Below are 70625 nucleotides of genomic sequence, written 5' to 3' on the forward strand. Positions count from 1 at the left end.
TAACCAACTATGTTTATACTATGCCAATCCCACAACAAGATTGAACACCAGAACAAAGGATCAATAAACATTAGGGATTTTCCTGTAACTGATTGATAATGATGGAAATATAAACTCTCTATTTTGAGTCAATCAACAACACAAACTACTACCCAATAAGGATCAAACTCTACTCCGTTCATCAAATCAATACCAATTATTACTAATCTAGCAAGATAGTGAAATAACATTGTTATTTAAGAAAGAAAAAAAAAACAACTGAAATGAGACACAAACAAAAACTTTCTTAGTTAGATAAATAATATAAAATAATTTTTAAAAAAAAATTGTTCAAATTATTTATAAAATTAGTATGGTAATGAATTATATTAAAAAATTCATATTATTTTATGAATGTGGGTATATAATATATAAATACATTAAATTATAATAAAATAAAGCAATGGAGAATTAAGACTTTAAATGAAAAAGATAAGAAGTAAAACTAGTTTAATAAAATTGTCTATTAAATATGTACAAAAAAAACTATATAATATGTATAGTGTACAATATATATGTTCGGTCAGTTCTCGGTTTAATCAGTTAGTTTGCCATTGACACTAAAACTGACCGTGCAAAAGTAATTTTAATCGAAAGCAATTTTTTCGGTGTTCGGTCGATCGGTGTACTCGGTTTGGTCGATTTTTTGGATTTTTTGCTCAGCCCTAGTCTCCACCCTAAAGCCCCAAAATCTATGAGCTCAACCACCTTAAAACCCTTGAAATCTCTACCCATCGTTGGAGTTCTCAAATCGCTCGTTTTCTATGTTTTTTTTTTCTTTTGATTTTTGACAATGTCACAAAATATCGCTAAAGATCTCTAGTTCACAACATTGCTAAATACATCGCTAAATGTCGCTAAATACATCGCTACACATTTTAAAAATATTGCCAAATATCGCTAGTTATCGCTAAAATTTATCTCTAACCCTCAGATTTGGTTTGTCATTGTAAATACATTACTAAATATCGTAAAATATCGCAAAAAAAAAAAAACAAGAAAAAAAAATGCAAAAAATGAGAGATATTGTGAAAGAAGACGAAGACAGGGATTCACATCTAGGATTATGAGTTTGTGTGTTCGACTTTAGAGATTCTGGATCTGCATCTTCAACGACAGGGTTTTGGGTCAGGGTTCAACGTCAAAGAGTGAGAGAGTTAGAGAGAGAAGTTTTTTTTTTAAAATATAAAAATATTTTTGAAAGGGAAAAAAATATTAAAAGTAGATATACTATTTTTATTTGGATAGTATATTAAATTACTATATTTTACATTTAAGTATACTAACCTAAATTTTTCAAAGAATAATAATAATTTTAACATTTTTTTTTTCTATCAACCATTAAACAGCCATAAAATTGCATCTATGTTATTATTATTATTATTATTATTATTATTTCAATATTTTTTTTATTTGGATGAATTTCCAATACTTAGTTAGTAACGAAACGATGGTCCTGTTCCTATTGCAATAGCTAGTCTCACTACACTACACCAGCTAGCTAGAATATGGAATATGGTATGATTTGCTTTGAAAAAGTGACTGTAAAATATTATCACACATTTTTTATTTATTACCAAAAGTTAAATGAAAAATAATAAATTGGGAGAAAAATCTTCTGTCTTTTATACTTGGAGAAAAATCTTCTTTGTCTTTTATGCTTTTTTTTTAACGTCTTTTATACTTTATAATTACCTTCTTAAAGTTTTTTTTAGCTTAATAGCAGTTTTAAAAATTACCTAAGAGTTAATTGGGATTTATACATTGTACTCAAAATAATTGTCGAGATCCTTCTATGCAAAGATACCATAGCCAGGGACGGAAGTAGAAATTAAGAATAAAGGGGCTAAAAGATAAAAAAAAATTAAGGGGGGCCAAATACATAATTTTTTGAAAAAATACAATTTTTAACATTAAATTGTTTTATAATTTTTTTTTGTCCGAAATTTTAGGAGAGGCCATGGCCTTTTTTGGAGCTAAAGTAGTTCCGTCTCTGACCATAGCCTAACTGTTATTCTCAAAGGAACACCATTTTTAAAGCTTATTAAAATAAATATTACTACAAAATTTAACGTAAAATCATACAACTAACTATACCAGACACTCGGTATTATTTATTTGATAAAGTTACTTCTCAAACATTTAGAAAGAAAAAAAGAAGTGATGAAATGTATGGAATGAAGCGTATTTGAGTAGACAATAATAGGTGTGAATGTTGAGTGGAGTATTGACTAAAGTACATTCACCACTTAAAACGATATCGTTTGGAGAATAATTTATTTTATATTACAAGATGGTGTGCGGCATTGAAACATGACTAAAAATGAAAGGTATGCAGTGCACCACCATATGAATGTGTTGGAATGTGTTCCCATTAATTTTGTTAGGTAAAGATATTACTTTATTAATCAAGTAATAATAATAAGTGTGGCAATTTATCTAATACCAAAACAAGTTATATATATAAAAAAAATATTTAATATTTATTTATATTAGGCACGAGTAATAAATATGACAAATTTCATTGTAAGATGAAACTTACACGTAAAAACTTAAGCTGCCAGTGCCATATAGGACATAGTACTCAAATTATTAACACCCCTCTTTCTTAAGGTCTTAAAACACATTTTGGATGAGATAAAAAATTAACACATGATTTTGTGTTTCACATTATGGAATATAGAGAAGGAAAGAAATTAAGAAAGACATTTGTACCCAAAATTACATGTGATTGGGAAAATAAACTCTTTGTAATATTGGATTAGAGTATAATTTAATGTAAGTACTTAATTTAACATATTTATTTGAGAATGTAATTATAAAGTAATTATGTAAGTGAAGATAATTGATAGATTATAATTACATTTTGTAGTTCTCAAAATCTTTGTAAGAATTAAGTGTAATTATGAAATATTACTATTTTAAAATAATTAATTATTATATAATATTCTATGCAATTTAACAACTTATTTCAAAACTATACAAATAAGAATTTATATGTAATATTTACTTGATATTTAAATACACCTTGTATTTCAAAATAAGAAAGTAATTTTTTTTATTTAAGTATTTATATATTACACAATGTATAAGTTGAGACTCGAACTCAGGACTTCCAACACATACGCACCTTTCTATGGTCACTTGAATTAGCCTTAAGTAGTTAAAATAAAAAAGTAATTACTACCCTATTGATTATACTATCCTGATTACACAATTACAATAAAAAGGTGCTTGTTTTCAATAAAAAATTACAATTAGTGTCATGTGAATTTTTTGAATTCAAAATATACAAAGTGAATCCAATGAGGTATGAGTGGAAATAAGTTCACTAGGAAGTGATCGTGTGTAACCCGACAAATGGCATCAAGAGACCTCGAAGGAGTATTATCCAAATATACACACAAGTAAATGTACAACAAATTAGCAAGACATGTAAAAAATATTCCATATTTTTTTATCTTATATATGATTTAAATTTGAGTCTTAAAATTAAGTATGTTTTATGATTTAAATACGAGTTTCAAATTTATATATATATTTTTTTTACCTTTCATCAATTAAATTTGAATTTTAAATTTTTGTATTTTTCAAAAATATAAAGTAAAGGTACATTATTATTATTATTATTCTCACTCAAATTTATCATATGAATATATATATTTGTCTTTGGTCAATTTGGTAAAGACATTTGCTATAATGTGTATTTGGATATCAACAGGCCGACCTTGAATTGAAATTAGTTATAGACAAAAAAAAATTTTTAGGCCCTTACTATAAAGATAAATAGTATTTTTAAAAATTATTTAAAAAATATGTATATTTTTTAAAAGACAATTTTTTTATTTGGGCCCTTAAAATGAGTGGGCCGTAGACACGGACCTTGCCCGCCTATGACCAAAACCACCGGCTCTGGAGATCAATGGTAATTACATTTTAATTACTATTATCATTGTTTCATACACGTTGGTAGTAGAGTAGATATATTAATGTAGTCATTTTTAAAAATTAATAGTATTTAGTAATCATAGTTAATTCTCACGAGAGTCATGATAATTGGAGAGTGTTTTTATGAAACTTTAACAACCTTTATTTATTTAGTTACCATGTACATAATTTGATTAAACAAACCCACTAAAGCTAATAATTATCCGAAAGTCATATAATTAAATGTAATTTAGATAATCATTAGGTTTATACCTCGTATCATAATTGGATTTAAAAACATTGAATTCTAATACAACATTATATTTCAATGTGTGGTTATTACTAACACTTTTCTCCAACATTAAAATAAAAATTCATATAAAACTACCAATTATACTACTTTATATTGCACAATGGAATTTATATTTAGTAAATTGTGTAATTATATATATATATACTAGTAAAAAGCTACGTGCGAGGCACGTATACTAAATTTTATGTTAGTTTTTCTTTAATGTTATTTGAAAGTGATACAATTAAAAATTAAAGAAAAAATATTATTAGTTATTAGGTGATATTATTATTGTTATGTGTATCTAAATATTATAGTTTATAATGTTGTCAATTAAAAGTGAATACTGAATGCAATATAATAGTGTTTAATAAAGCTTGATGATTTAAATATGTTCTTAAGTTAATCCAAAAATAAATTAAAAATTGATGTTCTAATACTTAAAGAAACATTACTTAAATAGGTGTAAGATAAAAAAAAAAAAAATCAATCTCTAAATTGTTGATCATTGAAGATAGCATTTGTCTAAAAATTATAGATAAGAAAACTAATATAGTCATTGGTGGATTTTAATCTTCATTTGCTTCGATAGAGACAATAATGTAATTTTTGTATTTTGTACTTTTCATTCTAGCCGGGTCCGCATATATCTAGATTGTCCATTTTTTCGTTGATAAACTGAATATAGTAGTGTTGACAAAAAAGTGAAACTGTGTTTAACAAAAAAAGATAGTATTCTATAACAAAATACTATTAAATTATTTTAAAATACTATATTTTATTAAAATAAAACTCTATACGATTAAAATTTTCATATTATATTTATCTTTATTCAAAAAGAAAAAAAAAATTGATAAAAAAAAATGAAAAAAAAATGAAAAGTTTCTATTGTTATCTCTACTGCTTTTCTAAATGTGAATAATGGTCTCTTCTTTCTTCCATATTCTTCTTTATTTTTGTATATTGTGTATGCTGCATATATGTAAATTATTACGTAACTTTAAAAACTTTGCTCCTGGAAACTAATGCATATGCCGAGCACTTACAATCATTTGTCAGTTGTAAATTTTGTTGGGTTTTTTTTGCCATTGATGCTTAGTTTTGTGAACTTTGGTTTTGTGAACTTTGATAAAAGTCACGCTTCTTTATTATTATTATTATTATTACTTATATATTTTGTTATTAAGTTGTTAAGAAGAAAAAAGAGAAGTGCGGATTGAAATATTATGTGTGATCCCACGGGAATGTCCAAATTGTAATAAGAAAAGGAATACAATAAATAATTAAAGAAAACTCAATCGTATATTTTTTTTTTTTGGATTTAATAAGATTTATTTTATTATATATAAATAAAAAGTGATTCATGAATTTCTCATAAACTATTTTATTTTTAATAATAAACTATTTTATTTTTAATATAAATAAAAAGTCACCCATAAATTTCTCACAAACCAAGAATTCTGTTATATAAGCACACTTTATAAAATAGATATTTGTTAGTTAATTATGCTTTTTGCGTGTTGAATTTTTTGATATAGCAAATCATGCCTCCGAACTTTTTATTAGGCTGTTAAAATTTTTTCTTGAATTATTAAGATTATTAAATTCAAGGACTTTTATTTAATTACATTCAATTTTACTAACATGAAAATTGTCCATGTACTAAAATCGTATATCCTAAACTTTGATATTTACTAAATCACGCTTCTCGAACTTTGACATGTACTAAATCATGCTCTTTGAACTTTCATTCATGTCAGACTTCTGCTAGTAAAATTGGACAAAAATTATTGAATCCAACAATTTCAATAATTTAGGGAAAATTTTTAACGACTTAAAAAATTTAGGAAGCATGATTTAGTACGTATTAAATTTGGACAAAAATCCTAAATAATATTTTTCTTTGTCAAGAAGTTGTGTGATTATATTGTGCAATAATCAACTCTCAAACACACACTAAGATTAATAATGCCAAAATAAGGAAAAGTTACAATTCTTACAAGTTTTATATAAGAAAACTAGGTAAGGGTATATAAGAGTTTTTGTTAACTGAGTTTGAATTAGAATAAGTAGATTTGAAGGAATATAAAACTTAAGTGTTAGAGGGAATTAATATCACTATTTTAATGTAAAAAGTAGGACCTACTTGAAAGCACAAATCCATTAAGCATTAAAATTTGATTCACCAAATAACATTATCATTCTTATTAAGTTAAAACCTCATATTAAAACTCTATATTTTTTTTAAGAGGAAATTACATTGTATATCCACTTTATTTTATTTGTTTTAATTTTTACCTCTATTTTCATATTTTTTTAGATATACCCACTTTTATGGATGATGTCCTCATTAGACCTCTTAGGTTATGTAAATTATATGCTAGACTTAAGTAGAAAGTGAGGGTATATTAGGTAATTCACTCAAAAAAATAAGTATATTTTAATAAAAAAAATAATATAAGAGTATTTTTGATTAATGGATACAAAAAGGTATTTTCAACTTATCATTTTTTAACTCTTCTCTAACAAATTTCCATAAAATATCTTCGGTTTATCCCTTAAATACCATAAAAATGAAAATGGGCCTTAAAATTCAGTGTAGGCCCAATAAGATAAGTATCAGCCCAGATGGGTTCCGTGTTAGGGGAGGCAACGTACGTTACGATTCCCGTTGATAATTTGTTCTTTTTATATTATTTTTCATTAATAATTTTACGAATTTAATTTAAGTTTTCCATTGCCGAAACTCACGGAGATCGTTTCTAACAAATTTTCAAAACCAAAAATATCGATTCGATTATCATTTTCCAAAAAAAAAATAATAATGAGTAATTTGCAGCAGCAGCAGCAGAGACCCAGGCGCCGTTGCGAAGGTACGGCCATGGGCGCCATCGTTCTTGATCTCCGACCTGGCCTCGGAATTGGGCCTTTCACCCTTGGTAATTTTTATTTTCACCTTTTATTTTCGTTTTCGGTGGTTTTTTGTGACTATTACGTCGTTTAAAGTTCAATTCATTTCGAAATTAATTGGGTTTACTCTTTCCAGACTCTAGTAGCTTTGAAACCGATATGGGATTGTTATAAATCAGCGACCTTGATTACTGTTTTTGATGTAGTTTTGGGTGTTAGAACTTAGATTCATTCAAATGGGTTGTTGTTGTAAAGAGCTCTTGATGGGTAGTTTGGTTGCTGTTTTAGTTTCTAAGTTTGAAATCTTAGAAGTACATTTACCTTATTTTAGTGATTGTATGTGAAGATTGAAAACTAATCGAATGTTGCTCAGGTATGCCAATTTGTGAGGCTTTTGCTCAAATTGAACAGCAGCCTAACATTTATGATGTTGTCCACGTTAAGCATTTTGATGAGGTGGGCTTCAAAATCTCAATTACCAAATGATTTATGTGATTTTTTTTATGATTAAAAATGCTTATATCATCTCAGTTCAACTGGACTTCTTAACTGGGAATATTTTTCTTTTTGGAAAATTTGAGAAAACAGGTTTGTGCATAACAGTTTTACATTACTGTACCTTGTTGGTTGCAGGATCCACTGAAATTAGATATTGTTATTAGCTTTCCCGATCATGGTTTTCATCTTCGTTTTGATTCTTGGTCACAGGTATTGTTTTCTGTATATTTCATAGCATAAATTTATTGGAATGTTTATCTACCAATATCATGTTGCTTTTCTTTCTATGTGTTGTTTGCATTTTAGATTGGATGGATAATGCAGATATTATGGTGCTTTATTTTTTTGGTTTATTCTAATGTGAACATGTTATGCAGAGGTTACGCCTTATTGAAATATTTGATGTAAAGCGTCTTCAAATGCGCTATGCCACTTCTCTAATTGGGTGGGCACCTAATCCTATGTGTTCTAACTGAGCATGCCATTGGTATATTTCTGACCCATATTTTTGTTTCTAGGGGACCGTCGACTCTAGCTACTTTTGTAGCTGTATATGCACTTTTTGGGCCTACGTTTCCTGGAATTTATGACAAAGATAGAGGAGTTTACCTTCTATTCTATCCAGTACGTACACTTGAGACATAATTATATGTTTTGTTTTGCGTGTGCATGTGTAACTCTTGTATCTTACTGGGATTTTGGGTATGTCTTTACATTTCAGGGTCTATCGTTTGCTTTTCCAATTCCAAACCAGTATACTGACTGCTGCCATGATGGGGAAGGTACTTGAATAATTGTGTTGGTGTAGATAATTCAAGCTGTAATCGATTAACACAGGTACTTTTTGTTGGACAGCTGAACTACCATTAGAGTTTCCAGATGGCACAACACCTGTTACATGTCGCGTCTCTGTATATGATAGTTCTACAGACAAAAAAGTTGGGGTTGGATCTTTAATGAATAAGGCATCTGCTCCTCCACTACCAGTGGGTAGCCTTTACATGGAAGAGGTGCAAATCAAGGTTAGCTTCTTTCTATTGGATTTCCATTTCTTATCATGCAGTGACTGTTGGTAGAGATCTTTTATTATTATTATTAGAAATAATTGTTTATTGTAGTTTATGTTATTATTGTGGGGTTTAACAATTGTTAGGAAGAGTGATCAGTTGACATTTATTTTGCAAGTTATTTTAATGCTGACCAGTTAGGTTACTTTTATATGCTGTTGGTTTTCTGTTTCAGTTGGATATATTTCCTTCATTTAATTTATTTTATGGTGTGCCAGCTTGGGGAAGAATTGTACTTCACTGTTGGTGGCCAGCATATTCCTTTCGGTGCATCACCTCAGGCAAGTTTGAGTCAAATTTACTTTATCCTTACTTTTTTTTTTCTCCAAGATTGCTGGTTGATGCTTCTTGATGGAACAATAATTGTTTTTACCTGAAATCACTTTTTTGTTTGTTGGAGATTGGTCCCGTGTTATGGCTTACTTTCTCAGTCTTTTTCCTTTCCTTGCAGGATGTATGGACCGAATTAGGTCGTCCTTGTGGAATTCATCAAAAGCAGGTTTTGCTATATTTGTATTTACATCATTCTGATAGCGTTATGTAGTTTCTCTAGAATTAACAGGCATGCTTTTGGTTTATAGGTTGATCAAATGGTCATTCACTCTGCCTCAGATCCTCGTCCACGTACAACTCTTTGTGGTGATTATTTCTACAATTATTTCACCAGAGGACTTGACATCTTATTCGATGGGCAGGTATTCCTCTTGTGCTTGTTATTTCTTCAAATATCTTGCTTTGGATAGCAGCTCTCTGATTATCTTCTTGTATTCACAGACTCATAAAATCAAGAAGTTTGTTTTGCATACAAACTATCCTGGTCATGCTGATTTCAATTCTTACATAAAATGCAATTTTGTTATTTTTGGTAATAATCGTAAGTTCCTTTTCCCCTTCTCTTTTATAATTTTTGACCTTGAAAATTTGAGATAACGTAACCTGGTTTTTTCTTTTAACAGTTGGGAGTTCATATCAGGATACTAAACACAGGATAAATCCAAGCACAAAGTGGGAGCAAGTGAAGGTGCTTTATTGCTTCTCATTGTTCTATTTTTCCTTTTTGTTCTTTTTTGCCATTCTTTTTTATTTATTTTTTATGACTGTTTTCTTTTTTCGTTTGAGGTTTTGCCAGAGTATCACATTTATTTATCGAACCATTATTACCAGATTGCTGTTAATTTGCTTTATTGTTTTTTGCTAATGACGATAAATACTAAACTATAGGAAATCCTTGGGGACTGTGGCCGGGCTGCTATCCAAACACAAGGCTCTACAAGCAATCCTTTTGGATCCACTTTTGTATATGGTTATCAAAATGTCGCATTTGAGGTGAGTTTCTCATGAATGCTTGATCCATTTTGTTGCTGAGTAATTTCCTCTCATTAAGAAAGGCAGAAAAACAAAAGTGTGAAGTTTAGAACTTTGCTTTTGCATTATGATTGGTTTAACAATTAATTTGTTAACATTATTAGGTGATGAAGAATGGTTATATCGCAACCGTGACACTTTTTCAATCATTGTGACCGTATTGTCTGGTACATTGCATCGTCTGTCTGGTGTCATTATCTTCTTTTCTTTTTCATAATATTTTTTTTGTATCATGTTATTGCTGCTCTGCTGTGACATAAAAGAATCATTTGGTAAAAACTTGCAGATTGTATCAAAGCAGCAAAAATCTACTTGTAGAAACTTAAAAACATGGTGGTGGGGAAAGTATGACAAATGTACAGTTTATGTGTTGACGTGTATAGTTTGTTGTTTGATTTTATGGATATTGTAATTATGTATTTTACATTGTGAATATGTTTTTTAATTTAATAAAAATTATAAAAAACTTTATTTTGTCCCTCTTCCTTGATGATATGATAAATGATTTTTGTTATAGAAATGAAGTGTGATTCTCAAACTCAACTATTACAAATTTGGAAGCCATTCATAGCCATTGATAAAATCAAGTGTAATGAATGGTTGTGCTTCTTGTGGAGTTAGCTCCCTTGACCATGATACACGACCACCATACTCAGCACCTGGCCCCATACATTTGTACTGTCCGTAAAATACAGTCCTACAAAACAACACCAATTCTAAAATCTCAGTTACTTTTGTTGTTGTGGCTGGCTAGTGAAGATATTCAAGCTTTTTTTGTCTAACTTGCCCAAATAACAACCCGAACGGCACAAAAAACACAACTCAGACCATTGAAATTAGAGCAATGATATTTGCGACGTGTAGTCACAATTGGCCTAATCCTACCCTGATCGGTCTAGTTAGTGTTTTGCTCTTTTATGGACAGGTTAACAAAAAGCAAAGTGAATTTTGACCGGACAATCTCTCCATTTTGCAGCCCGAACAGACCGACAAATAATCCTAGTAGCTAGCATTCTTTTTTATATCACTTCCACTATTTATCTCAATTATAAGACAATCCCAACTATAAACTCCATTAAAAGAACGAGTAATTGGCCCCAAACCCTTTTATGTTTTTATTTTTATACAGTTAACCCTTTGTGTAGTGAATCGTTAGCAAATTTAAAGTTTCGTTCAATTTTACTGTTATCTGTTAGCTTTGCTAAAGCTTTCGTACACAAGGAGTTAACTGTAAAAAAAATAGGCTTTGACCGCCAATTACTCTAAAAGAATATTATCAAATCAATGTGGGCTTATAAAATATTAAGAGTTAGAGAGGAAACATACATGTCTCTGTTTTTGTCTCCCCAATCATACCAGCCTCTTGGGTTGATAATGTTGTCCATGTAAGTATAAGCAAAGACAACCCTAGAGAAAGTCCCCCATGCCCTGCCCAAGTAGAGTGCACCTGATCCAGTAACCTTAGAGTTAACAAAAGAGAAGCCAGTCTCTTGAAGCATATTTTCTCTCTTTTGGGCAGTCAAGGCTCCACATTTGTTGGAAGTGGCATGTAAATGACAATCTCTATAGAGTGAAAGACCATTTCCAAATATGAAATCTACCGAGCCTTCAATGTAACAATTCTCAAAGTAATGTCTCCCTATGTGATCATAAAGAGTGTCTTGTGTTCCTATAAAGTTGCAACTTATGAAGGCTGCTGTGTCTGCTGAGATCCTTAGAGCCACTGCTTGCTTCCCTAGTGCTCCCGAGGGTGGCGACGGCGCTCTATTCTGTTGATTAGTGTGTTTGTTAGCTTGATTGGCCAAGAATTCGGGTATGATTTTATCAACCGTTACACACTTTATGCATAATGAGTCTCTAACGAAATTATATATGAATTTTTGCAATTTAAGTGCAACAAAGTGAACTAAATAAGTATTTATGCTGTAAATATCCCATTCAAAAACTTTAAACGAGCGGAATCCAATCCACATTGGAATACATTTTCATACTATAAGGAAAATTGGGTTACCTTGAAGGTGACATTCTTGGCTATGAAATAAGGAGAATTGACAGCAAAAGTTGCAGAACCAAAAGTACCCAAAGGCTTTCCACTTTGTCCCAATCTATCAGCAGTGTCATCCCATTCAATAATGGTATTTTCAACACTATCACCTTCCAAGGTAATATAAGCCATAGTCTTAGGAATCTCAACTTTTTCTCTACATTAAAACTTCATGTTAATATTGTGAAAGTGAGCAAAAGAACATAACAAAGTAAAGCTAGTGTTATATTCATTATTTCATACCTGTAAATTCCTGCACTGAGGGAAATAACCACTCTACATTCATTGACTAATGGGATTGAATCAACAGCCTTTTGGATTGAAGTAAAAGCTCCTAATAATCTTGGGTTTTTACTCACTTGTATAGTTAAGCAAGGATCAAACTTGTTAGTTGGTTTTTGAAACAAAGAGTGGTTGAATGAACCAATTTGCTTCACCCATTTAAGATAGGCTTCTTCAACTTCAACCATTGAAGAAGTAACACATTGGAGAAGTAATGAAATCAACAATAAAAGTTTCAAACTCATTGTTATTTATTTTTTTTTTTTGAAAATGGTGTCTAAAATGATAAAGAAAGTTAAGGATTTAAGAACCATGAAATGAAAGTTCTGTTCTTTATTTGAAATAAAAAAGAAAAATAGGATAGGAAAGAGCAAATGGAATCTGACACATTTTAGCTGTATATACATTGTCTCTTATCACGATTAATCCAATTAGAATTTTAGGCTTGGCAAGTGACCAGTAAAATGGTTTTTTTCTCTTGTCTCTTTATAGTGAGTTTTAGGCTTTAGACCAATAGTGAAATGAGATTTAATATTAATGGTGAAAAAGTGAGAAAACAAAGGTTGTTGTTTTTGATGTTTTTTCATCATGAAAATGGAGAGTGCTACTTCTCATTACATAGCAATTAAAGGATATATTTTTTTTTCTTTGTTTACAGAAATTGTTTGTCCATATTGAGAAGTTGGATAAAGATGTAATGTGGGAAAAACTGGAAAAGCACCGTTCTGCTTCTGCAAATGATATAACTTTGTTTTAAAACGTCATCGTTTTAACAAATTTTGATGAAAAGGGAAAAAAAACAGAAGAAAAAAATTCCGTTGCCGGGACTTGAACCCGGGTCTTTCGGGTGAGAGCCGAATATCCTGACCAACTAGACTACAACGGATTTGTGCTTAATGATTTTAAATTAATAAATTTAGTTTATACTACAGATCCTTTTTTATTTTTTATTTTTGCTTAATTTAAATATATTTGAAAACAATAAATCATTAATTTTGATAATTTATTTTCTTTTTTGGAAGCTATCATTTTAAATTTTAATTTACTAATAGCTACGATTTTGTATTAATTAGCAATGTTTATTAATAGACTATCTCCACTGGTGATGTTGATGTTATTAGACTAATGTTTCTATTTGTTGAATGTTTCTTTTGAAAAATAGGTCACTTTAGACAATGAAAATAACACTTAAAAGTAAAGAAAGAAATTGTCAAGTCCTTTTACGAGAAAATATCTTACTTCTCATCTTAATTAGTGTCACATTTTACTTGTTTAATAAATTAATTTTGTCATTTTATTAATCTTTTGTTATGCATAAAAATTTCTTATTATTTTTTTTAAGGTAAGCTTATTAGGGTAGATTAAAAAATACCATTATACAAAAAGTAGAGGTGTTTCTTCCATCTTTTTTTTGAAAGAACAAGCAGTTCATTAAGCAGAAAAATAGATGGGAATCACAAGGGGGAAGTCCCTCCCCTTGATACAAAATGTGTTGTTCCATCTAATAAAATTTATTGTCTACAATTTTATACATATTTTGTGTACACAACTATACATCATTTCATTCCATAAAAAAGAGTGTCTTCACATTTAGTACATTGTGTTTTATCTAAATACAAGTTTAATACTCTGTATCTTTAATAAAGCTTATTTAGTACTTTGTATTTTAAAATCATACATATTTGGTACTTTAAATTCAATTTTTTTTTTTGATAAATTTTTATCAATACAATCAACAGTCTAAAATTTAATAGATTCTGAATTCAAATTTAATTATTTAATTACATGTAACTGAGAACTGTTTGGTTAAATTTATAAAACTATATTGATTAAATTTTACTTTAGGATACTAAGTATGTTGTACAATTTAAAAATATATGGTACCAATTAAGTAGTATTAAAAATAAAGGGTACCAAATATATATATATATTTTTTATGAAAACACCTAAATAAGTATATTCAAGAAAAAAATGTAATATAATCATAATACCTATTCATTAATAATTTAAGAGTTTTGGGTTCAAATCTATACTCTCTCTTTTCTTCCACCCCTCTATGACCATTGAAGGGTTTTGGAATTACCCTCTCATTTTTTCTCACCCCTTCATGCCCATTGAGATTGAGCTAGTTTCAATTGTTTAAAAAAAAAACTATATTTGTACTTTAATATCCATATTTTTCTGAATGTCGTTTTTAAGAAACGCTGTTGTTTCCCTAATTTTAACTATTTTGATAAATTTTTATCAATACAATCAACAGTCTAAAATTTTATAGATTCTGAATTCAAATTTAATTATTTAATTACATGTAACTGAGAACTGTTTAGTTAAATTTATAAAACTATATTGATTAAATTTTACTTTAGGATACTAAGTATGTTGTACAATTTAAAAATATATGGTACCAATTAAGTAGTATTAAAAATACAAGGTACCAAATATATTTTTTTTTTTTTTATGAAAATAGCTAAATAAGTATATTCAAGAAAAAAATGTAATATAATCATAATACCTAATCATTAATAATTTAAGAGTTTTGGGTTCAAATCTATACTCTCCCTTTTCTTCCACCCCTCTATGACCATTGAAGGGTTTTGGAATTACCCTCTGCTTTTTTCTCACCCCTTCTTTCCCATTGAGATTGAGCTAGTTTCAATGGTTTAAAAAAAAAAACTATATTGGTACTTTAATATCGATATTTTCTGAATGTCGTTTTTAAGAAACGCTGTCGTTTCCTGAATTTTAACTATTTTGCTTCATACGACATTATTTACACTGTCGTTAATCAAAAGCAAAATACACTAAAAAGATTTCCGTTGCCGGGACTTGAACCCGGGTCTTTCGGGTGAGAGCCGAATATCCTGACCAACTAGACTACAACGGATTTGTGTTATTTTCCATAATTAATTAAATTTAACCAACTAATTAATTAACGAGTACAGTCCAAAATCGAAGAAGAGGGTTTACTACTGAAACTAACAACAAACCCCTTATGCTGATTCTCTTCGTTTTTCCTATCCGTTGCAGCGACCCACCTCCTCCTCTTCCTCACCAAATCGCCATTTGAAGCTTCGTCTCCGGCGTTATTTCCCTCCATTAAGGTGATAAATTCTTCAATTTCTGTTTTCTTTCATATATCAAGTTTTAAATTTGGATAGTTTTCTATGGCATCAATCACAATCGATAACCACGATTATGGTTTATGTTTCTAGTTTTAAAGTTTCTTGCTTTTTGAAGATTTAAGCTGTTAACAATGTTGGCCCCAGGCTTAAGAGAAAGAAACTTATGGTATTGGGGAAAAGCTCATATTTTTTGTCTATGGAGTTGTTGAGCTCAAAGTAACAATTTTTGTATTCATTTAAATATTTGTGTAGTTTCTGATGAAAATTGAACTTTGTTTAGCAGTGGCATAAGTTGAAAATGACTGTATCTGGATTGACTGGTAGTCCTTCAAGATGTTGTGTTCGGATACCTGTAACCAGTTCCAGTTTACTAGGTTGCAATTTTCCACAGAATGTGAAACCTTTGGGAAAGACTGAGGTCCTTAGTCTGGGAAGGTATATATATAGCTCAGAAAATCTATGCTTTGTCGTGTTGATACATACATACCCTATCTGTTTAGGCATCTTTTTTCATAATCGTTTACATTATACTTATTTAACACCACATTTACAATGTAAAAAATAAAGTTCAAATAGTTATTTATTACACGTATTAGGAAAAACAGTCACGCTTGCAATTAAATATTTTATCTTTATTTTCGATACTGTAAACTATTCAGAATTTTCTGAAAATGTACAAGTAGTCTTAAATAATTACAACATACACAATCTTGAAAATGAAAGTTGGACTAAAAAGCTTTTTTAGATGCTGAACAGATAGGGGATGTACTGGAACGGTCCTTTTAGGGGTGTATTATTAATTACCTTAGCTCATATATTTGCATTATGTGGTGATTCTAGACCTCTTTTTGTTATTTACCTTTTCTTTTTGTGATATGCAGAAGTTGTTTGGCTGGTTCTATCCAAAGGTGGAGTATGCAAAAGACCCATTTGATCAAGTGTGCTATGGATGCTTCTTATGGTGATATGGCAGATAAACCATCTGGTAATTTTTATCTTAATGCTAGTTGATTTGAATGCAAATTCATAAATATTTTTATATGGAGGGGAAAAAAGAATAAAGAAAATGTCACAGGAGATGACAATGACATCCATGTTTTGCTTTAAATTCATAGTTGAAATTGAAATGAATTAGACCCTGTTTGCGTAGGTTATATCTACAAAATTCTGGTGTATTTTTCGGTATGCTAAAATGTATGGAATTTCCCTTATCTCTAGCTTCATTTAATATTGAATATTCATTGTTAAAGTTGTTGATTTTAGACATTGTTACACATTGGTATTGTTCACACACTGAAACTTTCTTTGCAATTGCCTCGGCAAGCTCAGCTATCTTTCCTAGGATCAATGTAAAGGACCCATACAGACGACTTGGAATAAGCAAAGATGCCTCAGAAGATGAAATTCAATCTGCAAGGAACTTTCTTATTCGACAATACGCAGGGCACAAACCTAGTGTAGATGCAATAGAATCAGCTCATGACAAAATAATCATGCAGAAATTTTACGACAGAAAAAACCCGAAAATTGACTTCAAGAAAAAGTTCAAGGACGTCAATCAGTCTCGTGTTGTACAGACCGTGAGGAGTAGGTTTCAAGTTCCATCCACAAATTTCATCATAAAAACCTCACTCACATTCATTGTACTCGGAGCGCTCACTGTGCTATTCCCAACCGAGGAAGGCCCTACTCTTCAGGTAGCCATTTCGCTAATGGCAACCATTTATTTTATACACGACAGGCTCAAGAGTAAACTCCGAGCTTTTCTCTACAGGTATGTGATTTCATGCTATTCGAACATTTTCGAAATGTGGAAATGAAATAATAGGAAAGACATTGGAATAACAGTTCTATTGTGTGCTGCAGTGCTGGATCTTTTATCTTCTCATGGCTGTTGGGAACATTCTTGATGGTTTCAGTCATGCCACCTATACTCAAAGGACTAAGGAGTTTCGAGGTTACAACTTCACTGATAACCTATTTGCTACTCTGGGTATCATCTACCTATCTGAAATAGTTAGTGTGTAGTTTTGCCTTACTAATCATGAAGAACCCCAATTTTGCTGAACTCAAAATACAACTGCATTTGTTGAAGATTTATGTTATGTGCACAGTTGTCTGCTTTCTGTTTCAACATCCCTACAGTGGTTTGTTAAAAAAACAAAACAAAACAAAGGCCTCCTAGATTAGAACTGAGAGATTTGTGTAGTGACTGCTTTGTTTTTCAAAGAAGGATGTAAAACGAAGCAAATTTAATCAATAATTGATTTTTTGTTGTCCTTTCCATTTGGTTAGTGAGTTGCTATTTCGTTCCATCTATTGTTGGTTGGTTGAGTATGAGTTTTCAGTTTTCATAGTTCTTGCAAGTGACCCTGGTTTCCAGTGTTGTTATACGTTACCTCATGTGATGCGGCATAAAATATGTGTGAAATCCTATTTTAGAAGTGAAAAAATAAATTAGTTTTCGACAACTCTTTATTCTTTAGTTTATATAGGAATGTTGTTGATGAGGCTTTCCACCTGTTGTTGTAAAATGTTTCAATATTAAATATTTTTTTGTTAAATAATAAATTACTCTATATTTTTTAAAATAATACAAAATAACATACTACTCTTAATTTTTATCGAAGTAGAAGGCTTAAAATAATATTTACCCTATAAAATTACAAAACTTTGTTAGGTGCAACTACTTATTTTCTTTCATTTCTAATGTTAGAAGAAGCCAAACCAACTAATAATAACATTGAGAAATAAATAAGATCATTATTACTTAAAATTTCCAATTGAGTAGAATTCTAACTCCCATTTTTTCTGGTTTTAACAAAACTGAAGAAACGCAACCATGAATTCCCATCTTCCACCTGACAAAATATGATTTGACAATGTATTGCAGCCTCAATCCTCGTACTTAAGATTTTTTTTTTTTAGTTTTCTGAAAAGCTCATACTTAAGTTTTAATACTTCCAACTATAAAAATTTTGGCGAATCACAGCAAAACATATGCATAATTGCATTGTGTAGAAAAAGAAAAAGTCAGAGTTTAGTACTTTTCTTTTTTAGAAAATGGCCTCTCTAAAATGATGAGATTGAAAATTATTTGTATAGTATTTGAAGGTTTAAACAACTTAAGAATAGAGTTCTGCTTATACATGGAAGGAAATGATATGTAGCAGAAATATCCTTCACCTCTCCACATTTAATAATCTACCATAGTAAGTTAAACAGTCAAAGTATAAATTTATTTTTTTGCATAATAGAAACATATCATATCACATAGCACTCTTTTCACTGTCTAGGCACTGAGAAAGCCACAAGTCCATGTTGTCTATAATCTTTTGCCTCACTTTCTGAACTGCATCAGGAGAGCTGCATTGTTTAGCGTCGCCTGAAAAAGTAGACGGTAGTTTTAGTTTGTTGAGAAAATATTCATAGCTTCCGGAAAGAAAAGGGTTTTTGTATTGTATTCTACTATACCTTCAATAGGGCTTGTACCATTGACGGAACATCCTCGCATATCGGTTCCGTGAGCACAATTATGGCAGTTGACAATGTAGGAAGGCACTGAAAAAATTGAAAAGGTATTTTCAGGATAAATATCAAACTCACTCAATTTACTCAATACTGTCGAAGTCAATGAGAAAAATAATAAGCTAAAAGCAGATAAAATTCTTTTTTTCTTTTCGAGTCAAGAAGACGCACAATCTGGAGATGATGTCTGCTTTGATGCATGGCGCCATGGATCCTCTGAGCCATTTGTAAATATTATCTTTGTCCCTGCAAATGATCACAGTACTTCAATTGCTCATGTGAATTATAGGTAAATACCATGCAAAGATCAACAGGAAACAGATGACACAGAGTTTTCGGTCATCAGATGCTCAAAATTTAGTCAGAGCTAGCCACAGAATAATATGACAGAAACAAAGCATCAAAGGTCCTTCAAATGTGTGTGTATGAGAGAGAAATGAAGAAAGTTTGGACCTCCAATTTTTGTGCCCCCATAGTTGATGTTTGTTCCAGCAACGTCAGGATAGATACCCTCTCCGAAAATGTTCCTGCAAAGGTCCAGATGATATCTGCCATAACCCACACAAGACCAATTAGAAGAGATTCATGAAGAGTACACAAAAACCAGTGATGATTGTATTGATAATGTATATATGTATATACATATATATTAATTACAATGTATCCAATCCAAAGAAACGTACAAAATTAATATGAAGTTACAGAACACACCTTGTGTCTACTTTGGAGGATCGGATACTATCATTTTTAGGTGCTACCTGAAAATATGCAACTTCAGTACAAACTTGAAACCACCACAACCGCATAGAACTGTCTTTGGTAAGAGTAGTGTTTTTCAAGTATTCCTGATTGTATAATTGAACATTTCCGGAAAAGTGCTTTTTGATATAGTTGGCATACGCAACCTGCATAAAATATATACATAGTTCTTTTCAGTAGAGATCCCAGGACAAAACTAGACCCGCGAGAAGTAGCTTAAAAGGTCAGGTATGGTTCGCTCTCTCGAGTCTCTCCTAGACACCTACATAATATAATGATTGTCGTTATAGTTTTCTGGTCCCCAAAGGTTAGGCAGGAGAGCTAGTTTAAAAAACTAGAAAATATGCTTAGAAAGCTCACTGGACTTTTATATAAGTAACCATCACTATCTGCATTAGCAAATAGTCACCATAGATCAAAATTTACCGTAGATGGATCAAATAAGATATACCATAGATCAAAATTTACAAAATTTAATAGAAGATATTTCACTTCAACATCCAAAAAGAATATACATTTTACTGAAAACTGTTTAGTGAATCATCAGAAACCAAACTTGAAGAAGAAAATATATAAATAAAATATCTCATAGAAACAACGAAAAGAACAAGAGCGTACCAACATATCTTCTCCATTTTTCTTTGATTCAACAAGAGGAGAGCATAGTTCATCTGGATTTCCATATTGAACCTATAAAACATAAGGAAAGTCATGATTCATGATTAGTAGTAGCCATAAATTTTGTAAACAGTAAACAACAAATGTAAAACTACCTACTGCTGAAGCAGCAGCATCGGCCAGATAATAAAAGAAATCGCCATCATTTTCAAGCTGCAAAAGGAAAAAAAAATCATATTGGTCTGAGTATCTTTCAGCATACTTCAAAGAAATCACAAAAATAAGAAGAAATAGAAGCAAACCTCAGTTGCACCAAACAAGGCCTTCACTGAGTTTCCTTGCGTAGCAAGTTTTTGTTCAGCAATCTGAGTTATCTCTTGCAACACAGCTTTACATTCCGGACCTGCTGAGACACCAACCTGCATTTTCAATTTGACAATGCTTTCAATATAAATGAATTTCAAAACCTTTATATTCAATTCAAATGTAATATATAATATAACATACACAAAAAGGAAAAAAGATTGACCTGCTTGTCATACTCAGTGAAGTTATAAACAGCAAGAACAACACCAGAACTTGCAAGACTTCCACAAGTTAAGTGAGGAAATTTGAGACGAAACCAAGCACTAAGAGCTCCAGAATATGAAATCCCAAATACAAACCATGGATTTTCAACATTTGTTCTATTCAGCTTCTTGTTCAAAGAATCCTATTTGAGTGATTTTTCAATTAAGTAAGAAATGGGGTTTCAGATTTCTACTAATTTCATCAAATAAACAGAACTAAAAAGTGATTATATTAGTTCTTCTTGCCTGATAATATTGACGGAAAATAGCCAAATCAAAAAGGGCCTGGTTGGAAGATAAGTATCTCAGATTTTCAGTGGAAAGTGATTTAAAAGGAGAGCTTTTTCCATAGTAACGATGCTCCAATGATACCACTGCTGCTCCAAATTTCTTCGACAGAACCTGTAAAATGTCACAACCCTTTTCATTTTTAACTTATTTTTCCACATGTGGTGATTAAAACCCAAACAAGAACACAACAATAAGCACAGTATCTGATCTAAATAAAAAATAAGAGAATACTAAAATAACAAAACAATAGAACACACCAATTTACATGGTTCAATCAAATGTTGGGAAAACACTTGACCTAATCCACAGGAAACAACCTATTTGGCTTGCAGTCTTTACTGCTTAAACAATCTTCAATACACGAGCTCAGTTACACAAAAATAGAGACTGAAACTCCTTTACAAAACTGAGACAAAATTCTCTCCAAGAATTGAAATTTACAAAGTATTGAAGAAAGAAGAAGGTAATATCTTATATAGACAGAGTCAGCTACTACAAGATCTAAACGGACATAACTGACTTAAATCTATTTCCAACTAATTGATATGGCTGCTAAATGTCTAACTAAATGAACTAATTTCCACACCACCATTGACAAGAACCACAAAATTCGATCTCAAAATTAATTGGTAATGAGCGGACTAACATGCATTCTTATAAATAACTAAAAGTTAACTAAATGCTAATATGGTCCAATATCCCCCTCAAGATAATGGTTACTACTATTTATATGTCGCTGATATCAAAACTTACTATTTATATGTAGCTGATATCAAAACTAAAAAACTAATTAGTGATGAGTGGAGTAATTAGTGCTCGTTTTATATTTGTTTCATGAGACGATAAATAATCCAAAAACCATAAACTACGAGCTTCCACTTCACTTAAAATTAAAAATAATAAAATTAGACAAACCCTTACACTGATATAATCGTTAACGATCCCATTGCAGGGTCCTTCTCCACAAAGCACTAAGAAAATGGGTCCATCCGGGATTCGAAAATTGTCAAGAAACTCATAATACCGTTGCTTAAATTGACTATGATCCTGCAAAATTACACAGAAACGAAAAACATTAATAATCATATAGATTCTATACGAACATTAGAATTCGATAAAAGAGAAGTATAGAAAAAGGGGTTTTGGTGTAACACTGTACATAAGGAGAGAAATGATCAAGGGTTTGATTGAACCAGAGCTCTTGAGTGGTCAAGTAACGACTTGCAGTTAACTTGTTGAACATCATCCGAGGCATTCCATAGCCATAGCAGGAGGAGAGTGAGAAGATGGTGAAAAACGACACTGAAATCAATGTCGTTTTACTGTGTCGGTCCATGGTCGTTGTCGTTGTTGTTCACTTTCTCTGAGGTTGCATTTCTTCGAGTGTCAATTCAACTGCCGTCTCTTACTTTTCTTCCATTTATTTAATTTTTCTGATTTTTTTTTTACTTTAGAATTAGAATCTCTACTCAAGAATACAATTGAACAAAGTAAATTATATTCTAATTGATAAGTTTTTTTTTTTTTTTTTTTTTTTTTTTGAAGAAAAATCTTATTAATAACAAAGAAACAAGACTACATGAAGTTGGGCAAGTCAGCCTTACAAAATTGGCTAACCAGCTAAGAAAAAAAATGAGAAAAGAATTGAGAAGTTTTAGTTGCTAAACATCTCTTAGCCAACATATTGGCACATTCATTGTTTTCTCTATTTACATGAACAATATTAGAGCCCTAAAAATTTAATTAAGAAATTATAACTAAATAGAATTACATTAATAAAAAAATTAAAATACTAAAAAATATTAATATAACTATAAACAATTATTAATAGTAATACTATATCATAATAGAATTATTTTTGAGTACATATATTACAATTTTGAATAAAATTATTAATTTTACGTAAATAAATTTACAAAATATATTTATTAAATGTAATTATTCTTATATAGAGATATACTTTGTTAATACGAGAACGAGAGTTAAAAAATATATAAATAATTACAATTGATAAGTTATTCTTAGTCTAAATTGGAACTTAATTTTTTTTTATAACAAATTAAATCAGTGGCGGACCCAGGATTTAAGTTGAGGTGGGGCGACATTTTTTTTTATAAGTGAGGGGTGCATCTTTTTTTCTTTTCTACATTGCATAACATGTTAAAAATTAATGTAAATTTATATTTTAGTATTAAATATAGTATAAAGTAAAAAAAAAAGTAACAATAAAATATATTTGGTTCAATAATTAAGACATTAAATATAAGTATTATTGGTAGATTTTCAAAAAGTAAAATAAAAAAATTAAAGTAAACATGCTTTTATTGGGATTAGAACTCATAACCTCCTTTACATTTACATGTATGAAATGATTATCATTATACCAAAACTTATTTTATGTGTATAAATATCACTTTTATTTATAAATATATGTTGTAACAAACTAAAATGCATATATATTTTTTTCTCGATTTTTTTTTTCAGGGTGGGGATTGCCCCACCTCGCCTCTATGTGGGTCCGCTCCTGAATTAGATTATTTTTGAATAGAATATTCTTAGAGGTTCTACTTTAGATTATTTTTTAGATTATATTTCACTCTAAAATCTCTCTAAATGATACTATCTATTAAATCATTAATCCTCCCACTTTCTTAATTTTTGACACAACAAACTGGGCAAAAGAAGAGAGTTCACATGAAATACTTTTGCCAATAAATCTGAGTAAATAAGTTTTCATTAAGAGCTTGGCAATAGATGAAGCAATATTTAGAAACTTTAACTTTATGCCAAACATCATTGTAGTAATGGACTCTAAGGACATGAAGAATGTTGTAAAATCTTTTAGTCTTGAGAACATCCTTCATTCGTGCTTCTAACAAATAGGATTTATTAATCTTATCTCTAAGATTAACAAGTTTCCAAAAATACCACAAGACCAAAATTCTTCATTCTTACAATGTACATTGACAAGAAAGTTTCGTCTCAACTAATATACTAGAAAAAGTAATTTTAAAATATAAAAAATCTAAAACAATTCTTTATTATTCTTAACTTATTATACTTGAATTTAATTAATTAAAGAATTAAATTGGGATCAACACAAGACAAGGTTGTCTCCTATACCTGCTCAGATTTGCAACTATTACCTCCTTAACTGATGTGGGATGATAAATAAAAATACATATAGAATAATAATTAATAGGATTTTTTTTTTCTTAAATATTGATAGAGATTTACACTTGATCTTCCTAAATGTACCTCTTTCAGGTGTATTTTGTTTATTTTTCTAATTAATTTGCAAATGTGGTCAAAGAACATAACTATAATTGAATTGCAATGGTTATTGTTAAAAAGAAACATAACTATAATTGCAGTATTTAACTCACTTAAACTAGTTGAAATTAATTTAATTGTTACTACATATATAGATATTAGCTCTAAAAATACAAATACATAAACATAATCTCATAATTTGTCATTTGACCACTATGCATGTATTAACCAGGATGCAATATATATGTATATATTTTAATTTATCCCTAATAAATTTTTGCTAATATTAATCCTTAATAAATTGAAGGATCAAATATACTTTTTTGATATAATATATATATATATAAATACTTTTTGTCAAATGGATTTTTTCTTTAAACAAAGCTTATTTATATCTCTCCTGTATTCCATATATAATACAAAGTTCATAATCTGTGTTAAAATATGTAACAAGACAAGAGATTTACATCAAATGATAATGAGTTAGATTTTCGTTTCTTGGTATTGCAATTTTCCGTTCAAATAACATTTGGCCGGCACTAGACAAACGAGTTGGGGGAGTGTTATCTTGTTCGCTGTCTAGATAAGGAATCCTCTCGAGAACTCGAGAACCCGAGTTGTGGAGAAAATGTGCATCACTAGATGCAACTCTTTTCACTCTCTTGGCACTGAGAGCCACAAATCTATGTTTTCTATGATCTTTTGCCTTACTTTGTGAACTGCATCAGGAGAGCTGCACTTCTGGGCATCACCTGAAAGGAAGAAAGAGATTCGGTTTATTAAAAATAAAAGGATGTTTTTGAATGTTATTTCGAATACTAAATTGGGTTTTGAATTTTTATGATAAACAAAAGAAAGGGTCCATATCTAGCACAGAATACCTTCAGGGCTTAAAGGAGATTGGGGACAACCTCGCAAATCAGTTCCATGGCCGCAGTTATGGCAAGTAATAATGTAGGAAGGCACTGAAAAAAGGTCGTAATGACTCAAATCAACTCAAGACTGTCAATGAAGTTTTAAGTACAAGAAGAGAGACTCACTATCTGGAGATGAAGTCTGTTTTGAAGCATGACGCCATGGATCTTGTGAGCCGTTTGTAAATACTATTTTGGTCCCTGCAAATGATCACCGCTTCATAAGCTCATGTGGGTTGTATAAGTAAGTACATATGCGGGGTTCTTATTCATAATGTTGTTTCAGCCATCAGATGCTAAAAATTCAATATGAGCTTACTATTTAAAACGGGCAAAATTGGTATAATTGTCAGGAAAATGTGTCGAAAAGATGCATGACTGTTGCTTGTTGTGACATAGAAAATTAAAGTTGTGTAACTTCTAAAAATGGAAAAATGAAATTTATGGACCTCTAATATTTGTGCCTCCATAATATATATTTGTTGCATCAACATCAGGATAGACACCCTCTCCAAAGACATTCTTGCAGAGGTCCAAATGGTATCTGTCACACAAGACCCAAATCAAAGCTAAGATTATGTAATTTAAATTGCATTGATCATAAAAAGAAGCAGTGGAAGAACCTGATGAATATATACTGAAAAAAGTCTCCAGAACAGAAATAACGCATACTTTGTATCAACTTTTGAGGACCGGATGCTGTCATTTTTAGGTGCCACTTGAAAATATGCCACTTCAGTGCAAACTTGGAACCACCACAGTCGCGCAGAAGTGTCTTCGGTAATAGTGGTATTTTTCAAGTACTCCTGATCGTATATTTTGACATCACTCGAGTAATACTGCTTGACATACTTGGCATATGCATCCTACACAGAAGGGCATTCTATTCTTATTGCCATTATATAAACTTACAACATTTTGCATAAAATTGCACTGCTTGTATCTTCAACTCTTGACATTTTTAACATCATTATCTTTTCCTTTTGGTAAAAAATTACATCCCCCCTAGTCCTCTATTATTAACACATAATACTTCTAGTGATTCATTCTAAAACCGAGAGCTATGGCTACTTGTCTGTCACATACATTAATAAGCTCAATGATAAGCCCCTGGTTAGATTTGTTTACCATAGAAAAAGAGGGGCCTAAAGGCCACACTTATGTCTTTAGTTGAGTTTTATTCAAATTGTTTTAAGGGTTGAATTGTCTTTTTGTATTGGTCACTTGGGTTTAATTAGAGCTGCTGATGTGGCAGGCTTATTATGTATATATATAAGAGATTAGAACTCATTATAGGCAGGGAATTAAGTATTAAGAGAAGTCTTTTGGAGAGAACAACCCTCTCGAAAGGTTGTGTACTTGGGAGAGACTAGCCTCTCGAAAGCTAGGTGTAATCTGATCATTATTCATAAATAAAAGACAATTCTTTGAGGGATTTCATTCAGGGAATTCGAATACTTGATAGCAGATTTCTAATCTAAGAAATTCTATCAATTTGGTGCGGTGAAGAGTCATGACAATGCCGAAGAAACCGGCGAAAGAGAAGAGTCAATCCTGAGTCCATCCCCACGAAGAGGAGGCTTTGAAGTCAACGATGCAATGGCCCAAGAATCAGTGCAGGAATCGGCCACGGAAACTGTCACAAATTCCGTCAAGAGGATTATTAATGACTCTATGAGTGAAATGAGTCGCGCTTCATGAACAATTGCGGCGAGCGGCTACGGCTTATTTTGGAGGCTCAAGAATCCGGTCGAAAGGTCCAAGAACGACCAAGAAATGATCACGGACAATCAAGAAGCGTCCAAGAACATATGGGAGAAGTCTTCCGCCGATCCGACACTCGAGATGCGTCCGAGGAAAAGAGTCCCGTGCTTCCCGCATCTTCAACGTGGCGTAAATCCAATAACAAAGTGGATGCCCCAATGGAACGAAATTATTACAATCCCCATCATCGAAACGATCGGCGCTCCGTAAACTCAAGATGCCAACCTTTGAAGGGAAAATCCCGACGGGTGGATTATGCAAGCGGAGCGATTTTTTGCTTCTTGCCATTACGCGCCGAGGAAGAAAAGGTAGAGGCGGCGTTTATCTCTTTTTCGGGTGACGCACTCCTTTGGTATCGCCTTGAGAATAAAAGCGAGCAATCTTGAGTTGGGAGGAGATGAAACGATTGGTGTTAAGGCACTTTCGAGATACACAGGCTGGTTCTTTATATGATCAATTTGTGGCGGTAAGGCAAGAGGGTACAGTGATCGAGTTCAAGAGGCAATTTATCCGACTTTTGGCTCCTCTAGAAAATGTCTCACCTGAAATACAACTTAGTACTTTCATTAATGGCCTTCGTCCCACTATCCGCGCGAAACTCCGTGTGCAACGACCAAGAAATATTGATGAGGCAATGGAAATTGCCCAAGACATCGAGGAAGAGTTGAACGCAACCACCCACTACGTACCAAAAGTTTCGGTTTCAACCGCACCACGACACCACCACTTCATACTTCCTTTACCCCGGGGCATATGAAAGACACATACCAAAAACTACCGCCGAAATACGAAAATATACCGAGATCTCGCATTCAATACAAGCGAGAGAAGGGCCTTTGCTTTCGTTGCGATGATAAATGGTCACGGGACATCGCCGCAAATGACAAAAAGAGATAAATGTGGTAATTATCGCTGATGAAATTGAAGGTATCAATTCAGAACAAGGTTCAGAAGAGGCTAACGAGGGTGTGGCTGATTTAGAAATGGCAGAACTCAAGGGTACAGTGGAAGTCTCTCTACAATCAGTAGCGGGTCTTTCTTCAAATAAGACTATGAAATTGAAGGGGCTGATTGAACAATGTGAAGTGGTCATCTTAATTGATCCCGGCGCCACACACAATTTCATCTCTCAAGTGTTGGTGGATAAACTCAAGCTTCCTATTGTTAAGACCAGTCAATATGGTGTTACAATGGGCAATGGAGATTCCATGCGCAATGAAGGGATATGCAAAAATGTCCACCTACACTTACAAGGGGTAGAAATTTTTGATGATTTCCTACCTTTAAAATTGGGGAGTGCTGATGTTATTTTGGGACTTCAATGGTTGGCAACTCTAGGGATGACACACACGGATTGGAAACTTCAAACGATGCAATTCCAAATTGGCAGCCAACAAGTTACTATCAAAGGAGACCCTTCTCTTGAGAGAAGCCTCGTCTCGCTTAAGACCATGTCTAAAACAATGTATGCGTAGGGAATGGCCTTTTAATTGAATTTAATTTTGGGGGCCTAGAGGAGAACCAAACAGCCAGCGATACTCCGGAGTTCCTTCAACCGATTTTGCTCAAACATGAAGGGGTCTTTGCTCAACCTAGTGGCTTACCACCAGTTCGAAACCATGAACATGCCATCAATTTACAACCAGGTGCATCTCCAGTGAGTGTGCGACCCTACCGATACCCACATTTTCAGAAATCAGCAATTGAACAATTCATGAAAGATATGATGGCCACTGGCATCGTACAACCAAGTAACAGCCCTTTCTCAAGTCCGGTGCTATTGGTAAAAAAGAAAGATGGCTCATGGCGATTTTGCATCGACTACCGGGCACTCAACCGTGTCACCATTCCAGATAAGTACCCTATTCCAGTCATTGATGAATTACTTGATGAACTTCTGAATGTCCTAAAGAACCTGCCTAGTTACATAAATTATATAGATATGAATTTCACTGTCTAAAGGTTGTTTATACTATAAACACAGTCAAAGATCACATAAAATCTTTTCGCAAATCATTTTTCCTAAACCTCCAAGTAAAGAAAAATTGCTAGAAGCTTTGTGGTAAATCATAGCAAACAAAAACAATAACTCAAATAAATAACCAGAAAAATATAAGCATACCACCAAATCCTCTCCATTCTTCTTTGCTTGAACAAGAGGGGAGCATAATTGATCTGGATTACCATACTGAAACTGCAGAACCAAATGTCAAATTGTCGGTAACTGTGAAGTTTGTAAATAAGAAACATACAAGAGTAGACACCTACCGCTGTAACAGCACAATCTGCCAGAAAATATAAGAAATCACCATCAATCTCAAGCTGCAAGAAAACAAAAGAGGAAAAAGAAAATACTCAGTTTGCATCTGGCTTAAATATTAGCCATACATTGTAAAGATAATCCAAAGATATTAGAAGAATCCAACCTCGGCTGCACCAAACAAAGCCTTCACCGATTTTCCTTGTGTAGCAAGTCTTTGATCGACAAGCTGAGTTATCTCTTGTAAGGCAGATTTACATTCTGGTTCAGCTGACACACCAATCTGCATTGCAAGGGAGTGTGAAGATAACATTTTTATTTCCCATTTCCTCTAAACTTAATCTAAAGTTATAGGCAAACGAACACATTTACAAAATGAAAAAACATATCATATAATGAATGAGAAAGGGAACTGTGTTCCAATTCTCCATTTAATAATACTGACTTGTTTGTCAAACTCAGTGAAGTTGTAAACAGCAAGAACAACAGCAGAACTTGCAAGACTTCCACAAGTTAAATGAGGGAATTTGAGACGAAACCATGCACTTAGAGCACCAGAATATGAAACCCCAACTACAAACCATGGATTTTCAACATTGGTTCTATTCAGCTTCTGATTCAGAGACTCCTACAACATCAAACATCCCAAGACAAAGTTAAGTGATTTTCTTACAGATTGAAAAGTGTGGTTATTATACTAATTTTAGCAAGTTCATTGATTACAAAGCAGACTTAGAATTCTTCTTCTACCTGATAATACTGGCGAAAAACAGCCAAATCGAAAAGGGCCTGTTTGGAAGACAAATATCTCAAATTCTCAGTGGCAAGTGATTCAAAAGGAGAACTTTTTCCATAGTAACGATGCTCCAGTGTTACCACTGCTGCTCCAAACTTCTTTGACAAAACCTAATCAATGTGAAAACCCCCTTTTACTCACGTAATGACTACAAATCATTTAAATTAAAAAGACTTATTTCACGTGTAACTAATCGTAACTCCAAATTATTTTAGTCCTTAAAAATTTCTCATGAGATTGTTTCGTATAATTTTACTAACGGAAACATAATGTGGCCATTGTTCATGTACCAAATTGAATCCCCAAATTTTGAAATGTATCAAATCATTCCCTCAAACTTCCGTCCATGCGATGCCCATTAATAAAATTAAACATAATTAGATGGAAGTCCACCCAACAACCTCAATAATTCGGAAAATTTTTAACAACCAAGACACAATTTAGTACATAATTTGGTACATGTCTAAATTTATTGGGGAGAGCAATTCTAGTTAGCCTAGAAAAATTGGGGTGTATTCATCGAATAATTTAGAGTAAATTTAAAGAAAGAAAGAAAAAGCATACGCTGAGATAATCATTAGACATTCCATTGCAGGAGCTTTCGCCACAAATTCTAAGGAAGATAGGTCCATCTGGGATTCGAAAATTATCAAGGTATTCATAGTAACGTTGCTTAAATTGACGATGATCCTGCAACAAATTACACACAATGAATTCGACACACAAGTAGAATTCAACCCAAAATAAGAAATTTTTAAGAGAGAAAGAAGAGATTGGTTTACGTAAGGAGAGAAATGATCGAGGGTTTGAGTGAACCAAAGCTCCTTAGTAGTCAAGTAATTGCTTGCATTTAATGTAGCAGAACTGGGTCGAAGTAACATTTGGTAGCCATGGCCATAGCTGAAGAAGGAGGAAAAGACCGAAATCACCAAAAACGACAACAAAAATAATGTCGTTTGAAAGTTTCGCTCCATAATCGTAACAGTCTTTTCTTTCTTCCAAGTTTCTTCTGGTTCAACTAAAATACCAGAAAAAACCAAAACGCTCTTTCTTTCATAACAAAATTAAATTAGCACGTTTGTTAACACTTTTTTAATCAGTTTTCTGTTTTTAAAATTGAAAAAGTGAAAATATTTTTTAAAAACATATTCCATAAAACTGTTTTTATTTTTTAATTTTTTAATTGAAAATCAAAATTTTAAAAACATAAAAAAAATTACTTTTAATATTTTTTTAAATAGTTTTTTTTCTTAATCAATATTTTAGACTCCGACTACACCCAAACCCAAATCTCCTCCCACGGCTTTGGCGCTGAACCCGACCTCTGACCCGAACCCAAATTCGACCCCGGATCTAGACTCGACTTAAATAAAATCAAAAAATAAAAATGAAAATAAACTTTACAGAACACACTTTTGTTTTTTGTTTTTAAAATTGAAAAACAAAAGTGGTTACAGAACGCATTTTTATTTTTCAAAAACAAAAATTTTTAAATTCATTTTGTGATTAAAAAATTAAAAAACAAAAGTGTTACCAAACGACACATTTATTTATCAAAAAAGTCAATATTAATCCAATTTAATATTTTTTTTTTGGAAAATGTGCATCAGTGTTGTTGATTTCTTTTTTTCTGTTTTTTTTTTTTAACGACGTGGAGTCAATAAAACAACAATTATAACTGTTTAAATATACAAAATAAACAGAACTATAAACGACACATAAAGATTATAGAAATTTGGTCTCTTAATCGGTAATGACCTACTTCTCTTTTAGTTGAATTTTTTGGAGAACTATAAACGACACATGAACTTGATGAAGTGAGTTTTTTATTATCTCTAAATTTTACAGATAATTTAACTATGTAATAGCTCTTTTGAGAATAAAGAATTAGGTCCTAAATAGTGAATGTACTCTACTATTTATAGAGAAAAATATGTAGAACATTTATATTTAATAAAATAAATAATTTAATGTTTGATTGAGTCATCCCGTGAAATCCTCAATCTTCCATGATTGTCGCAATCCCTCTATTATAGGAGTGTTGATTGACCTATTTACAAGGAAATAAGTTGTTGGAATGAATCTGGATATTTCTCTCGCCAGGGTCTTTGGTCGGATATCCTTTCTGTGCTGAGTTTTTAGTTGGTTAGAATGTTGGCTGTCATACTCCGTCTAGCTCATGCCTGATGCTGGGCAGCTCAGTGTCATCTATACGACCGACCAACTCCTTCTAGAGAACCTTACCAAGGATCTCACATTCGTCTAACCTCTTCTATGCTTGCCACATGTCACATCATTCTATGCCACGTTATTAAGGTAATTTTTGGGATAATATTTGCACCCCAAGTCCGCGTGGGGACTTCTGGTCACGTAGAGACCTTTTGGCTTCTCTCTTTGCACAGTCAAATTACGTGTGACCTTGCTTGGATTGCTCTTTAAGGATCACCAAATGCTCCGAGCAGCAATCTCATCTTCATCCTCAAACAAAACTTCATTTTCATCAGAGTCTTTTGAGGAAGGGTTTTCTAATGACTCTTCGGAGTCTTCCTTTCCAACACCATCACTATATCGACCAGGTTGGTGGTGATAGTTACGATCACCATATTGGGGAGTTAAACCAACGTGCACTAATTTTTTACTTCAGTTATGAACCGAAGCAAAAACCTTTCTTTTTTACTTCGATTCATAACCGAAGCAAAAAATAAATTAGCGTCGGTTCATAACCGAAGCAAAAAAATTAGTATTTGCGTCTACGGTTATAACGTCTATTACGCCAACTGAAACAAAAAGTCTTTTTTGTAATAGTGTGCTACGGTCCGTGTCCAAAATCACTCAATGTTGACACCATTTTTAAAAGAGCATGTCGTAACATGCTCTTTTCAGTGCCGCGACCCGGGTGCTCAATTTCTGGGCAGTGGCAAGCTTCCTTCTAATGCCATGTCATGGCCCACCTATTTCTTTCCATTATCAACCTTGTTGTCCATTTTTTTTCATAGGAACACCTTGGCATTGAATTTTTAGGCCATGGCACTACTCCAACGTCTTTAATTCTTCAACTTCAAAGGCTTCGGTTGCACCGAAACTTCTCAATTATTTCAAGAACTCCTCTTTTGGCACGCTAGCTACACAATTGCAATTAAATCTTTGATTTTGCACCATTTTTTTCAACTCATTCACTTTCCTCTTTATTAGCTAAATCTAACAATATTAACAAACTAAAGCGTAAAATAGAATTAAATGAAACTAAAACTAATTAAAACACTCATGATTTGAAAATAATATAAACTAATACCTAACACTATGCATTCATGATTGATCTATCTCATTTGTTTATATTGATATACATGATCATTGATGGATTTAGCCATACTAAATATGGCAAAAATAACTTTGATCATATGTTAGTATAATCAATGAACGAAATTGGTTTGAAATACCTATAATTATAATAGTAAAATTTAAGAGCTTATAAGGTTACACACTATAAAAAAAAATATGTAGCCCAAGTGGAAGATTATTAGATTAAAATTCTCAGTATGTGTTCATATGTAATATGTATTGGTGTATTGCTATTTGAAGTTTGACCCAAATAAAGTGATCATTTTAGTAATTGTGGGCATTAGGTATTAAAGTGTAATGAATTAAATGTATAAATACCTTAATAAGTGATATTTTTTTTTTATTGAAGAGCTAAATTAGAAATAATTAAAATTAATAACCTAACTTTGAAATTATATATTGGTAGTGATCCCTAATAAATAAGAGTCACTCTATATTCATCTTCCCTCCTGAAGGAGAAAATTAGAGAAACTCAAGTCTTGTATTTTTCTTGAAAGAACATTATCTAAAATTACCATAAAATCATCTTTATTAGATAAATTAAAATTATCACTATTTATAAAGTAAGGTATGTTTCCACTACTATCCGAGTTGTTCTCTTCTTTAAAGTAATAAGAATATTTTTGTTAAGATCCATATTTATATACTTACAATAATATGTAGTATATTTGTGTATGGAAATGGTTTTTGATATTGCACATATTATATGAGTGCTAAAGAATTCTCACAATTATAACTTTCATCTATTATATATGTATTTTGTTTATTTTTTTTTTTACTGTGCTCTAATTATAAAATTTGAAACAACCAACAACTCAGCCACATATAATTTTTTTTATTCAATGGTTTTATCCAACAAGTGTTATGTTTTATAACCATTTCTTATGTCGATATATATTTTTTATTTAAGCATTTATATGTTACAACCATATATAATTTGAGACTCGAATTCAGTACCTTCAACACACACGCACCCTGTCACTTGAGCTAGCCTCTCAAGTGGTTTATGTTCATATATTTTCTTACTTGAGAATGAGATAGAGAGAAATTATCATGTCATATTTAGGTGAAAATACAAATTAGTTAGCATTTATTTTTAATAATAATAAGAAGAATAAGAATCATAATAATTAGCATTTGGAGTTTCCATTCCTTTCTAAATATATTTAATAAGTCTTTGGGTACATTTAGATTCCTAAATTTACTTATTTCTTATATAAATATAAAAAAATTATATTGATTCAAATTAAGTTATTCTCAATAACCTAATACGAAACAATAAATTTAAAAAACATACACTAAAACAACACTATTTTTTTTATAAAAAAAAAAAAACTGTTAATTTTGTTTTAATAAGATGTAATTGACTAAAAATACTACTAGGTCACTAGCTTTAGTGTTTTAGTTCATTTTATGTGTGCACATATTATTACTTTTGTTTTTATGTCTAAAAACAAATACATCAACACAATGCTATTATTGGGAAATTCTACAATGCACCCCCTTAAAATGGATACATTGATGCACCCTTGTCTGTTTTAGCACCCGAAATAATTTTTTAGTCAAATTTTTTCTTATGGTCATGTACGTTATAGTTATTTAAGACATCCTGCAAAATTTTAAGAAATTTGAAAAATTTTAACACGTCGAAAACTACGTTCAAACAGTGTGTTGCACGCGTGACTATTTTATTTTATACCCGTGTAAAATAGACTGTTTGAACATTGTTTTCTATATTGTAAATTATTCGGAATTTCTCAAAATTTTGTAGGTTATCTTAAATAGCTATAATGTACATGAATATGAAAAAAAAATTAGACTAAGAAATTCTTTTGGGTGCCAAAACAAGTTAAGGGTGTATCAGTATACTCCTTTCAAGGGATGCATTGTAGAACCACCCGCTATTATTTTTTATTTTTTAAAAATATGTTTTTATGTTGTGTTGGAGTAAAATATACCAAACACTTGTCAACCATTGGTTTGAATAAATAAAATGACATTTAAATAGAAATTTATTAGAAAAATAAGAATGAAAAGTATAGTAAGGTCACAAATTCTTGTCCTTTAATTTATTTTGCTAGCTATTTTATTTTGAATAATTTGGAAAGACATAGCAAAATGAAACTCTCTATTTAAGCAAGGTCCATTTTAGATGGTTTAAAGTTTAATGGCATTTTGTGGCCAAAAGTCAATGTAGTGTTTCTTAGTGGAGGTTTTAATCCTCTCTTTGATTGTTTTCTTCTTATTTTGACATGTGTTGCTTTAGTTATCAATCAAATTAAGGATATTTATTCAAACTTTTCTAGAAAACACTTATTTATTACATAAGATAAATTGGACCATATGTATTTATACAACCCATAATTTAATTTGATTCATTCAAAAAAAAAAAAATAAGTAAAGAAAATGTTGCATTGATCAATCTTCAAAATATTCATAAAAAACACAAACATTTCAAATAAATACAGAGTTTCTTAACTTAACAACATAGTACAATAATTAAAAGCCTAATGTAAAAAAAAATTATACATATTTATACAAACATAACCAATTATATAAAAATTGAAACTTTAAATCTAAAATTTCAGGGCCAATTCAAACAAGGGTCCTAATTTAGGCAAGTAACAAGAACCAACAAAAAAAAAATCAAAACTGAAGAATGAGATTATGAGAACTCAATTTGATGCAGTGCATTATAGTTTCTGTTCTCAAAAGTTATAAATGCTATCAAACTACTCTTTTGTGCAATTAAGCTACAACAACAAATGGAAAAATCACTACTTTGCAAACCTCAATAGACCATACTTTTTTCATATGAACAATCAATCACACTCTAAATTTTATTTGATCACACACACAGCTCGCCTTTTTCTAATGCCTCGCGCAGCAGTCATGCTTCTGGTTTCTGCAAATTCTTCATAGGTCCTGAAAAAAAAAACAACGAATTTCAATGTTATTAGATAAAGAATTCTCAAATTTATACCACATGTCATGGAGAAAAAGATCAAAACTAATCAATTTCAACTAGAAACTAAGACCATGTTTGATTTGGCCAATGATAATAGTAATGAAATCACCATATCACAACTCCATTATTTGGTTTGGTTTTGAAAACATTATAATACTTTTACAATGTAATCACCAGCTCTACACTTATATAATCACCATTACACTATCTATATAAAAATAAAATTACTCTTATACCCTTCTCTAGTTATCATTCAAAAAATACACTAAACATCATAATACCATTCCTATTACTATTCTGATTAGGATCCATTACTATTACTATTCCATTGCAACGAACCAAACACCACCTAAACTATAAACTAGTACTTGTAGTAATGTAAGAATGAGAAACTTTGGTTGATCAGTTTGTGCTTTTCCATAACAAATACCTAAAAAGAGAGCTATGATGTTGATAAAAAAACAAAGACAAGTTTTCAGATAAAGCTAGCTACTATTAGAGAAGTGTGTAACCTGATTATTTGAAGATTGTTCATGGAACTTATGAGGCTTCATATTTAAATCAATCATTTTATTGTCACGTTTAGTGTGAGTGTGTCCATCAGCATTGGCCTCTTGTAACCGCACAGGAGAAACTCTATTATGATTTTGCTGCTGTTGATTCTCTTCACCTGTCATTTTAGAACAAGGCTGCTGATGATTCTGTCCTCTCCGAGCTGCTTCGACTTGATCGCTACCCGGGTTTGAACCAGGTTCCTCAACATTACCAGCACCAGGCTTATCTCCTGGAAACTATCCAATGAAACAAGTAAAAGAGTAAACTTTTACAACACCATTTCTTATATAAATATTTCATACATTTTCTTACTTGGGACAGAAAGAGAATATTATTAGTTGTCATTGAGAAAAAGTGAACAAACCTCAACTCTCTGCCTCAATAAGAGATATCTTCCATGTGTTCTTTTACCACCAACATGAACAATCATATCACATTGTAAACAAAGGGAACTTCCATCTATTTCGCAGTAGAAAAAAGCTACATATAATTTTCACAGAAAAACAGTCAATGAAAGAGCCTTTTATATAAAGAATATACATATTATATAATATGATTAGAGCCCATACCAGGTGCATTTTCACAAATGTCACACCTAGGAACTTCACTGGGATTTGCTAAGCCAACTCTCACATGTCGACTAGCAAGTTTGTTGCACATGTGTACCTACAAAAATTGACCCCAAATTATTAGATTCAAACCAGCTTTAATTAAAAGGGCATCAAAGAAATTAACACAACACACAAAAAAAGAGCTAAAGACTGAAACTTTAACAATAATTTGCTGAGACTAAATAAAACTAACAAACAAATATATGATGGGAAGATTCAATTAAACAAAATTCACTTCCAAAAATAATTTTCTTTTATAAAATGGGGTTCTTTGGATTTTGATGAATGAAATGAATAAATGATAAAAATTCAAACTTTTCAAAAAAAAAAAAAACCTTGTCATCGCAGGAACGGCAAAGGGCAGCCTCGTCAGCAGCGCAAAACACGATTGCGGCGGCGCTTTCACAGGCGTCACAAAGTGTTCGCATAATTAATATTACCACCTTCTAATAATCTCATCTCTCTAACTCATAGCCCCATAAAAACACCTCCATAATAATCCAATCCAGGGAATAATATAAATAAAGAGCTTTAAAGCCACAACATCAAAACGACAAATTGAAGAAAACCCAGGTCACCAAAACTCTGAATTGGTGATGATGATAAATAAAAATCAAATCTTTATATAATTTTTTGAGTGTTTGAGGCCCTTTTTCTTTTTCCCTTTAGTACTACTAGTAGTTGTAGTAGTAGTAGTAGTAGTAGTAGTAGTAGGAGATTCGAGAAGGAGATTTTTGAGTGTGTGTGTGTGTAAAAATGTCATATGTGTGTGGATTTTGGATGCAAAAGACATAATAAATGAGATGGGTTTTGTCAACTTCGGTTAGCTGAAATGAAACTCACAATCAATCCATGGCCACAAACTTGAAAAAGCAATGTGGGGTTATTGTTTATTGATTTACACTTGACAATGCCACACAACACATTCTCAACCATTACCTACATATCTGACTTGGGTCCCATTTCCATTCCCATCCCACTTCATTTTTTTTTGGCTTTTTCTTTGATTTTAACCCAAAAACTCTCCTTACTTTTCTTTCTTTTACTCTCTATGTTTGTATACATATGTAATTTGTTTCATAAATATTTTATTTTAATTTTTAGTTACAAATAAATACTACTTAAATTTAATTTAAAGGGTAATTATTCTTAAATTATATTTTTAGAATTACAAGCATCAAATCAATAACAAAGTGATAACACGCAATTAGTTTAGGTAATTAAATTTTTATTTTTTATTTAAAAATTAATTTAAATATACTAATTAAAAAATAAGTTAATTAGTAATTTTTTTCCTTGAACTTTGACATGTACCAAATCATAACTTTTTTTTCCGTTAAAAATTTTCCCCGAACTATTGAGATTGTTAAATTTAAAGACTTTTGTCTAATTTCATTCAATTTTACTGTTTCAGTGATTGTTTATGTACTAAATCATGCTCCTCAGACTTTAATATCTACCAAATCATGCCCCTAAAACTTTGATATGTACTAAATCATACCCCTTAAACTTTCATTTATGTTAGAACTTTTTTACTAAAATTTTACAAAAGTCCTTAAATCTAACAATCTCAATAGTTAGGGGGAATTTTTAACAGCCAAAAAAGTTCAAGGGATATGATTTAGTACATGTCAAAATTCGGAAGGAAAAATTACTAATTAGCCTAAAAAATAATATGTGGACAATAACTTGACAATTAATCTTCAGCTATCTACAGAAATTCTAGATATATAACTTAAGTCAAAAATTAAATCTAAATATTTACGTCATAAATTACTTTATTGAAAAATATTAAGGTATCAAATAATATAAAATATAATATAATGCTATTGATGTATTTTAATATCGAGTTTCACACATTTTAATACAATAAATAATATAAAAAACTGCTAACTAATTATAAAATATGACATACGTGTGATGTGTGTCAAATAGTAATGTTGTTGTGTATTTCTGTCTTTGGTGTCCACAAAGGAATATCTCTAGGTAGTTGAGTGGATCGATCTGTACCTAATTGGTTTTCATCACATCTGTCAATCTTATTATAGAGAAGAGACTATAATAATTATTATAGAAAAACTATGTGAGGTGAGGATTGAAGAGGAAGATAGAGTTGATTGATGATAGGGAAGCAAATATAATACATCCCTTGCCACTCTTTTCTCTTTTTAATCTCGTGACCAACCAACCCATTTCATTTCATGATAATACAAAGTTTCTCTATTCAAAATATTTTGGATTTATTATTATTTTATCATTATTATTTTGAGTATGATTCATTGCATGCTTCTTTCTATGGTCACAAAAAATAACAAAATAAAAATAATAATAATAATAAACATTTTCTAATGTATATGTGTATATATTATGTTATTGCTGACTTGTATATTGCATTTGTCTTTTCTCATGGTGCATTGATATCACATATTTTGATTTATTAAAATTGCTAATTAATTATAAAGTCTCATACGTACAATATTAGGAACAAAAATGACATATTTGTTTTTACATTATATATTGGAATATGTAAAAACAATGAATCTCAAATTAAATAATTGTAATTGATTGAAAATAGTGACATGCAACTCAATAGAATTTGTCAATATATTTTGAATATATATAAAGGCTAATTAGGATATTTGTCCTCTAAACTTTGACATGTACCAAATCATGATTCCTGAACTTTTAATTAAGGTCGTTAAAAATGCCCATGAACTATTAAGATTATTAGATTTAAAAGACTTTTTTTTCCAATTTTAGTAAAAAAGTCTAATATAGGTGAAAATTCAAGGGTCATGATTCAGTACATGTCAAAGTTCGAGAGGTAGATTTGGTAGATATCAAAGTTTGGGGAGCATGTTTTAGTATATAAACAATCACTAAAATAGTAAAATTGAACGAAATTAGACAAAAATCTTTAAATCCAACAATCTCAATACTTTAAGAAACATTTTTAATGATCTTAAAAAATTAGCCATATATAAATAATTAAGTATCATATTTACTTAAGAATATAAGGCTCGTTATTTAAAAATGTAATACCATGACTTATGTTAATATGTATAAAATTTGAGTACACATGCAATTCTCTTTTTACTTATAACATAAAATCATATCATAAAACTACACAAGTAAATGTAAACAAAATTATCTTTTTAAAAGTTTACTGCAAATGTAGTAATCATCACTTGTTGACTCAAGTGGTGGAGACTCTGTGCTTGGTAACATAGGAACATCATTAATTGTTTGATTGGAATCTAAAGCTAAAATTATGTAAATTTGTATATATATATATATATGTTTCCTATTGAAGTATTGATAGTCTCCCAACTCCTAAGGTGACAGTTTAATAGTTTTGTTAATTCCTTTTTATCATAAAGAGGTTGCACACTATTTCTCTGACTATTTTTAGTATGTTGAGAAATTATATAAATTTTTAAAATATATCTTAAATAATTATAATATATACAATTATAAAAAAAAAAAATTAAATCAAAAAATTCTCCTCGATGAAACTAATAGGGAGTGCATCAGAAAGTGTATTGTAAAAGCATTTTATAAATATTTATTTACTGTTTAATAATTTTGTTCTCGTTTATAAAAATGTTCGAGGCACTTTCTCTCTAGGAATATTCTTATAGGTTTGATCATATAAATTTTGGAAATGATCATTAGCATGTTGAAAACTTTATTATGTGCATTTCATATTGTAACATAATAAAATTAAAAAATAAAAATAATAACAAAATGGAGTAAGTGATGATAGTCAAATTCTTAAATAGTATCAAGCATTGAAAAGTTGTATGGAGTTGTGTGTGTGGCCATAAGTAAATATATAGCCTTATCTAATTTGTGTAGAGCCACTTTTAGTAATATCAGAAGCCAATAATTGATTATAGGATCTCTTATTATATATTGCACAAATCCAAAGTTAAGCAACTTCCACACAACTTCTATATTGGATCCCAAGGGCCAGCCTAGAAGTACTCTGCATTCTACAAATATTTATATATATAGGGACACGATTTTGTCCTGTGATGTATTTTTACGGAATGTATTTTGTGATGTACGACAGTCGTTAGATAGGGAAATTATTTGATCTGAGGGTTGAGGTTGATCTAAGGGTAATTAGGGTTAAAAAATAGTAACGTACTCTGAGACCCATCTAATGTACCATGAAATACATTCCGTAAAAGTACATCACGGGACAAAATCGTATCCCTATATATATATATATCATGATCATAATGTCACAATCATATACAAGGAATATAAACTATATGCACTGATAAAATTATTGGTTGTATTTGATTCACATCCAAAATAAAAGTTGTTATATTTTATGTATGTAATGGTATGTGTCAAATTAGATGTTCAACACCACTCAAGATATGTAAATATATAATCTAACCAAATCATAATTTTTTTTCCTTTTGAAATTCCATGATCCTTTTTTTTAAAAAAAAAAAAAAGAATCATAAATATAAAATGAACATATCAATAAATATAATATAATATTTAGAGATTCGGCCCTCCCAAAATTTAGAGAATTTTTTTTAATCATAATTTTTTATTTTATCTTTTGCTCTTCCTAATTCTTGGTACTTTTTTTAAATTTGAAATTAAGCTTTTTTTTTTTTTTTTTTTTTTTTTTTGTAAAAAAAATGGACTTTTAACCTAAAGAGTTTTTGGCAAACTTTTGGAGTCTTGAGCCTACGCCCGGACTCTCTCCATGGCCATCTTTAAGGTAGGACGGTTAGGGTCGTTTTTCAAGATCTCTCAGTCTAAGATGTCTTCTAGTTTCTTTGTTAAAAACAATTTAAAAGATCTTTTTTTATTTCTCAAATAAAAAGTTTATTTTTAAAATTTTGTGCTAGGTCTTATAAAAGCTAAAGACGGCCTACCATCCTCAAACCGACACTGAAAAAACATAAATAAAAATAGAGACATAAGGGCATACACTCAACTCAAGTACTTAACAATGTTTTAATTAGTTTGGACACAAAATTATACACCACCACATGATACAAATGGTTCAAATGTTGTATTATATCACATAAGTTCAAACATATATTTTACACATTAAAATCATCACACTTATTACAAGGCACCATAAAACAAATACAAAAACCCATATGACCAAACCATAATACCAAATCACAAATAAAAGAAATCCCCTATAATGGATTTAAAAGTGAAAAAAAGAAAAACTTTTTTCTTTTTTCTTTTTTCTTTTTTGATACTAATCCTTAAAGTATAGAATTAGAGAGACAGCTTAACTTAAAAGTGAGAGTGATCTAATTAGTTCACTCACTTTCCCTCTTACTCTTTTAAGATAAGGATCATATTATATAGTATAGATTATAGAACTTAAAAAGAGAAGTTTAACATGTCCATGCTGAGGCTCTCCATCATGACATTCTCCATGAAGCCACATTTGGCCATTGGGCCAGTAATTGGGCCTGTTAATGGGCCGGGCTTTTTGAAAGTAGTAGTGGATGTGGGCTTGAAGACTGGACAAGAAGCCAGTGGAATAATGGGAATGTTTTCACAGTTGCAAAGCTCAATCATATAACCATCTGGGTCATGAAAGAACACTTGGTCAACCTTGGCACCATCATCTTCAACCAAAGCTGTCACATATCTCATACCCATTTCTTGTAGTCTCCTCTTCACTAGTCCAACATCAGTACACTGTTTCACCCAATTAAATATAATTATTATTTTTTTAAAATAAAAATAAAAGATTTAATACAACACCTTTGACTAATATAACCCAAAGTAGTTGGATGAGTAAGAATAATCATAATCTAATCTTCTATACATTGTATAGAGTCTAGTGTGTAATCATTGATTCATTCAATCAAATGTCAATATATATTGATATATATATATATTTTTCAACGATTTAATACTTTTTTGTTTTACTAATAATTCAAGTAGTTTTTATTCAAAAAAAAAAAGTAATTCAAGTAGTTGGATGAGTGGATGATAGTAGAAATAGTAATTAGAGGGTGTTTGTTGGCACCATAACTAAAATAATTAGAGTAATTTGTGCTATAAGTAATTAAATTTTATTCTCGGTTGAAGATTAATACCTAATTTTAATTTTTGACGATAATAATACGTAAGTTATATTTTTGAAACTTTCGTAGGTACCAAACCGTTAAGTGTCAAGTCATTATTCGCGTGTCATTTTTTTATTGATATATTTAAAATAATTTTTAAATAAAAAATGAAATTTTAATAATATGGACCAATCAAGGACTGCTACGTGGCCATTGATTTACATTTGACGCCCAAGTACCTACGGAAGTTTCAGAAATATAACTTAAGTATTATCATCTTCAAAAAGTAAACTTAAATATTTATCTACAATTAGGAGTTAAACTTAAGTATCCATGCCACAAATTACTTAAAAAAAAATAATTTTTATTTAAAGAAAAAATATATAAAAAGTTTTTGAACACAAATGGGGTGTTTGGTATTATTTTCAAGAAATAATTTTTTAAAACAAAGTTAAAAAAAAAATGTGATCAACAAAAAAAAAGTTGTTTCCTAAAATTTTCAATCACTTTTTTCTTCAAATTAACCAAACACTTTTTGTTTTTCAAAAACTACAAAAGTTTTTTTGTGTTCTAGTCATTTTTTAAAATACAATTTCAAAAGCAAAAAACAATATAAAAACCCACTAAATATATATATATATATATATATATATAATATTTCATTTTATGTATGTGGCTGGCTAATGTAACTATGTAATAGAATATAATATTTGAAAATGATAACAATAAGATGCAAAAACATCCATAAAAAAATCACATTATAATATTATATTTTCTTACTTGGAAAGAGATATGGTTATCCTTAGGGTTGATTGGTCTAATAATTTCATCCATGGAATCATATTCATCCATCAGTGATGGATTCTCAATCAAGTGTATCCCAATCCCATAGTTGTACAACCTATAATAAGCATACAAATTACAACATTTTCACAAATTAATTAAATGAAATATGAATTTTATTTTTATTTTTTTTTTTAAAAAAAAAAAGAAAAATACCAAGCTCCATTGAATTTGAAAGAAGAGGGCCGTTTGATGAGGACAAAGCCCAAAACTTCTTCATAGAATCGAGCTGAGGCCCAAACCGATCTGCATAGAATTGAAACATGATTTAAAGACAACAAAGGCAGAGATTCACAGTTGCTCACTTCTTCAATCTCCATGAAAGACATTTTCAATTATATATGATTGATTGAAGATATCTTCTTCACTTCACTACTTGTTTAATATGTATTTTTCTTTTTTTTTTTTCTGAGTTTTGCTTGATGATCTTAATCTTAGGGGAATGAAGCCTTTTTATATATGTCCCTAGGCCTAAGGCCTGTTCAATTTTGTTGTGAGTAATTTCCTCAATGAGGAACTTTCCTAGCAAATTCTTTAATATAAAAATCACACACTATATAATATATATATATATATATATACATATATATGTATTATGTAGTACTACTCTTTTTGCTTTCTTTCTATTTTTTGTTTTGTGTTGTTGAGAAGATGTAATGGACAAGATCTATTAGTTGAATATATTTTGTAACTAGTTAGTAATAGGGACTAGTTAGTAATAGGGGCATTATATTAACACCATATACCCCTCTAATTATTATTTTCTTTTTACATAAAATGTTTAGAATTTTAACTTTATTTATTCTTCTTTTTTATATTCTAAAAAAATTATAAATATATTTTGAATATTAATGAGAAAAATGAAAATATAAAATATATAAGAACTTTTTAAACTAATTTTTTTTTATTAAAAAATATTAGTTTATAAATAATTATGAAATAAAAAATTAATGTACAAACATGAGATGCAATAAAAGTTGTACCAAATCTGTCTGGCAGTGTTGCATCCGACCATTCGAATGAGGAGGCTCTCATTCAGGGAAGATAAAAGCCAGGAGACTAATAGTTGATCTTGAATCTCCCAATTCAAGAACTCGGGATTATACCTTTGTGCTGCTTGATCTGCATCAGAAAGAAACTTCGATGGAGGAGGAACATCTTGAATGAATCGTTGAAGTTGGTGTCCACGAATCGCGGCAAGAACTTGCTGTTTCCAGAGAAGGAAATTATGATCATTTAACTTCACTGAAAGTGTATGACTGAAATACACAGGGCTTTGTGTTTGCTCTGTTTCTCGAGGTTGATTCCATGGATTTGCAGAAGCATTGGTCTGTGTTGCCTGAGGATCGGAGGAGGAGGTATTGCCTCCACCATTAACAGCAACATTTGCCATCAATGGAGGAAAAGTCTCTAATACCATGTTAGATCTAGTGTTGTATCTAGACATGAAAAAGATAAAGCAGAGAAGAAGAAAGAGGAAGAAAGAGAGAGAGAAAGAGTGAGCTGAAAGAATAGCTTGATTGAATAGAGAGTGTTACAGAGCTTTATATACAAGCTAAGACAAACAAGAAACAGTTGGAAGAAACTAACTAATACTAACCAACTGTAACAGACAGTAACTAACTCTCTAACAGAATAACAAACTATCCTCCTTGATAATTTTCACTAAACAAGAGTAACTACAATGATCACAAGAGTATGTATGACCACAAAATTGGTGGATATATATAGAAGAGTACTTAATTAAAACTTTTATGAATGCAATGATAAATAAAAGAAGTCATCTCATAATGATGAACGAGCCCAGATTTCTTACACCATTTTATAATTTCTATTAGTTATTTCAACAAACACTTAAAAAACATTATATTTTCATAAAATGATCAAAGAATACACACAAACTTATACATATGAACATAGGTCTTACAAACAAGAATATAATAGAAGATTGAAAGAGGGAGAAACAAGATCTAGAAAAAAAAAACTAATACTAATTCAGAATGGAAAGAGAAAGTTACATACCTTCAAATAGCTAAGGACGTTGGCTTTAGCGGTTGCGGTTGCAAAGGTGTAGTGTTTTTTACGGTAGTGGTGGAGGCTGAGGGACGCTGAAGATGCCAGAGGAGGCTGATCGACGATGGCTATGGCAGACTGCAGATTGCGTGCGTTTAGTTGCTAGGGTGGAATTCAAGTAGCTGCATTGAAGAATTTGATAGATATGTGAGGGTATATTAGGTAATTCAATTATAAAAGAAAGTATATTTTAACTAAATTTATTTTACAGGTATTTTTAGTTAATGTGTTATTAAAACGGGCACTTATCAACTTATCCCTATTAGCAACATAATTACTGTATAATTACCTACTTGAACAAATACGTTAAACTTTATAATTATTTGAATTATACTTAAGTTCAATTACACTCCCACCTAGTCTAAGTCCAAGAGCCTAAGAAAAAAAATTATTTTAAAATTACACATTTTTTATTAATTTTAAAAAATAACACATTTTCATTTAAATAAGAGCTGATTTTTTTTTCTATAACGCACTAAATTTTGAGCGGTCAACATTTTTATTCTTATATATAATGCTATTTAAATATAACTGACAATGCCAATAAGATTTTAAGTTTTGGAAGGAAAAAAAGTACAGTTGTATAACATGCCAATTATAATAAAGTTTCTAAGTTTTACAAGAAAGTGTCTCTGCAAATATATAAACTTGTTTTGTTTTAGTTTCTCTTTTTTATTTTACCTGAAATATAACTTAATCTTCATAAATTCAAAAAAATAATTATTTTATATAATATAGGTCCAATAATCTTTTTACAAAAATGACTATGGTTTTTTAATCATTTATATAATATAGGTTCAATAATCTTTTTACAAAAATGACTATGGTTTTTTAATCATTTAATAGGACTTACTTATTACTTATTTATCAGTATTATTATTAGAGCATTGATTGGGTACAGTGGTGCCTAGCACCTTCTAAATATGTCGACTTGCAATTGGCTAGCGATACTCTATAAAAATTATTATATTAAACTATATGAGACCCGATACTTAATTGCACCAATAGCGATATTGACATGTAGGAGGGTGCTAGGCACCAGTGATGCCCTTTAGCATTTCTCTTATTATTATTAATGCTACTTTAAACTAACTTTGCACACAATCTTAATTAATACAACCTTTCATGTCAATTGAGCAATTAAAAACATTACTTATTACAATTATTATGAAAGATAATAACTCATCAATTATAATTAGTTTTAGCCCTTCGAAGCTTGTAAAGGCAGCAAACTAAGTAGAAAGGCTCCCAAAATTGAGAAGTTTCTAAGATGTTTCCTCACCCAAATTCTCAATAATCCAAAATTTAATCAAACCCTCATATATATATATATATATATATATATATATAAATATCAATAATATCATCAAAAAAATTTGGTTTCAATCTAATTTTAGAAATGTGTTAATTTCTTTGATAGTTCTTGAATATTGTACATGGGAGATGGAGACTACTAGAAGCTACAAGTAATAAGTACTAAGATGAGAGACCGTCTTAAATATTTTAGAGGCTCTGTTCTAATCTTAAAAATTTGGCCCTTAATAAAAATAATAGTACGTATAATTAAATTCTAAGTTCAATTTTTTTATTTATTTTTTTTAGGTAGATCAAGTTTAAAAATTTACTTCTAGAAGTTTTAGTTAAAAAAAAATGTTTCATTCATATTTGATAATTTTTTTTAAAAAAAATAAAATCTTGCCATTAACTCATATATATAATCGTGTGTATATTTTTTTTTTCTCTTTTGATATATTCTTTTTTTTTTTTTAAATGAAAAAATTAAAATTGAATAGAAATATTTAAATATATATGATGAAAAAAAATATTTATTAATCAATTTTTGAAACAACTAAAAGATATTATATATATATTCCACTATCAAACATATATTGAATGGAATATAAAAGATTGAAAAAAATAAATAAATAAATTGTAAACTACCATAAATGGAAGAGATTCTAGGTATAAAAAGGTGGGTCATTAATTAAAAAATAAAAAATAAAAAATAAACTGAAAAAGATTTAAATTTAAAAATAATAAATATTTTAGCTTTTATTTAGTTGGGCCCTGTGCAAGGCTGGGCCCTGTGCAATTGCACAGCTTGCACACGGTTAAAGCCGGCCATACATATAATAAATTACTATATAAAGTAATAAATAAGGGTGTAATTATTGTGTAATTACACTTAATTAATTTTATGAGAATTGAAGAGTGTTTCAACTAATTAATGTTGTTTAGATATTAATTAAAATGAAGATATATTTTTCAGAATTTTCATTATATTTTTTTTTTTGGATTTTTTTAAAAATATTTTTTTGCGCCACTTAAATTATTATTTTTTGCATGTGTTAAAGTTTGTAAAATGTATAAGATTTTATTTCAAAATTGATTGGTAAAATGAGAAAAATAGTTCATATATATTATATATTCTATGTTCTTTCAATATATTAGCAATTGAGACTTTCAAAATTATAGCTACATTTTATTACATGTAATTGCAATTATCAACTTGCCATAAGTACACAGTGTAGTAATTCCTAAAGAATAGTAAAAGATATTTGAGGATAAAATCATGGGATTTTTTTTAAGAATATACTAAATTAAGTAACTTTTTACAAAAATGACGTTTTTTTTAAAATGAAAACAAAATGACGTGACACGTACAAAGAGTGTGTGTTTTAAAAAATTGGGCCGAAAAAACCGGGATTACAAGCCCAATATACAAATCGTTAAAAATAGAAAACTACCATAAAAACGTCAACTACATATACAGAAACTTAACATAACAAAAATAACGTCATTTTTGAAAATAATTGCCAAAATAAGGTGGCCCATGAAAATTTCCCTATTGTGTGAGCAGTATGGGCCGGACTTTTGTTACCCACCCAGACTGGGCTGGTCCAATTTAGAAACTATGGACCATCTTTTTTAACAAATGAAATAAAAACACACACCTAAAACTAGTCTTATACAATTACAAGGCACACCACTAGTGCCAAGAAGCTAGAACATGATCAAAGAAAAAATAAATAAATAAATTAGTATAAAGTGGGGTTGTGAAAGCTCAATTTTGGAATATTGCACTTGGTTTCTCATCTCTAGCTTGGAATTTCATATATAGACCATATAATAGCCAAGGCATTAGGCATGTCTGTCTTCATTTTTATTTATTATTTTCTTCATGGTGATTAACCTGTTCCATTATTAAAATTGGCCGTAAAAATGGCTTATTTTATCTACAATTTCCAAAGAGTTTACCTACTAATAATGTCTGTTTCCAAGCTATACAATATAAATAAATAAAATATATATAATCTAAAAAGGGTTCATTTTCCAAACCTACAATATATAAAACTCAATTAATTATTGGTCAGGTATTTAGAGATTTGAAATTATAACCATAAGAAAAGTACACACTTTATATTAATATTAGTTGGCAAAATAGTGTCTTTATTAAATGAAGGTATACAAACCACACAATTGATGGTACTTTAAAGAAACAAAATAAAAATGGACAGTGAAAAAGACAGTATGATATGTGGACCAATATAGTAATTGATATGGTCCAACAAAGGGTGCATGGCCCTTGGCCCTTTGGGTCCTATGCCATCAGATCATGATTCATGTCCTAATACATTCACACACATATATATAGGACACCCAACCCATTTGCTATGCCTTCTAATTCCAAGGCTATCTCTTTGTTTTTGTGCCTAATTCTATGTTTTAACTTTTAGTATTGTCTTTTTATTATTGTATATACAACAACAATACAGATGGTTGTGTCCCAAAATTGTAGGCCTATAACATTCTTATTTTGAACTACTCTTTCTTGTAGAGGGTGCCTTCATGAATATATTGGACCTTGAATTAGTACTATATATAACTACTTAATTATTATTTAAAGACTCTAGGTAGGCCAATTACTTGTAGTTCAAGTGGTTGGGGTCTTGGAGGTTTGTAAATAATTATGTATAGAGAATTATTAAAAGTATCAGTTCACACTCTAAAATGTAATAGTGTTATTGATGTAATTAAATATCGTATTTTAAATAATTTAATATAATAATTTTGTGGAATATCCATATGCCTAATAGCAATACTCTTGTCTTGTATGTATTTTGTTCATTGAATTTATCATCCAAACATTGAGGATCTTATTCTTGTTTTCTGGTATGGTAGTGTATATGTTCAGTGAAAAAGGGAGAATACATATATTAGGGGCAAATTGTGAATAAAAAAATTGGCGGGGCAAGATAAATTAGTAATATTCACACATATATATAATAGATAGATGTTAGGTGCTAAGTCACGTAGATTAATTTTATTTAAGTTTTTAGTTTTTTTAATATCATAATTTTAAAATTAATAATATTCAATGTAGTGATAATTATTGAAATTTGAAAGCATAGTGATTTAAATAAAAACAAAAATTATTATTATACTTTGTAATAGTAATTAAAAAGAAAATTATTATTCGTCCTAAATTTATTTTCGGAATTAATGAAAATGCTTATCTGGTTAAACTATCAAAACATTCAAATTTAATTTAAAATAATATTTAAAATTTAACTAATTCTAAATACTAAAATTTGAAAATAATTTTTAATAATGAAATAAACAATATGAACAAATTCATTATTAATTTCAACACTTTAGGTGGATTAATTATATTTAGGTTTAACTAGACTTTTTACGTGGCAACATTTAATAATTTGTTATTTTTTTTATTTGATAAAAAAGTCATCCAATAATTTTTCATAAACCAAGAATTACGTGACAACATTTAATAATTTGTTATTTTTTTTATTTAAAAAAAAATCACCCAATAATTTTTTATAAACTAAGAATTATGTTATATAGCCAGATTGTATATAAAATAAATATTTAAAATGCATAATTAATATATATGAAAAAAAAAATTAGGGAGGGCTACCACCGCCCTTATTCTCTTGAACTGGCTTGGCTCTGTTAGTGTGTGTCATTTCTTATTGTAAAGAGGTTCGGCACTCTTCTTTTTTAAGATTATGCCAAAAATATATTACTTTTGTTTGGTTATTTACATTAATATTTCACCAAATTTTTATTTTTTTATTTTACCTTAAATATATATTTACATTAATTATACCATACATTAGTTTTTTTTTTTCTCTACATTCATTTAAATATATTTTTTTTAATATATATAAAATACAAAATAATAAAGTATGAATAAAATATTAAGTAAATATTATTAAAATATTATTTAGAGAATAAAACAGTAACAATTTTTGAAATTTTGGCTAAAATAACTCATCTAATGTAGCTAGTTTTTTTTTTTTATTATTTATTCACATTTCTCTTAAACATAAATTTTGAAGAAAATGCATTATTGCTCATCTAATGTGAAAGTTCTAATATGTTACGTATAAAGTTGTATATCCTTAATGTAACATTCAAATATATATTTATTTTTTCTTAAAAATAAAAATAGAGAATAGAGTAACCTCTAATATATGGGGTTTAATTTTTTTTTTGAGATAGTATTGAGTGCATTAAATAGGGTGTCAAAAGATGTGGAAAGTGTTTAAAAGTACTGATTTACAAATTACAATAATCATCAAAATGAGGATGAAGTACAAATAAATGACAATAAATAAATATAAATACATATATGATTTTTCTTTTTTGCTAAACAACCCAATTTAAATATACATGATGGAATTTGAGTGAGTTGGGGTTTCAATTTTTTTTTTTTAATTAGAGTTCTTACCTGTATATAGTCAAACAAAAATGAGATATATAGCACAAAATATAGTGCTAATTCTATTAAAGGTTTTAATACATCTGTCCCTAGCATTTTCATGAGGGTAAAAAGGACTTTTTACTTTAATCATTATTAATGAGTTTTTAACTACTAATAATAACTCCACTAGTTGTACATTTTGAAAGTGAATTAAAAATACAATCTGATGCTTAGTTACAACTTAGTACAGATTAGGTGTTTTAATCTCAATTAGAACAACATCATCTACTAATAATTTAATGTATTTTGCATCAAGTGAACAGACGTGGAATATACACAATACCTTATTTGAAGATAAATAATGTACAAATATTAATAGATTATTTTGAGGTATTATTCCACAATCAACAATGGCATTGAAAAGTATACATGAACATGATTTATTATCATTTTCTCATCAAGGTGAACAATGTTGCTTTTCAAGTTAAAAATTTATTGTTACACTTAAATTTCACTATAGAAAAAGTGAGAACAATTTCTTCATGTTTTGAGAAAGCATCATTGCACAAATAATAATAATAATAATAATAATAATAATAATTTTCCGCAATCATGATTGTTAAAAAATTAATGACGACACTTACATTTTTGTTTGCTAAAAAATGGCATGGAGAATATGATTTCCAAACATTGTAATAAATTTTTAAAAGGACATGTGAAACATGCTTACATTATAGTGTTTATTACATGAATAAAGAGGAAATTACACTTAGTATGATATTTTAAAAGTTCTTATGATAAATATGGCATATTTAAGTTTGGCTAATTTATATGGTATTTTTTGTTTTTAGGTTTTTTATAGTATTTGATATCCCATATATATGTAATTAGGTTTCTAAATCCCATATTTAATGTTTTTATTTGTTTAGGAAATTTTATTTGTCATTGATGCTGGAAAAGTCACCGGAGTTTGCTGTCGGTGCCGGAAAATTTGCCGGAGTAGCGGTCGGTGCCGAAAAAGTCGTCGGAGTTGCTGCTGGCACCGGAAAATTCGTCAGAATTGGCATTGTTGTCGGAAAAATCCTTTGAAAAATCACCGAAAGCCGATTTCTTGAGTACGAAACCGGTTTCTTGGTGATTTTTCCATTGACAATGCCAATTCGGACGACTTTTCTGACGCTAGCAGCTACTCCGGCGAATTTTTCGGCACCGACAGTAAACTTCAGAAAAGTCATTAGAATTGGCATAGTCGCCGAAAAAATTACCAAGAAACTGGTTTCTGGTTTCTTGATGAAGAAACCAGTTTTTTAGTAATTTTTCTGACGATAATGGCAATTCTGACGAATTTTCTGGCGTTGGTAGCAACTCTGACGACTAATACACCGGCAACTACTCCGGTGACTTTTTCAGTACCGACAATAAACTCTGAGAAATTCGTCAGAATGGGCATTGTCGCCGAAAAATTATCGGAAAAATCACCAAGAAACTGGTTTTTTTTCTTCATCAAGAAACCAATTTCTTGATGAAGAAACCAGTTTCTTAGTAATTTTTTTTGTATTTTTTTCTCTATTTGGTTGATTGATTAAACTGGTTTCAATTATTTTCAATGTATATCATTTTTATTTTATTTTCATAATATTTATTATTGTTGTGTAACAAAATTAGTTCATTGATGAAGAAACTACTTTCTTGGTGAAGAAACCAGTTTCTTTATTAAAAAACCACTTTCTTGGTGATTTTTCTAATGATTTTGCTGGCGACAATGTCAATTCTGACGACTTTTTTTACGTCAGCAATAACTCTGGCAATTTTTTTAACATCAGGAACTACTCCGGCAACTTTTTCGGCACCGACATCAAACTCGAGAATAGTCGTCGGACTTGGCATTGTCTCCGGTAAAATTACCGGAAAAATCACCAAGAAACTGGTTTCTTGATGGAAACCGGTTTCTTCATCAAGAAACCAGTTTCTTGGTGATTTTTCCAGCCACAATGCTAATTCTGACGATTTTTTCAGCGCCGGCAGCAACTCCGGCGACTTTTCCGGCACCGGTGGCTACTTCGACGGCTTTTCTGGTGCCGACAGTAAACTCCGGTGACTTTTCTAGCACGAGTGACAACTTCGGCAATCACTATAATTTTATTTGTTTTATTTTTTTAAAAAAATAAATATAAAGGGAATTTTAATATTTTTTATGGCAATTTAATTAAGTTTTTATTTTTTATGAATTTCAAATTCAGATTTCTTTTAAATGTTTTATATGGTTTTCTTTCCATATTTTTAGTTTGATTGGTTAGATAATGCCATATTTAGTGGCATTTACTTTTTATGCCATATTTTTGAAAATAGCCCCAAAATATAATTTTTATTCCATGACTTTAATTTGTAGAGTTTTTTGAATTTTTCTTCTCTCGAATTAAATTTTTTTCAGGGGTTTTTCCATTTTTACAATTCAGAATAGTTTTTTTTTTACGAAATTAATTACACATAGAAATCCTTACAGCAATTAACGGAGAAACTTGAATCGCAACCAAAATCCATATAGCAACCCACATAAAAACTACCGAAAAAACTAGCAAAATTCAAACCGTAAATTTTTTTTAAAAAAGTTAAAAAATAATATATAAGGTAATTCTCTAATTTTTTATAACACCTTGCTTATATGGCTAAGTTACATGTATAATTAAATTGTGATGACTTATTTAATAACTTTAAGCTACCTAAAATTAAATTTATTGACATTAAACATATAAATAGTAATTCTAAGAATGTTACATATCTCATAATTTATCATTAAATCACTAATTGTGTATATATTTTTTAAAAAAAATTGGGCTAGATTAGTGCTATATAAATAAATTATTTAAATAAATGATTAGAATACAATTACAAGAAAATATTTACAATAATTTTTATAATTCAAGAATTTTTTTTGCAATAGAGGAAAATTCAAAAGAAAATCTTTACAATAATTATAATGGGCGCGCGATAAATCCTATTCCTATTACATTGTAATAGATTTTTAAAGGGCATCATTGTATTCTTTTTAATTAATAAAAATAAAATAAAAAAATCAAGATAGGAAAGGTCATTTTTTATAAAAACCAGGAGAATCTTTCCATTTCTCTTCTCAATAAATAAATTGGAATCAATATCATCTAATTAGTTCTCATTCTCTTTAAAATAACCACCTATAATTTTATACTGTATAAATAAAATAAAGTGAATTATATTTCAAGTTAAAATTAATAACCAAATTATATACTCTAATAATTTGTTGCATATTTCCTCGTCAAGTCTTTTATTATTGTTGCATAGGTTTTGTTTTGAAAGAGAACCTCAGTTCATTAGGATTAAAACAAAGTAGGATTGATAGGGGGCAATCCCTCCCCGTTACAACGATAATCAACCAACCTTAGGACCCTCGCTTGAACAGCCAGGTCATTAACAAAAGCAATACAGTTCCGCTTAACAAACTTAAGATTACAAAACTCAAACATTTTCAGCTTTTCCATTACATTATAGAACGAAATGACCACTCTCCAATCCGGTACTTTCCTTTGTTGTAAAGCATCAACATCCGTTTTGCAATCAGAGAAAACCGTGAAAGTCCTCCAATTCATCTCAACAGCCCAATCCAAGGCCAAACTGATTGCCTTTAACTCAGCATCTAAGGCAGATTTTCCTTCTCCACTTCCAGCCATTGTGTACCACTTCTCTTGTCGAGAGTCATTCCCCATTATTGTTGCATAGGTGAACACTATTTTTTATATTTGAATACTCTTGAGGATTGAACTCTATTAAAAAATTAAAAAAAAAAAACCTTTCTTAGTATTTTTTTACCAAAATCTTCCAAGAAGAAAGTAATGTAGCATTCTAAGTTGGTTGATGACAATGGATACCATTTTGTTGATCATTTATGTACCTTCTAAGTTCTATCACTATCATGTTAATATATTTTTCTTCATTATTGAACATAAGGGAAGATTCACACTACCCACCTACCTTAGTAATATATACCATTTAATATTATTAAAATTAACTATACCACTCTTTGAAATTTGTGTATGTTTTGTCCCAGATTATTTTGTAGAATTTATATTAGACTTAGTAATTTTTAAATCTTAATCTCATAATGTAGTTTTAGTTATTGGATAAATTTACCATTGTTTGTTGTCTGGAGTTTTATTTGCACTATATATAATTATAATACAGCTTATTTTAATAATTTTTATTTTATATATTCTTAATTGGTATAAGTTTTTTTTTTTCTTGTCATATTTTTTAAAAAATATACCTATAAAATATATTTTAATAATTATGACAAAGAAATAAAAAATAAATATTATATAAAATTTTGTTAGGAAAAAAAATTAAGGGTTTTTTTATTTTTACAATTTAAATCAATTTTTTTTTTTTGTATTTTTACAGAATACAGAAATTCATTGTAAAGACCGCATATGAATAATGCTTTGGATTATTAAATAATTAGGGTTTATGTATGAGATTTTATTATTATTAATAATAATACAATTATGTGAATTTATTTGAGTTCGTATGTATTTATTATGCTATTTTATGTTTAACTATCCAATTTCTGTGTTTGTGTTCGGAAGCGGTGGAAAGCGGCGTTGGGGCCTTTAGAGAATTGTATTATATGGTTTAGAATATTTTTCGGGATATCATTGTTAAGTTTTAGCGGTGTTGGTATTTTCGGGGTTTGGTAAATGACTAATTTACCCTTGAGATGTTTAGTTATTTCTATTATTGGATGGGGGGCAAGAAGGTCTTTTGGCAAAGGCTTCTTTTGTCTTATTTGGGTTTTATTAATGCTGAATATAAGTTGATAATTTTAAAAGAAAATCAATATATTACTTAGGTTAGATGGAATAGAAAGAAATTAGAGAAAGTGTTCATTCCTCTCTTCATTCTCTCTCTCTCTTTCGATTCTCTTGGGGAGCAGCTAGGGTTGTGTTTTTTTTGCTCTTGATTCAAGAATAGTTAGTAGGAATCCTCAAGCTTTGATCCAAGGTAACTTTTCTTTCTTAATTTTCTTAGCTTAAGTTAGGTTCTATATGTGAATTTGGGTTTTATGTTGCTGTATGAACTAAGATGGTTTGATTTGGTATTCTGGAGGTTGTTTGATGTTGGTTGAGTTAATTTGAACTGAATTTATGGGTTGAATTGAGGTTTGGGCAAAGTTTGAGTTTAAGAACTCAAACCTAGCTCTCTAATGGTAGATTGAAAATTGGTGTGAATTACTGAGTTTTGTTGATTGGGATTGATCTAATATGATATTTACAGGTGTTCTGGAAGTTATTGTGAAGTTTGGGATTGATTTGAGTTAAGGGGAAGTTTTTTTGGGTTCCCAGTTCAGAACCGGAATTCCGGTTCCTGGGGCCTTGTTGCAACCGGTCGACCGGTTGGTCCCAGGAACCGGACTTCCGGTTGGGAACCGGCCTGCCGGTTGGGGCTTTTTCCCGAGCCCTAGTTTTTCCCGTTTTTAAGTAATTTAGGATAGTGACATCCTTTTTATCGATAGGGTTAAGTTTAGTTTGTATTTTAATCCCCGATAAGTGTTTTAGCAAGTCTCTTATCGGTTTTTGAACATAATGGTTTAGGGCCCTGTTAAACGTCGAGCTGCACTTCCACTCAGGCTGACCGGCACACTTGAGCACGGAACGAGGTAAGATAGCGTAAGAGTATATATATATGAATGTATATGTCTGTTTTAAATGATTATTAGAGTGTTAGCATAGTATTGCACGTTAATATAATTACGGTGTTACCAACACGAGTACCCTGGGTACGTCGTGTTCGTGGTACAACACTTAGTAATTCCCGGGAGTACAGATAGGGCTCTACCATCACAAGTACAAGTTGGTACTTTAGTGCATTTGGTATAGTAGTCGTACTACCCTTAAGAACGTTCTTAATCATTTGGTGAGCTTCGTTGTTAAGCTCAGGGCAGCTTGATCATAAAGCTGGCAGCGTGCTACTTTTATATATTTCTTGCATATCTTACTGAGTCTGTTGACTCATCAGTTTGCTACTTTGTGTAGGTAAAGGAAAAGCAAAGCTGGAGGAACAGTGAGGTGGAACTCGGCATGATTGTACATATCGCGGCAGTGCAACCTGGAGGGTTTCGGTTTATTAGTATTTTGGAGTCTGTATTTTGAGGATGCTTGTCCGCTAAATTTTTTTTTAAAAAAAATATGTCTATGTACATATTAGTAAAATACTTTTAACTAGTATTTTGATACTCGGGATCCCGATCCATATAATTATTAATATATTAATTATCAAAATTAGACTTCGGATTTTATTATTATAAAATACGGGCGTTACATTCATGTAGCAACTAACGGAACAACCTAAATCGCAACCAAAATCCGTATAACAACCCATATAAAAACCACCGGAGAAACTTAAACCGTAAATTTAAAAAAAAAAATTAAAAATTAGTATATGGGATATAATTCTCCAAAAAATTATGCATGATTTTAAAAAATGCAAAAATAAAATAAAACTAATTAACTATTGATTTTTAAAGAAAATAATATGAAAAAGAAATTTAAAAAAAATACTAAAAGTAATTTTTAAAAAATAATTTAAGTTAATTCTTTTTTAATATTGTGTTGTGCTTATAATTTTATAGTGCAAATAAAATTTGCTTTAATAAATTAAGATAACCAGAATCACATGGACCCAAATACCCCTGTGACCTTGTCGGCCGTTATAAATAAAATCATTTATTTTATTTTAACAAAATGTTTGTATTGTATAGATATGGGAAGAGCAAGCACATGGATTAGAAAGATAGAGAATAGAAAAGAAGAAGAAAGAAAAAGATAAAAGAGTATTTATAGAATATAATATATAGGGATATAATTTTGTCTTGTTATTGTACTTTCACGGATTGTAATCCGTGATGTACGGCAGCCGTCAGATGAGGGAGTAATTTGATCTGACGGCTGAGATTGATTTAGGGGTAATTAGGGTTAAAAAGTAGAAACGTACTCTGATACTCATTTAATGTACTCTGAGATCTATCTAATGAACCACGGAATACATTTCGTAAAAGTATACATACGGTACAAAATCATATCCCAATATATATGTAAGTTTTATTTTATAATTTGTTTAATAATGAAGGCCATGGTTGCATGGATACATGCATGCATGCATGGCCATGTATGGATAAGAAAAGAGACGAATTTTTAGGCGTAGTTTCTCTTAGACACATGGGGGTGTCAGTTACATATTATTAGTCAAAAATCAAAATGGTCCTACACTTTCTTTTTTTCTCTAGCTTTGACTCTCCCTTTCAAAATCAAAACTTTGACATATTACCCAACCCTAACCCTTGCCTTAATTTCATTTTGCAATGGGAAATTTGAATTTATATGCTTAAATAATTAAAAAATTTTATTATTATACCAAAAATTTACACTATAAAAAAACTATACTTTTTTTTTCAAAACCCCAAAAATACCCCCCTCACAAACATCATCTCTCTCTCTCTATCTCTCTCAGCCAACTCTCTCTCTCTCTCTCTCAACTCACAGTCGACGCCACCCGAACCCAAACCCCATCCCCGTCGGACGCAAACGCCACCCACTCTCGGACCCAAACGCCACCCACGAAACCCACTCTTTCTTCCTCTCTCTCTGGGATCGCGAGAAAAAAAAAAAAAAAAAAAAAATTCGAAACTTTTTTTTTTTTTCTGCGATTTGAGAGAGGAAGAAGACAAGGTCCGATGGTCGGACCTTGGGGGTCCGATGGTCGGACCCATCGGACCCCCAAGGTCCGGCCATCGGACCTTTGATTTTTTTTTTTTTTTTTTTTTTTGCGATTTTGGAGAGAGAGAGGAAGAAAGGGTCCGATGGTCGGGTCGATGGGTCCGATGGTCGGGTCGATGGGTCCGATGGTCGGCTTTAATTTTTTTTTTTTTCTGCGATTTGAGAGAGAGAAGAAGAGAGAGGTCCGATGGTCGGACCTTGGGGTCCGATGGGTCCGATTGGTCGGACCATCGGACCCCATGGTCCGACCATCGGACCTGGGGTGTGGGATTATTGGGACCGGCTAGATAGAGAGAGAAAGAGAGATAGTTTTAGTTTGGGGGTATTTTTGGGGTTTTGAAAAAAAAGGTATAATTTTTTTAGGATTTTAATTATTGGTTTATAAATCAAATTTTTTGATTTTCTAAGCATAGAAAATCAAATTTCCCTTTGCAATTGCATGGTACTAAGTACTATAGTTGTGAAATGTGATCATCATCACCCTTGTCGATGGGAAATTTGATTTTCTATACTTAGAAAATCAAAATTTTTTTTCCCTAAACCAAAAATTTAAAACCTAAAAAAACTATTCCTTTTTTTTTTAAAACCCCAAAAATACCCCCCTCACAATATTCTCTCTCTCTGCATCATCTCTCTCTCCCTCTATCTCACCCCAACCGCCCACCCTCACCCGAACCACCCTCACCCACCCACGTCAACCCCAACGCCGATCACCACCCTCACCCCCGTCGACCACGACCCCAACCCCTCCGACCCCAACCCCAACCCGAAAGAGCAACCCCGCCTCTCGAAACTTTTTTTTTCCTGCGATTTGAGAGAGGGAAGAAGACAGAGGTCCGATGGTCGGACCTTGGGGGTCCGATGGGTCCGATGTCGGACCCATCGGACCCCCAAGCGTCCGACCGTCTTTAATTTTTTTTTTTTGCGATTTTGGAGAGAGAGGAAGAAAGAGGTCGATGGTCGGACTCTTCGGGTCCGATGGGTCCGATGGTCGGACCCATCGGACCCGAAGGTCCGGCCGGCTTTTATTTTTTTTTATTTTTTTTTCCTGCGATTGAGAGAGAGGGGAAGAGAGAGGTCCGATGGTCGGACCTTGGGGTCCGATGGGTCCGATTGGTCGGACCCCATCGGACCCCATGGTCCGACCATCGGACCTGGGGTGTGGGATTCTTGGGACCGGCTAGATAGAGAGAGAAAGAGAGATAGTTTTAGTTTGGGGGTATTTTTGGGGTTTTGAAAAAAAATGTATAGTTTTTTTAGGGTTTAAATTATTGGTTTAGAAATCAAATTTTTTGATTTTCTAAGTATAGAAAATCAAATTTCCCTTGTCGATCCAGTGCTAGCTGCACTTATTCATTTCCGACGAGGCCGATCGCGCCCTTGTAATTTAAGTGAGGCTGCGCAGGATGAGTTGAGTTTGCTCGGTTGGTTCTGTTGATTATTCTTACAATTTTTATTAGATAACATTGTGCTACATAGATTAAATATAAATATCTAGCCACATATAAAAAGAACATGAACTATTTTACTTATTACTAATTGATTTTGAAATTAAACCCCATAATTTTTATTTAACGGTTTTTAAGTAATTATTTTTTATAACATTCTTTTAGGTTTCAGACTTTAATTCTCTTCTTCATGCATATGCACATAAAGTATGTATCATGGGCGGACGTGACCCATGTTAAGGCTAGGGGCTATCTCCTAAATAAAAAATAATAATTTTAAAAAATATATATTTATTTTAATTAATTATATAATATATTTATAATTTTTTTGAAAATTTATAATATATTTATAATTGAAAATGATATTATTAAGATTTAAGAGTACAAGCCGTTCAACTCAAATTTTGAGTTTGTCTTGCATATGAATTATATAATAAGGTGCCCAATATAATATATATACCATTTGATGTGCCCTAAATTAGTGAAATTTACTTTATTTTATTTCATATAGATAATATTGAGAGTGGAATTTGTATTGATAAAAAGAAAAAAAAAAGAGAATGGAATTTGTCAAACACATATAATTAATATATGGAAGTTAATTTGACAACATATTAAAATATTTTGAGTCTTGATGTTGATTGTTTAATTTTCAACAAATCACAACTTTGGTTTATGATCCGCATTTAAATAGGGAATTCAAGATTTATTCAAGAATCGATCTGCATCAAACAATGACGGGCATAACAAGGTTTGAACTTGAGAAGTTTGATGGAATTAGAGATTTTGGACTTAAGGAGAAAATCTAAAAGAAATACTCGTTTATCAGAAAGTTGCAAGGACACTCAAACTAAAAGAAAAAAATAACAGATCAAGATGAAAAATGAAGAAATTGAAGACATGGAAGAGGTTGCATATTGCACCATCATGAGTACTTGTCAAACCTAGTAAAGAGGAAGGTTCAAAGCTTGAACACAACTCGGGATCTGTGAAACAAACTTGAAGAAAATATGGTAATGTGCCTAATCTAGTAGAGCGTTACAGTACAAGTTCAATACTTTCATATTGAATCACAATGATTTCTCTCAGTTGAAATATGGCTAGAGATCAATTTAATCTTTAGGACTGGAACTAGGATAAATTTGGTGTCGTCTTCTCCTTATAATTCTGTTTTATGATTTTGTGTTCTTATTGTGTTTGATCATTTGCTGTTGTTGTATTTTGTATGCATTGTTTCATATTGCAGATCTGAATTTTGAGTCTTGGTGTTGATTGTTTATTTTTCAATAAAATTAATTAATAAAATATTGGCATGGTTTCATGTTACTTTGATCCTAAAAAGTAATTATTGCTACACTTTGTGAAAAACACACTCAAGCACTCACACTATATATAAGGCTTTGTGAAAGAGATTTGGAATTTATAAGATATATTAGAACTTACTATAATAAAATAAGATGAACATTATTAGTTAAGACTTCGAATAGTCAAATAAATTTATTACCAAAAAGGCAAAAAGAAAGATCAAATATATTAAAAAAAATTATAATATTAATATTTTTAAGATGCGTATGCCTTTAATTACAATACTCAATAATATATATAATTCCACTGATGGTATATACATTTTTTTAATGAATAAGGTATATATATGTTAATTGTTTAAAACAGTAAAATTAATTAAAAGTACTCTTATATATGATTTTCTTCTAACATAGTAAATTCATTTAAATTAAGCATTTTTAATACAAAATGGCTTCAAAGATTAGCATTATGATCATCAATATGCAAAGAAAAAAAAATTGAGAATGTCTAATTATATAATAAGTTACTCAATTTACTGATCGTCTAATATAACGTAAACTAATATTGTGTAAAGAAGAAAACAAATTTTTACAATCATTAATAATTAACCAGAAAACAGAGGATATTTATTGACTACGAATGGTTTGAACAACGAGCATGCTATCAAATCTCCACTTCCTTCCAACTTTTGCTCTTAATCCAAACTAAGAGTCTTTTTTGTTCCCAAAGTTTCAACAACCTTCACTGCATAAATACCTCTACTATATTTCACTTTAATTTTTAGCAATCTGCTTGAAGAATTTCGAGCCACAATCCCGAAGCCGTAAAGTATTTTATCTCTCAAAAAGGGTACCATTATCTTGATTAATTGTAGTATATATGATTTAGTTTTGAATGAGAATATATATTTTTCAATAGTCAATAATACTATATTATAAGTATCTCCCTAAATGATATATATTTAGCATACTATGAGATCACAAGGGTTTTCTTCATTTGTACTACATTCTACTACGTTATGATTTTGCTAATTAATTAAATATATTAATTAACAAATTAATAAAGTCATCCTTTTTTAATTTAGATAAAATTAATAAAAATTTTAAGCGTGAATGAAACCAGTCAACACAACTTCCATCTCTAAATATTGATGACCATTTGTTCTATATATTAGTTCTTTTATAAACATAAAAGAATTGTTATATATATAATAATAATTTAATTATACTATAAAAAAGTTGGTAACACATTGAATATGATCAATTTTTATTTTATAATTAAAACATTTGGGCAAAAGCATATATGTATGTATCTAGGTATTTACTAATTATTTAGTAAAAAATAATCATTTTGTAATTATTATATTCATAAATATGAGAAAATAAGGTTACAATTGAATATGTAATAATGTGGATTTTTGCATGATATTATAAGATATTTTATTTATTTATTTGAAAAGGTGAAGATATCTTGCAACGTATTCTATACTATACAATTAATATTTTATCAATACACATTAATTGGTCAATTTAATATTATTGAAAAATAATTCAAAACTTAAAACGGTAGCAAATTCTTTTAAAAGAAAAGCATGCTCTTACACGTCAATAAGTTAATGATATATTTCAAAATTCTCAATTTAATTTAAAAAGTCTTTTATGAATACAATAATGATCTAAGATTTGTCATAAAATAAAATTAATTAAATAAAAAAGAACAATGATCCCAAGGTTTCTGATAGCAATATATTAAATTATTTTTTTCCTTGTAACCATAATATTATTATTATTAATATGAAATTTATAAAATTATAAAAATGGAATACGTACCCGCTATTTTTGTTCGAACAAAATGAATCTTTAATTTTTTTTTTTAAAAAAAAATAAAAATAAAAATTTAAAATGAGAGGGCGGTGGAAAAAGACTTTTTTGGGCTCTTTTCACGTTTAGCTTGTAAAAAGAAAAAATAAAGTAAATCAAGCTCATGTGCAACTCTGCTTCAGTTTCTATTTTTAAATGTAAAAGCGTGGCTGCCACGCAAATTAGGTGCAATGTCATGGGCAAAGCCGTCATTTCACATTTCGTTTAGTCATAATCTTTGAACTAGCGCGGTAAATTTAATATTTAAATATACCATATTAATGAAAAACGTGGGATTTTTAATACGACATTAGTACATTAAACCACGATTTTCCATTTTTTTAAAAAGGATTTTTTCCCTTAATTATGTTTCTAAGTAAGTTTTGTCCTTATTTTTTCTTTGCAAATATTAGACTAACATACTACTTATTTATGAAACAATTTATTTAATTAACTCTATAAATATAGATTATACTGGGACATGTAGATTACATTTGTTTTTTTTTGTCCAAACTCTTAAATTGGCTCACATTATCGCCATGTTAAATATAATTGAAGAGAATATTTACAATGATTTTTATAGTTTACAAGATATTTTTATGACAAAAAAATTAAAATAGGATCATAATTCAAAAAAATTTTACAATGCACTGATACACATTTATCTCCTTTGATATCTAGAAAAAAAAAATTTAGCATAATTTTTTTTATAATCGTATAGGTTATAGTTATTTAAGATATCTTGTAAAATTGTGAAAAATTTGAAAAAATTTAACACGTTAAAAAATAAGATTCAAAGAGTAAAATATGAATGTTCATTGTAAAAAAAAAAAGAGTAAAATATGAATATTAAATTTATATTGTAAATTATTCTGAATTTCTCAAAATTTTACAGAATGTCTTAAATAACTATAAAGTACGCGATTATGCAAAGAATTGGACTAAGAAATTCTTCTAAATGTTGCATCTAAGTAGAACATTGCTATTGGACACCAGTGGTGCCTACCACTTCTACACATGTCGTCTTGTAATTGGCTAATTATACTCCTTAAATGTTATTATTTTAAAGTATATGGGACCTGATAATTAGTTGAGTAATAACGATATTAACACATAGAATAATACTAAACACCAATCATACCTTTTAGTATTTTTCATTTTAGTGGGGTCAACCACCCCATAATTTATAAGAGAATTTCTGAATTTTCTTTTTCATTTATTTTATTTAAATAAAAATAAGAATGAATTAAATTATAGAGGGAAGCAATGAAAGGTCGAAAACCAACTAACAATTTAGCAAAAGAAGCAGACGCCATAACCACTTTAACCACAATTTAATTTATAACCCAAACTCAAACACACACAAAGTTAGTAATGCCTTCTTCTTTCTCTCCACATGGACGCTTTTACAGGTTTTGTCTTTGGACTTTTCTTCTTTGAAGGATTTTTTCATTTGTTGATCTGGTTTTGGATTGGACTCGCATTTCCATTAATTTAACGTCGATGCATTGTTCCTGTACTTTCTTCTTTGGTTTCTTGTTTTCTTTTTTTGGTCAGTTTTCAAGATTAAGAAGCTTACTTTTTGAGTACAGTCAAAGTAGAATTAATCGAGTTCAGAAAATGCTATTATTAGTGTTTTTTTGTTTAAATGAATTTTGTGAAATGAAGATCTTACTAATTTTGAATTATTGTCAAAATATTTGAATTAAATTGATTGGATATTGGGTGTGAATGTGTTGCGTTTGTGTATGGCAAAAACAATGTTGAATTTATTTATTTGAGTAATAATAACTTATTTTTGGGAATTTTCTATTTCTGGGATTTACAGTTTGGATTTTTGTTGTACAGGATGAGTTATAGGAAGATCCTAATATAAACTCCAAAAATGAAACAGGCATTTTCGTCAGAAAATCAAATCCATTTCTACAAATTTTTCAGTTAACACGAACTCTCGTTTTATTTTTCTCTGCAGATGAAGAATCTTCCACAGCTCGCAAACATTCCTTGAAAGTGACTGAATTCTCAATCTTCAAGGTAATTATTATTATTATAATTTTTTAATTAGTAATTTAAGAACATATATATAAATATAAAAATTGTATTATATTATATATGAAAACCTATGTTTGACAGTCTGGAACTTGGGACCCTTTGGGAAAACTCCAAAAACTCCATTAAATTACATTAGAGAACCGTCTGTATGTGCATTGGGTATATGTATTTGTTTTGACACTTCAATTAAAAAATAAATAAAGAAATTTTTTGGGTTTCCTACTCCAGACAAAGTACTGTTGATGAATTATATCATTGACCCATGATTAGAGTTTGTTAATGCAAATGATGATTGGTCTCTAAAGTTTGGTCGGTCCTTGTTATGTTTTGTGAAAACCAGCAGGTTGTTCGTTTATATTAGAAGCTCTGAACCACAATACAAGAGGGGGTAATCAATGATTAATGGTATCCATTAGAACATACGGTTTCTTGACTTATTGTCTCGTAGAAATCTTACTTGGAGATTTGGAGGTGGGTTTTTTGTTGAAGATAAATTAAGGTGTAGACATGGGGTCTTTTGGTGGAGGGGAGCAATTGCAAGGACAGGGAGAATGTGATGAGAAAATCTTTGTTTCAATTCGGCTTCGACCTTTGAATCAGAAGGAGGCTGCAAGAAATGATGTGTCAGATTGGGAGTGTATCAATGATACAACCATCATTTACAGGAATAATCTTTCAGTTTCTGAGCGTTCCATGTACCCAACTGCTTATACATTTGGTAAGGGTGCTTTCATTACGGCATTACTTTCTGTGAAATAAGTTCTTTTTTGTCAATCAAATCTCTCTTTCTCTCTCTTTTTCTCAATTGGTCAGTTGAAAGTACTCCACATTGCTGGTTAGATTGGATATAAACTCAATTATAGGATGTTTTTTGTTTGACAATTTTTCAACAATGGGAATTTCTGATCTGACTTTTCTTCTTTCTGGTACTAGACAGAGTATTTAGCTTTGATTCTTCCACAAGGCAGGTGTATCAAGAAGGAGCCAAGGATGTTGCTCTTTCAGTTGTCGGTGGTATAAATGGTGAGTACAGGACAAGCGCATAACACCTTGTTCCTTTTGATTTTTTCCCATTGCTATTGTGTCATGAACTTTTCTTGAACATAATTATTGAAAATAGATAATCTTATTTTATGAAACTCGCTCTGCAGCGAGCATTTTTGCATATGGACAAACAAGTAGTGGAAAGACATACACCATGAGTGGTATCACTGAGTATACAGTAGCAGATATATATGATCACGTAGAGAAGGTAAGTTTTTATACAATATAAATGGTCTTTGCCTTTTCCTGGATTTGGACTTTTGTTTTCTTACACAAAACAATATTTTATGAATGTAGCACAATGAAAGAGATTATGTTATGAAGCTTTCGGCCATGGAGATCTACAATGAATCTGTGAGAGACCTACTAAGTGCAGATAACACTCCTCTTAGACTTCTCGATGATCCGGAGGTGAATATCATTTTGTCATGTGCTGTTTAACTTTCTATGTGTAAATTTTGTACTGACTTTACCATTTATGATAGAGAGGGACCATTGTTGAAAGGCTGACAGAGGAAACACTGAGGGACTGGAACCATTTCAAAGAACTTCTCTCTGTTTGTGAAGGTAAGGATGTATTTACTCTTCTTCCCGATGGATAACTGAGAGGGGGCGTTGTTAAAGTTTTAACATCTACATTAATTGTTTTTACAGCTCAAAGACAAATAGGTGAGACATCACTTAATGAAGCTAGCTCAAGATCGCATCAGATTATTCGACTGGTATGACTGCATCTTATCACCTCAAAGTTCATATCTCTCACTTGATAACTACTTTTTCTTACATCACAATATTATGATTTGGTTTTCTCTCAGATAATTGAAAGCTCAACTCGCGAGTTTTTAGGAAGAGACAAATCGAGCTCTCTATCAGCTACAGTGGTAGGACTAATTTTTTATGCATGTTTATGTGTTAGTTCAAGAAGATAACAGAGTTACACGTTTAAAACTGGTTTGATTTTTATGCTATTATGCGTACAGAACTTCGTTGATCTTGCGGGAAGTGAGCGTGCATCTCAGACATTATCTGCTGGTGCAAGGTTGAAAGAAGGTTGCCATATAAATCGCAGTTTACTGACTCTAGGCACTGTTATCCGTAAGCTAAGGTCAGTTAAAGTACCATGCACTGTAAATGTGGTATTTCTCTCACTGGGGTGTAAAGCTGTTAAGATATTTCATTATGTTTCTAGCTAAACGCCTGTTTTCCTGTTGATGTGTTATACAGTGTTGAGTCTAAATCATTATCTACCATTTTGAATTTTCTCTTTTCTACTAAATTGATGCTCTAGCTTTTAAATAGTTTTTATATGTGCTGCTAATTCCTAAAATCCTTTGAGACTTAATGCAGCAAGGGAAGAAATGGTCATGTTCCTTACAGAGATTCAAAGCTAACCCGTATACTCCAGTCCTCTTTAGGAGGAAATGCTAGAACTGCAATCATCTGTACCTTGAGTCCAGCCAGAAGCCACGTCGAACAATCAAGAAATACCCTATTGTTTGCAAGTTGTGCTAAAGAAGTGGCAACCAATGCACAGGTCAATGTAGTTATGTCAGATAAAGCGTTGGTGAAGAAGTTACAAAGAGAACTGGCTAGGCTGGAGAGTGAGTTGAGCTTTACAGGATCAACAACGGCTTCATCTGATTCTTCTGCATTATTGATAGAGAAAGACCTTCAGATTGAAAAGGTAAAAACAAATGAGATTTTGGAGGAAAGATTAGCAAAATAGATCATTTAACACTTGAATTTTCTCAAACCAAGTTGAGCCATTGTAAATCTATGAACATAAATATTAGGACATGATTCATGCAATAGAGAGCTTTCTTGCTGAAGCATAAATTTATCTTTCTCTAATTTTCCGCTCATGCAGCTCAAGAAAGAGATATCAGAGGTCATATTGCAACGTGATGCTGCTCAGTCTCAGGTTAAAGATTTGCTGCGGATAGTTGAAGAAGATAGAAGATCAGAATCGGTATGTGTAGTTACTTATGCTTGAGTGATCTAGCCTTTTCACCCCACTTCATCTCTTAAGTTTATTCCTTGTTGATACTACTTTAGGTGGATCTGGATCAGTATTACCCCAAGTTGCGAGTGAGAAATTCGTGGGATTTTGAAAATCGAGCACCACGGACCCTAGTTTTTGCTGGTTCTAAAGGCCTTGATCACCATACCAAAACCAATTCGTTTGATACAGATGGACAGAGCAATATCTCTGATGATAGCTTTTTCCAACTGCAAGACTTTGACGAAAATTCCGTTCCCACGGACTCACCCTCTCCACACTTGTCGGTCAGAATACCAAATTTCATTCCAAAATTTGTTGAAATTGATATGCCAGAGGAAAATAAAGAAAATTATGATAGAAATTCGGATGACACTTGCAAGGAAGTTCGATGTATAGAAGTGGAAGAGCAAAACACAAACAGACACGTTGAGTCAAACATATCATCATATACAAGCCCGAAAAGATCTCTAAACTCAATTGTGTCATCTCTCAAAGAAAAAGAAGCTATTTCAGAATTAACAGTGGTTGAGAATGGAGCTGTGACGAATGAAGAAATGAGATCACCTACCTTGATGAAAAATGAAGTTTCGAATAGCTTCAAAAACAGTTTGCT

At 30.5% G+C, this 70625-nt stretch overlaps 8 protein-coding genes and 2 non-coding genes across 16 annotated transcripts in view; 3 read left to right on the plus strand and 7 right to left on the minus strand.

The window, feature by feature from the left end:
* Positions 1-6907: 6907 nt before the first annotated feature.
* Positions 6908-10577, plus strand: LOC115714298 (PHAF1 protein At3g51130). 4 transcript variants are annotated; one of them, XM_030642944.2, is made up of 15 exons: positions 6940-7197; positions 7542-7624; positions 7802-7876; positions 8044-8111; positions 8185-8290; positions 8388-8448; positions 8522-8688; positions 8952-9014; positions 9185-9232; positions 9315-9428; positions 9508-9607; positions 9690-9754; positions 9955-10059; positions 10203-10265; positions 10385-10577. In XM_030642944.2, the coding sequence occupies exons 1-14, from the start codon at positions 7083-7085 to the stop codon at positions 10251-10253; spliced, it is 1221 nt and encodes a 406-aa protein (XP_030498804.1). In that variant the 5' UTR covers positions 6940-7082; the 3' UTR covers positions 10254-10265; positions 10385-10577. The 4 variants fall into 4 exon arrangements, with proteins under 4 accessions (XP_060970579.1, XP_030498804.1, XP_030498805.1 ...); XM_030642945.2 differs by having other exon boundaries at positions 6958-7197; positions 9508-9598; XM_061114596.1 differs by having other exon boundaries at positions 6908-7197; positions 10203-10577.
* A 16-nt stretch (positions 10578-10593) lies between these two features.
* On the minus strand, positions 10594-12869 carry LOC115714299 (probable pectinesterase 53). Its single transcript, XM_030642946.2, has 4 exons — positions 12386-12869; positions 12110-12299; positions 11425-11867; positions 10594-10795 (listed from the first exon to the last, which is right to left on the minus strand). The coding sequence occupies exons 1-4, from the start codon at positions 12667-12669 to the stop codon at positions 10645-10647; spliced, it is 1068 nt and encodes a 355-aa protein (XP_030498806.1). The 5' UTR covers positions 12670-12869; the 3' UTR covers positions 10594-10644.
* Positions 12870-13237: 368 nt separating this feature from the next.
* Positions 13238-13310, minus strand: TRNAE-CUC (transfer RNA glutamic acid (anticodon CUC)). The gene has a single exon. It is a non-coding gene; the product is annotated as a tRNA-Glu (tRNA).
* Positions 13311-15235: 1925 nt separating this feature from the next.
* On the minus strand, positions 15236-15308 carry TRNAE-CUC (transfer RNA glutamic acid (anticodon CUC)). The gene has a single exon. It is a non-coding gene; the product is annotated as a tRNA-Glu (tRNA).
* Positions 15309-15365: 57 nt separating this feature from the next.
* LOC115715198 (protein CHAPERONE-LIKE PROTEIN OF POR1, chloroplastic) lies at positions 15366-17832 on the plus strand. Its single transcript, XM_030644028.2, is given in 6 exon segments — positions 15366-15525; positions 15830-15981; positions 16428-16531; positions 16876-17320; positions 17413-17461; positions 17464-17832. Coding segments are annotated over 5 exon segments (846 nt in total). The 5' UTR covers positions 15366-15525; positions 15830-15844; the 3' UTR covers positions 17575-17832.
* A 761-nt stretch (positions 17833-18593) lies between these two features.
* LOC115714538 (probable serine protease EDA2) lies at positions 18594-22984 on the minus strand. Its single transcript, XM_030643271.2, has 12 exons — positions 22471-22984; positions 22233-22358; positions 21267-21422; positions 20981-21163; positions 20754-20870; positions 20611-20664; positions 20452-20523; positions 19786-19979; positions 19528-19622; positions 19246-19320; positions 19021-19107; positions 18594-18931 (listed from the first exon to the last, which is right to left on the minus strand). Exons 1-12 carry the CDS (start codon positions 22645-22647, stop codon positions 18816-18818), a joined length of 1452 nt encoding a protein of 483 aa, XP_030499131.2. The 5' UTR covers positions 22648-22984; the 3' UTR covers positions 18594-18815.
* Positions 22985-24858: 1874 nt separating this feature from the next.
* On the minus strand, positions 24859-31368 carry LOC115714914 (probable serine protease EDA2). The gene is made up of 12 exons (XM_030643672.2): positions 31101-31368; positions 30883-31008; positions 30273-30428; positions 29968-30150; positions 29689-29805; positions 29531-29584; positions 29385-29456; positions 26171-26364; positions 25948-26042; positions 25625-25699; positions 25466-25549; positions 24859-25336 (listed from the first exon to the last, which is right to left on the minus strand). Exons 1-12 carry the CDS (start codon positions 31290-31292, stop codon positions 25239-25241), a joined length of 1446 nt encoding a protein of 481 aa, XP_030499532.2. The 5' UTR covers positions 31293-31368; the 3' UTR covers positions 24859-25238.
* A 4952-nt stretch (positions 31369-36320) lies between these two features.
* LOC115714579 (B-box zinc finger protein 18) lies at positions 36321-38768 on the minus strand. The gene is made up of 5 exons (XM_030643318.2): positions 38127-38768; positions 37750-37846; positions 37545-37660; positions 37138-37416; positions 36321-36582 (listed from the first exon to the last, which is right to left on the minus strand). The coding sequence occupies exons 1-5, from the start codon at positions 38217-38219 to the stop codon at positions 36574-36576; spliced, it is 594 nt and encodes a 197-aa protein (XP_030499178.2). The 5' UTR covers positions 38220-38768; the 3' UTR covers positions 36321-36573.
* Positions 38769-42813: 4045 nt separating this feature from the next.
* LOC115715223 (glyoxylase I 4) lies at positions 42814-45245 on the minus strand. The gene is made up of 3 exons (XM_030644064.2): positions 44859-45245; positions 44640-44760; positions 42814-43485 (listed from the first exon to the last, which is right to left on the minus strand). Exons 1-3 carry the CDS (start codon positions 45029-45031, stop codon positions 43162-43164), a joined length of 618 nt encoding a protein of 205 aa, XP_030499924.1. The 5' UTR covers positions 45032-45245; the 3' UTR covers positions 42814-43161.
* Positions 45246-66168: 20923 nt separating this feature from the next.
* Positions 66169-70625, plus strand: part of LOC115712542 (kinesin-like protein KIN-7G) — a 6515-nt gene continuing 2058 nt past the window's right edge. Inside the window, exons 1-13 of one of the 4 annotated variants that reach the window (XM_030640834.2) lie at positions 66169-66326; positions 66887-66948; positions 67307-67684; positions 67900-67989; positions 68118-68218; positions 68308-68421; positions 68496-68577; positions 68665-68732; positions 68826-68891; positions 68991-69115; positions 69358-69694; positions 69878-69979; positions 70066-70625. The exon at positions 70066-70625 is cut by the window's right edge and continues 910 nt beyond it. In XM_030640834.2, coding sequence (XP_030496694.2) covers positions 67474-67684; positions 67900-67989; positions 68118-68218; positions 68308-68421; positions 68496-68577; positions 68665-68732; positions 68826-68891; positions 68991-69115; positions 69358-69694; positions 69878-69979; positions 70066-70625 — 1856 coding nt within the window. In that variant the 5' untranslated portion in view covers positions 66169-66326; positions 66887-66948; positions 67307-67473. Of the gene's footprint in view, positions 66327-66762; positions 66949-67306; positions 67685-67899; positions 67990-68117; positions 68219-68307; positions 68422-68495; positions 68578-68664; positions 68733-68825; positions 68892-68990; positions 69116-69357; positions 69695-69877; positions 69980-70065 lie in introns of all 4 variants that reach the window. The other 3 variants (XM_030640833.2, XM_061114599.1, XM_061114598.1) reach the window with 3 other exon arrangements.

This window comes from Cannabis sativa, chromosome 4 (assembly GCF_029168945.1).
Source record: "Cannabis sativa cultivar Pink pepper isolate KNU-18-1 chromosome 4, ASM2916894v1, whole genome shotgun sequence".
Lineage (NCBI taxonomy): Eukaryota > Viridiplantae > Streptophyta > Magnoliopsida > Rosales > Cannabaceae > Cannabis > Cannabis sativa.

Coding starts and splice junctions, on each gene's coding strand:
- LOC115714298 (XM_061114596.1), top strand. CDS start 7,083: ATGAGTAATTTGCAGCAGCAGCAGCAGAGACCCAGGCGCCGTTGCGAA. Junction 7,198..7,541: donor AATTGGGCCTTTCACCCTTG/GTAATTTTTATT, acceptor AATGTTGCTCAG/GTATGCCAATTTGTGAGGCT. Junction 10,060..10,202: donor ATCAAAATGTCGCATTTGAG/GTGAGTTTCTCA, acceptor TAACATTATTAG/GTGATGAAGAATGGTTATAT.
- LOC115714299 (XM_030642946.2), bottom strand. CDS start 12,669: ATGAGTTTGAAACTTTTATTGTTGATTTCATTACTTCTCCAATGTGTT. Junction 12,300..12,385: donor CTCAGTGCAGGAATTTACAG/GTATGAAATAAT, acceptor GTTTTAATGTAG/AGAAAAAGTTGAGATTCCTA. Junction 10,796..11,424: donor GGAGACAAAAACAGAGACAT/GTATGTTTCCTC, acceptor GTTGTTTTGTAG/GACTGTATTTTACGGACAGT.
- LOC115714538 (XM_030643271.2), bottom strand. CDS start 22,647: ATGGACCGACACAGTAAAACGACATTGATTTCAGTGTCGTTTTTCACC. Junction 19,108..19,245: donor GCAGACATCATCTCCAGATT/GTGCGTCTTCTT, acceptor CAATTTTTTCAG/TGCCTTCCTACATTGTCAAC. Junction 18,932..19,020: donor TGGTACAAGCCCTATTGAAG/GTATAGTAGAAT, acceptor CTACTTTTTCAG/GCGACGCTAAACAATGCAGC.
- LOC115714914 (XM_030643672.2), bottom strand. CDS start 31,292: ATGGAGCGAAACTTTCAAACGACATTATTTTTGTTGTCGTTTTTGGTG. Junction 26,365..29,384: donor AGAATGGAGAGGATTTGGTG/GTATGCTTATAT, acceptor CCTTCTGTGTAG/GATGCATATGCCAAGTATGT. Junction 25,550..25,624: donor ACAGACTTCATCTCCAGATA/GTGAGTCTCTCT, acceptor ACCTTTTTTCAG/TGCCTTCCTACATTATTACT.
- LOC115714579 (XM_030643318.2), bottom strand. CDS start 38,219: ATGCGAACACTTTGTGACGCCTGTGAAAGCGCCGCCGCAATCGTGTTT. Junction 37,847..38,126: donor GCCGTTCCTGCGATGACAAG/GTTTTTTTTTTT, acceptor CAATTTTTGTAG/GTACACATGTGCAACAAACT. Junction 37,661..37,749: donor CATTTGTGAAAATGCACCTG/GTATGGGCTCTA, acceptor AATTATATGTAG/CTTTTTTCTACTGCGAAATA.
- LOC115715223 (XM_030644064.2), bottom strand. CDS start 45,031: ATGTCTTTCATGGAGATTGAAGAAGTGAGCAACTGTGAATCTCTGCCT. Junction 44,761..44,858: donor TTCAAATTCAATGGAGCTTG/GTATTTTTCTTT, acceptor TGCTTATTATAG/GTTGTACAACTATGGGATTG. Junction 43,486..44,639: donor ATAACCATATCTCTTTCCAA/GTAAGAAAATAT, acceptor TGGGTGAAACAG/TGTACTGATGTTGGACTAGT.